Raw genomic sequence first — 72089 nt, 5'->3', positions numbered from 1 at the left:
AGCACTCAATGATTCTTTTGTGGTGCAGTGGAGACATTAGCAACAAAGATCTAACAGTTATCATGCTATTAATGACCATCCCAATAAGATGTTTTGGGTAGAATTTTCCTATTTCCAGTTGAAGTGATTCATTGACTGGATGCCTAGTCCACAGCAACTTTCCTCCAGTGACCTTCACTTCACTATGGAGCTGGGATCTTTCGAGTCCTCCTTGCACCATCCTGCAGCAAGAGAGGCAGAAGTGCTTGTTGCTGCCAGGACCTTGAATCATTCTTATTGTTGATGTCATATTTAAAGCCCAGCTGTACACCACCATAAGGTGCTGCAATGCACAAGGTCACACTGCGATGGTCAAACAACACCACTGAGGACATGACCCAGTTAAGCAAGCTGACCACTGTGCTTTGTGGACAGCACCTGGAGGTGCTGGTGGATGGAGTGGTGGGAAAGAGGGCTATCCTTTATCCAGCTGATCATTGCAGGAGGCCATGTCACCAGATACAGTCAGTATGGCCCTGGATAGTGACCTGGGTCAGTGCTGTGTCCTGGGTGAAGGAAGAAGGTCAGTGATGTTCTGCACTTTGTGTGGATCAAAAAGTGCGGCACTGGAAAAGCACAGCTGGTCAGGTAGTATCCGAGGGGTAGAAGAGTTGATGTATTTGGCATAAGCCCTTCATCAAGAACTTTGTAAGGGTAAAGGTCACCATCTTCTCTCTGCTACTTCACACTCATGAGGTCACCATTCACTCTAACTTTTCCATTGTGTACATAACTCACCAAAGTTTGAGGACTATAACACTGTCTGTTGTATACATTGCATTCACACAATGGCTGTTTCCCATCTCATCCTCACAAATTACTCACCCTGCTTGCTTTCTCCATTTCTTACTCACTCAAAGGGGAGGCATCTTCTGCTTTGGCATTACCACAAGCTGTTCTTGAGTCTGTGTTCATCATATTCAATTCTCCTCTTTGCTTTCTTGTAGCAAAACCTTGCCCACACCCTGGATTGACATGTTAACAGCACTTCCACTGACCTCTGGGCAATTGTGAACCTGCTTACGTATGACCTACATATGAACTGACTATAGTTCAGTCAGCACCCAGTGCAAGGACATGAATTTCCGGACTTTGGTGGGGCCTGACAAACTAGAACTATTGCCTGGACTGGAATTGGACGTGCTCCTTGACTGACTGCGGTTTCTCTCCCTGACTCCCTTTGCCCCATGAAGGACTGCTCCCCCTTTCCTTCCAGACGTATGTATTTGCTTGAAGCACAAGCTGGGCAGTTTCCACATAAGCCCAAGGCACATCTGACATGCCCAGCCTATTGAGTGTTCATTCATCCTCTTGGTACCAAGCTGCCCACCTCTCCCTCTGCCGTGTGAAAGAAAAGTGAAGAATACAAAGGTTGGCAGCCTCTGAGTATGCGCAAAGTGAGTGAACACTGAAAAAAACAAGCACAGAGTTTTAAGTCACATCCTGTGTAGGTGCACACAAAGCCATCTGGCTGAAGCATGTATGTAACGTGCTAGTTGAATTGTTCCAAAAGCAAGCACAATGAGTTTGCCACGGCCAGGATGGTGGCTGAGGAGACAGGGAGGTTGGTGTCCCTGGAGTGTACAGGAAGTTGTGCTGAAGACACTGTTGGATGTGGCTGGGAAAAATAATTAGTAAGCAACAGCCGTTAGTTACCCACTCTGATTTACAGGTTAGGCATTGTGCCAACTAGTTTCTCGTGGGAGAGAGAAAATTGAAAGCCCCAACTCAACAGTGAAATTCTGACATCACCATTTAATCTCAGAAAAAAAAAGCTTTCCTTCCATCTGGATTTGGATTTTTTTGTCATTTTGGCTGCAATTTCTCGATTTTCTTACCATTGCCCGCATTGTTCAAGGAAGCAGAAAATTCTGCCTTCTGTTTCTCCTCCTCAATTTCCAGTACCTTTCCCAGTTGTCTTTTTCTCAACCTCCTCGCGGTTTTCACAGCTGACATAACTTACATTTCATTCTGATACTCCATCCAAAACTGATTTTCATAAACAAAACAGAAATTATTGAAAAAAACTCAGCAGGTCTGGCAGCATCTGTGGAGAGAAATCAGAGTTAACGTTTCGAGTTGAGTGACCCTTCAAACTGATTACAATAAGGAAACGGTTGATTTATATATTATAGATGGGGTGGGAGGAGGGGGAGGAGAAAACAATAGGTGGAGGTGGAGTTCAGAAAGAGAGAGAGAGAGCATCAGTTAAACAGACAGGGAATAGATAAAGGTCAGCCTATGAGGATCAATTGCTGCTAATGGGAACATAGAGTTATCTTTTGTAGGAGCTCTTGTGATAACAGGGGCTAGTGTATGGGGACTGGGGTAAGGACATAGGAGAAAATGCTCAGGCACTAAAATTGTTGAACTCGATACTGACACCTAAGGCTGTAGGGTCCCCAAGCAGAAAATGAGGTGATGTTCTTCCAGCTTGTGCTGAGCTTTGCTGGAGCACTGCAACCAGCCTGAGATAGAGTTCTGCAAAGTGACTACCTAGTCTACACTTCGTCTCCCCAACATAGAGGAGACCACATTGTGAGTAGCAAATCCAGTAGACTAGATGAACTGAAGTGCAGGTAAATCTTTGCTTCACCTAGAAGGTGTGCCTGGGGCTTTGAATAGTGAGGGTACACTGTCTGTGATTACATGGGAAGTGCCATGGGGATGTGGAGAGATAATGGGAATGGAGGAGTGGACAAAGCTCTCCCAGAGGGAACAATTCCTGCGGAAGGCTGACAAGGAAAGGGAGGGGAATATATGTCTGGTAATGGCATCCCATGTCTGGCAAAAATGGTGGCTATTGGTTATTTGAATATGGATGCTGGTGGGATGGTAGGTGAGAATGAGGGCGACCCTATCCCAGTTGTGGAAGGGAATAGAGGGGGTAAGGCCTGAAGTGAGGAAGATGGGTCAGACATGGCTGAGGGCCCTGTTAACCACAGTGCTGGGGAATCTTCGGTTAAGGAAGAAAGTGGACATTTTGGAAATTCCTGGTTGAAGTTGGCATCATCAGAACAGATGTGATAAAGATTGAGAAACTGGGTGAATGGAGTGGATTCCTTAGAGGAAGCAGGGTGTGATGCTGATTAGTTGGTGGGTTTGTAGTAGATATTAGTGGTAGCCTATTCCCTGAAATGGAAACAGCTGTTGAGGTATGGAAGGGGAGGAGACTGACCAGGTGGAAGTGAGGGCAGGGTAGAAATTGGAACCCAAATTGATCATTTTTTTCAATTCTGGATGAGAGAGGTAAGGAGCACCAATGATGTCATTGATGTACTGAAGAAAGAGTTGGGAGTGTGGACTGAAGTAGGATTGAGCTGAAAATGTGTTGCTGGAAAAGCGCAGCAGGTCAGGCAGCATCCAAGAGAATCGACGTTTCAGGCATAAGCCCTTCTTCAGGAAAGTAGGATTGAAGCAAAGAGTGGTACTAGAAAAGCACAGCAGGTCAGACAGCATCCGAGGAGCAGGAAAATCAATGTTTTGGGCAAAAGCCCTTCATCAGGAGTAGAAACAAAGAATATTCCACAAAGAGACAGGAATAACTGGGACCCATGCAAATACTAATGACCACATCTTTGATCTGAAGAAAGTGAGAGGAGTTAAAGGAAAGTTTTTAAAATGAGGATGAGCTTGGCTAGGTAGAGGAGGATGGTGGTGGTTGGGGATAGTTCCTTTTATCCAGGAAGAACCGGAAAGCCCTGAGACCATCCTGATGGGGGATGGACTTGTAAAGAGATTGTATGTCCATGCTAAAGAGGAGGCAGATGGAACCGACAAACTGGAAATTTGGGAACTGACGTAAAGCATCATAAGAATTGCGGATCTACATGGGAAGGAACTGGACAAGGGGAGAAAAGATGGTGTCAAGATGGGAAGACATGAGTTCTGTGGGGCAGGAGCAGGCAGAAGAGGCCTCCCAACATTCTGTATAACCACAACATGATGCCTCAACTCCCGTACTCAAAAGTCTGAGCAATGTATGTAAGCGTGCTAAACGCCTTCTTAACTACTCTGTTTACTTAGGATGCAAATTTAAAAGAATTATGTTCCTCAGCCCCTACGTCTCTCTGTTTTACAACACTATCCAGGGCCTTACCATTAATTGTCTAAGTTCGATGGTTGTTTGTTTTGCCAAAATGCAATATCTCACATTTCTCCAAACTAAATTGTGCATCCAAGTTGTCAATTGGATACAAACTTGGATACACAATTGACTTGATGGTAGGAAGCAGAGGGTAATAGTGGAAGGATTCTTATCAAACTGGAGGCCTGTGACTAGTAGAATGCCTGAGGAGTTGGTGCTGTGCCCATTGCTGTTATTTATCTATATCACTGATTTGGATGAAAATGTACAAGGCATTGTCAGCAAGTTTGCAGAATACGCTAAAATAGGAGGTATCATGGACAGTGAGGAAAGTTATCAGAAATTGCAGCAGGACCTTGATCAGCTGGGAAAGTGGGCCGAGAAATGGCAAATGGAGTTTAATATAGATATGTGTGAGGTCTTGCATTTTGGAAAGCCAAATCAAGGTAGGAGTTTCATGGTGAATGGTAGGGTGTTAAGAAGTGTAGTGGAACAGAGGGACCTTGGAGTTCATGTGCACAATTCTCTGAAAGAGGAGTCAAAGTTAGAAAAGGGAGTGAAAAAGGCTTTTGGCACACTGGCCTTCATCAGTCAGGACATTGAGTATAGAAGTTGGGAAGTTATGTTGCAGTTGTACAGGATGTTGGTGAGGCTGTACTTGGAGTATTATGTTCAGTTTTGGTCACCTTGTTATAGGAAGGATATTACTGAACTGGAAAGAGTGCAGAAGAAATTTACAAGGATAGTGTCTGGATTTAAGGGTCTGAGTTATAGGGAGTTGTTGGACAAGACAGGAACTTTTCCTTTAGAACACAAGAGACTGAGGGGGAGACCTTATAGAGGTGTATAAGATCATGAGAGGCATGGATGTGGTGAATACACTCAGTCTTTTTTCACAGGGTTGGGGAATCAAGGACTAGAGGGCATAAGTTTAAGGTTAGAGGGGAAAGAATAAAAGGGAACCTGAGGGGCAACTTTTTTACACAGAGGGTGGTACACATATGGAATGAGCTGCCAGTGGAAGTGGTTGAGATGGATACATTAACAACATTTAAAACACATTTGGACAAATACATGGATAGGAAAGGATTAGAAGGATATGGGCCAAGTGCAGGGAAATGGGGTTAGCGTGGATGGACATTTTGTTCGGCATGGACCAGTTTGGACCAAAGACCTGTCTCCATGCTGCAGGACTCGATGACTCTATGACTCTAAATCCCATCTGCCACTCATCAACCCATTAACTCAATTGATCAAGTTCTCTTTGTAATTAGGTAAATTTCTTCTCTGTCCAATCTACCACCAATTCTGGTATCAACTGCAAACTTACTCGTCATGCCTCCTGTATTCTCATCCAAATAATTTGTATAAATAACAAACCAAAGTGGACCCAGAATCAATCCCTGTGGAACACTCCTGCCATGGGCCTCCATTTGAGAAACAGCCCTCCACCATCTCTCTCTGTCTCCTACCGTAAAGCCAATTTTGCGTCCAATTGGCATGCTCACTTTAAATCCCATGTGATCTAACATTAGTCTAATCGGAATCTTGTCAGAGGCTTTATTAAAATCCATGTAGACAACATCTACCACTCTGCCCTCATCAAACCTTTTGGTTACTTCCTCAAAAAACTCAGTCAGGATTGTGAGATAGGATTTCTCTTGCACAAAACAATGATGACTTTCTCTAATTAGTTCCTGCCTGTTCCCACACATGCAAATCCTATCTTTCAGAATCACCCCCAACAACTTATGCACCAACAATATCAGCATCATAGATCTATAGCTCCCAGACTTCTCTTTATAGTGTTTCTTAACTAAAGGTACAACACTAGCCACCCTGCAGTCCTGGTTATAGAGGATACAAATTAGATTAGATTACTTACAGTGTGGAAACAGGCCCTACAGCCCAACAAGTCCACACCGCCCCGCCGAAGCGCAACCCACCCATACCCCTATATTTATCCCTTCACCTAACACTACGGGCAATTTAGCATGGCCAATTCACCTGACCTGCAAATCTTTGGACTGTGGGAGGAAACCGGAGCACCCGGAGGAAACCCACGCAGACACGGGGAGAATGTGCAAACTCCACACAGTCAGTCACCTGAGGCAGGAATTGAACCTGGGTCTCTGGCGCTGTGAGGCAGCAGTGCTAACCACTGTGCCACTGTGCCGCCCAAATATTTCTGCGGGGCCATATAATTTCTTACCTCGTCTTGTGGTCAAAGGTGCTTTCCTTTTGCAAATTCATCCACGTGGGACAGGTGATGCAGAATGGTCCAACTCCTTCGAGCGTTCTGCAGGAATGAGGTCAGGCCTATCCATTGTAATATCGAGGACAGGTAGAACCTCAGTACGTAGTGGCACTTGGAGTTTGCACACCGAGGGTGTACGCACAGCTTGATGCAGCTGCTCACATGGGTGGCCATCAGATGAGGGCAGCATTGGGTACCCTCTCTTATCCAGAGTTTTGTATGGGGTGTCCCCATGAACAGGGTCCATCTTTGAACTCCCGATGATGTGGAAGTTGACTCGGGTGACTGGGACAGCACGGGTTCTGGGAATGGGACAGATCTGTGCCACGTGCAGCAACGTGAAGAGTACTGCACACCTAATGTCCAAGTTTTTACCTGAAATTTAGAGGGTCTTGTGCCCAGTTTCTGCATCACCTTGGCAATACATTCCTCCCAAGTTTTGGCACATGCCCCAGCCCTTCCCAGCACCTTCAGGTAATCTGTCATGATGGTGAAGGGGATAAAGATCGATCAGACCAGTTTCCAAAGAACATGGCCTTGCTCCTACCTCCATTTATTTTGCTACTTGTCACCGGGCAGCGTGGATTGCCAGTGGAGGGCTCTCTGTTCAGATTGCAGCAGTTCACACACTCGCAGCCAGGTGACACTGTAGAGTCTGTGGATCATGTTGATGTTAGTTGTGAGCATTTGCATTCCTGCTTTAGTTATTTGAAAAATCTTTTGTTGTGTTTGTGGTTGCACTTCAGCCACATGCTCCTGACCTTTGGGTATCTGGTGCAGAGGAGAGCGGGCAGATTGGTGGACCTCCTCATGGGCTTGCCTCTGGGCCTGGCATTGATGGACAATGCTCCGTTTCTAAGGACTGTCTGTCCTCTTCTGCACTTATGTTTGAGCCCAGGTGTCCTGAGAAAAGGACCAGTGTCCAATCAATGCTCTTGATGCCTTTCGAGATGGGCATCGCAGGGGTTATGGTGCTTTATTTCCCCTTCCAATTCCATTTTGATTTAGTCTTTAATTTTGATGCTTTGCATTGCCCATAATGCAATTTACAAATACTCAATTAACTACATGGATATTTTGACTGGTGGTGGTTACTAGTTTAACAAAAGCACAATCCTCCTCATTGATCACTACAGCACTTTGTTGGAGATTGCTGCTTCCGCTGTAGAGTTGGTCCTCTGTGATCCCTGTCACAGCAATGATGAGGGAGCAAACTTCTCCCAGAATCCTCCTCCATCTCTTCTTATTGGCGCACTAACTTGAATGCTCTTCCCCCACCTCCCGTTGACCACCAGGTCCTTTGCGATACCTTTCTCAGCTATGGTGAGTGAATCAACTTCTCCCAGAATCCTCCTTGGTCACTTTTCGATTCCATCCACTTTATTATAATTAATTTTATAATAACGTTTTAACAATTGTCATCCCACAGGGAGACATTTCATTCAATCAAATTTCTCACCAAACACTGAAACTTTCCACAAAGCAAGGCATACAAATCAACCCAAATTTCTGTTCCTGAGGCTGCCTGGTGTGCTCTGATTCTCAGATACCTTTATTTTTATCCTCCACATGAGCAGAGATCCTAATCCCATATTTTGTACTAATCTGCTTGCTATAACTAGCTGAATCAAGTAGCTCTACACGCAGAGCTGGGTATGGATATGAACCCTGCACTGGTGGGTTTCTGTTTTACCAACACTGGACAACAGAGCTGTTGGGCAAAAAAAAGGATGCTCTACATTGTTGAAACATCGTTGTGATATAAAGCTGTGTGAAAGAAATAATGTGAAGATCAAAGTGGACAGGAAATGTATCCCAGTAGATTATCACTTTCTGAAAACTCCTGAAGTGGTACTCCATCTTTTGAACCAGATCCTGACTGATCAGGACAATGCCGGCTTCTCCCAGAATTCTCCTCAGTCATTTTGCACTGTCGGCCTTTGTTGGATGTTCTCTGTGATGTTAAGCTCTGGATTGCCTGCGATTCCCTTCCTACTTGTGATGAGTGAGACAACTTCTTCCAGAAAGCTCCTAAGGCAGCTCTCACTGCTGCCCTCTTTTCAGGAAACTTTGCTTCAAAATTCGACTTTCGGTGATCATTGGCTTGATGCATTTAGCAAGACTATTTGAGTGATGATGATGGTGTGATATAGACACCTCCAGTGTGCTAGCGCAGCCTTCAACTGCCTGAGGGAAAAGGTGTTCAAGAACAACAACATCAGATCTTACACCAAGATTATGGTATACATGATCTTAAACAATGGTGGCCCTTGCCCTCCTATATGGCTTTGAGATGTAGATTGTCTACAGTAGACACCGAGAGGCGCTGGAGCATTTTATCAACGCTGCCTGTGCAAGATCCTGCAAATCCATTCGGAAGAAAGATGCACGAACACCAGCACCTTCAACCAGACCCTTGGTCAGCTACCATGGGCTGGGCATGTCATCTGCACGAACAACGCAGAATTCTCCCAGTAGGAGCTCTACTTTCACCTCTGGAATGGCAGGCAAGCCCCAGAAGGGCAGTGGAAGCATGTCAGTGATATCCTGAAGGCCTTACTGGCAAAGTGGCACATTCTCACGGACACCTGGGGATTACTGGCCAGACCATCCAAACTGGAGGAGGAGCATCTTGGAAGAGATTGAGTACCTTGAGACTTACTGTTGGGAGATAATGGAAGCCAGAGGGAAACAGAGAAAGTAAACTGCCACACCAACACCTTACCCACCCCTTTCCATGATGACCACCTGCGCCAAGTGTAATAGAGTCTGCCATCGCCTCTTCATACTGTAAAGCCACCTATACACTCATCCTGAAAGTGGAGGAGGGTCATCCTTGTTTGCAAGGGACTGCTGATGATGAATGATGGTGACACTTCCCATTCAGTACACATATCTTGAAATCATTTACCAGTCTAATGTGATTTGTTATCTGAATCTGCACTCTGAATAAACTGAAATTAATGGTCATTGATGGTGATTATTATAGTCTTGTGTTGCTTAGTCAACCAATGGGATATTTGAAGAAGTAATCTATTACAAGGATGTAATCTTCGCTTTCATTGTTAATATGTCGGCTGCAATTTTTATCCAAGGGATGAATGGAACATCATGTGAATGTCGACTGCTACTTCCACTAGTGGAGTTTGTATAATTCACATGGCTGATACATTCACAAGTCATAGAGTCATAGAGATGTACAGCATGGAAACAGACTCCTCGGTCTAACCAATCCATGCCGACCAGACATCCCAACCCAATCTAGTCTCACCTGCCAGCACCCGGCCCATCTCCCTTCAAACCCTTCCTATTCATATACCCATCCAAATGCCTCTTAAATGTTGCAATTGTACCAGCCTCCACCACTTCCCCTGGCAGCTCATTCCATACCCGTACCCACCCTCTGTGTGAAAATATTGCCCCTTAGGTCTCTTTTATATCTTTCCCCTCTCACCCTAAACCTATGCCCTCTAGTTCTGGACTCCCTGACCCCAGGGAAAAGACTTTGCCTATCTACCCTGTCCATGCCCCTCATAATTTTGTAAACCTAAAAAAAAGTCATTGAACATCCTGATTCATCCTTGAATAGCACACAGACTCACATTTGAGGGTTTTTGTACATTCAATGCCCATCTCTTCCTGGTGTAAGATGTACATGGTAGCTTGGCATAATGCTTTCAATATTAGGACAATTACGCTTTGAAAATGACTTTGCAGTGACGCACCAAGTTAATTTCCTGTGATCAAAATTAATGAATGCTCTTAGGCACCTACTTAATACTGTCGGGCCATCCTGGAGAATAGTTTTTTGCATCTCTTGCATCTGCAGCAGTTGACAATTGTGAATGCTTAATCGATCTGATTGATTGATTAATAGGGAAGTTACTCAAACAGCTGCAGTTAACCATGAAAGGAGTCAAGTGATCAATTATATGGGGAAATAAAATAGAGCAGTTTTAAACCAGGACCTTTTATCTCCAAGGGCAAAGACATTGGAAAATGTGGAGCTCCAAGAAAACACAAAAATAGTTTCAGTTTGTGCAGAGACTTTTCCCCAGGCCATGATTGACTGGTACAAGAAGTCATAGTTTGAAGATATTAGGAGGAAGGTATAAAAGAGACATCAGAGGTAGGTTCTTTATGCAGAGAGTTGTGAATGTATGGAATGCATTGCTAGCTGTGGTGGTGGAAGCGAAGTCATTGGGGACATTTAAGTGACTGCTGGACATGTACATGGGTAGCAGTGAGTTGAGGGATGCGTAGGTTAAGTTACTATATTTTACATTAGGATTAAGTCTCTGCACAACATCGTGGGCTAAAGGGCCTTTTCTATGGTGTACGTTTTTATGTTCTATCCAAAAGACAACTAGATCTGGACTGAATCTCAACTCTTCAGGTAATTTGACCTGAAGGGAAATGGAGCTGAAAAAAACTCATAAACAAAAAATAAAAGGAGAAGCCTACAAACATCATAGTAAGTTCCTGACCAATAAGGATAATAGCACAAGGACAGGCAGTAATTAAAGCAAATACTGTCCAGACTGGAAATTAGCTCGGAATTTTTTTTTTAAAGCTGAGCATAATTCTCCCTCAATATCAACATCTCACTAAACCTTGTAGTGAGGAACAGTCGAGAGTTCAAGCTTCAAACAACTGTTATGGACTCTCATGACCAGTTATTTGCTGCTATATTCAGTGAGTCATGTCCAAAGAGGATAGTGTGATTCTGAGTGACACCTAGTTGGTCAACAACTGGCTGTCCCTCAGGGCAGGTCAGCAGCTTTGGTCAGGTGCTTGGTTCCAAATAAATGGAGTTGGGCCTTAACCAGCAGGTTATGCTTTCCACACTGCATCATTACAGTCTACAGTGGAGACATATTCCCACTCAGAAACTAAATCCAGTCAGAGGCTCCTGAACAGGGACTCCCTGTGGCCCAGGCATGGCTTTGATCTTACTCCATGGAAACATTTTGGCTTGGAAACTGTTGTCATGTGTTATGAACAGCAGTTTCAATGAACACCAGATCGAGAATAAACACCTCCCTACGAAAGACATGAGAATTGTGAGTTTCTAGTAGAATACAAAGATATGAGACTGTGTGAGGACCCTTTTTAATAAAGCATGCATTCAAAATTGATGGGATAATTGCTCAAGGGAAGTCCCATTTCCTGTTCTAAATAAATTCTGAAAAGGTGTAACTTTTCTTCCTTTTTGAAAGGAAATCCTATGTAAAAGGCTTAAAGCCTTCCCCATTCCTCCTTCCTGTCATCCTTAATCTGTTTTTTTCTACCTGATTCCCACAGTTAGCTTTGGGAAGGGCCTATGTTTCTGAGAGTGGAACTGTGCCTGATTTACTGGAGATCTTCAGTTGGCATCATGTATAAACTTGAATCAAAATTGCTGGTAGTTTACTTTCAGTTCAAAATTTCCTTTGGAAATCCGTTTTTGTTCCTCTTTTGCACCCTGGCCCCAGCACAATTTGCTCCTTGGGGTTAGGGTTTTGGAGTTAGATGAATAGGGAGCTCAAGGAGATACTTTAGGACTGGACAAATTCAATTTCACTGATTGTCAACTTTCAAGCTTAGTCCAAGTCAAATTGCCTTAAAGCCATTTGAATCTCTGTACTTGTGCAAGTAGTCATCAATATCCAGACTTATTGCACTGAATTTTTAAGGCAATGGTCCCCGCTGCCTATTTTCCTCCCTAGCTGGCCATCTTTGAAGTAGGCCAAATCAGGGCAGGACTTACTCATTTAATGGTAAGGTCCTGAGAAGTGTTGCCGAATAAAGAGACCATAGGTGCAGATTCTTAGTTCCTTGAAAGCAGAGTCCCAAGTAGACAGTAGTGAAGAAAGCATTTAGTATGCTTGCCCTTATTGGTCAGTGCATTGAGTATAGCAGTTGAGAGGTCATGTTGTGGCTGTAAAGGTCATTGATTGGGTCACTTTTGGAATACTGTTGAATTCTTGATGGACTGTTAATCCAGAGATCCACAAAACTCTCTGGGGACCTGGGTTCGAATCCTGCCATGACAGATGGTGGAATTTGGATTTAATGAAATATTTGGAATTAAGAATCTAATGATGACCATGAATCCATTGTCAATTGTTGTAAAGACACATCTGGTTCAGTAATGTCCTTTAGTGGAGGAAATTGCCATCTTTACCTGAACAGGCCTACATGTGACTCCAGACCCAGAGCAATGTGGTTGATTGTTAACTCAATTAGGGATGGGCAATAAATGCTGCCCAGTTAAGGACACCTTCATCCCTTGAATGAATAATGAAAATAAATTCTTGTCTCCCTGCTATTGGAAAGATGTTGTGAAACTTGAAAGGGTTCAGAAAAGATTTACAAGGATGTTGCCGAGTTTGGAGGGTTTGAGCTATAGGAGAGGATGTATAGGCTGAGGTTATTTTCCCTGGAGTGTTGGAGGCTGAGGGGTGACCTTAGAGAAGTTTATAAAACCACTAGCAGAGATAGTATAGTTAATATCAACCTCATTCTACCTTAATCTAACAGCTTCAGCTGAGAGCTTCTTTTGTGCATCGGGTTTCTTCTTAAGGTCCTGAGTAGTGGTCTTTCCTGGCATGTTGGTCTTGGCCCTGTGGAGTGGTGTCTGACAGAGTGATTTACTTGGTATGAGGACTCGACGGTGGTCTGGTTTAATCTTCAGCAAGTGCTTCCGGCTCAGTGTACCGACATCGCAGCGTGCTGTTTTCTTCCCATAGTCTTGCCCTGGGCCAGTGATCCAATGGTCCAGCGTTTTAAGTGGTGTTCTTGGTGACAGGTTTCATAGAATCTCAGAATCTCTACAGTGTGGAAACAGGCCACTAAGCCCAACAAGTCCACACCAACCCTCTGAAAAGTATCCCACCCAACCTCATTCCCCAACCCTATTACTCTACATTTCCCCTGACTTTGGGCGGCATGGTGGCACAGTGGTTAGCACTGCTGCCTCACAGCGCCAGAGACCTGGGTTCAATTCCCGCCTCAGGTGACTGACTGACTGTGTGGAGTTTGCACGTTCTCCCCGTGTCTGCATGGGTTTCCTCCAGGTGCTCCGGTTTTCTCCCACAGTCCAAAGATGTGCAGGTCAGGTGAATTGGCCATGCTAAATTGCCCGTAGTGTTAGGTAAGGGGTAAATATAGGGGTATGGGTGGGTTGTGCTTCGGCGGGGTGGTGTGGACTTGTTGGGCCGAAGGGCCTGTTTCCACTCTAAGTAATCTAATGCACCTAACTGACATATTCCTGGACACTACAGGCAATTTCCCCTTCAGGCAGCATCCGAGGACAGGCAAAATCGACGTTTCGGGCAAAAGCCCTTCATCAGGAATAAAAGCAGAGAGCCTGAAGCGTGGAGAGATAAGCTAGAGGAGGGTGGAGGTGGGGAGAGAGTAGCATAGAGTCGAGTTTGTTTCAGGACATGGTTGAAGAGCTTCAGGGCTGAGGAAATGACCTGGGAGTTGCAGTGGGAGAGAGACTCCCTGAGATTCTTGTAGAGAGAGGAGGAAAACTTCTTTAAGGCAGGCATCCTTGCAAGAGGATTCGCAGTAGGGTTAAAATCATGAGGTAAAAACAATGACTGCAGATGCTGGAAACCAGATTCTGGATCAGTGGTGCTGGAAGAGCACAGCAATTCAGGCAGCATCCGAGGATAGGCAAAATCGACGTTTCGGGCAAAAGCCCTTCATCAGGAATAAAGGCAGAGAGCCTGAAGCGTGGAGAGATAAGCTAGAGGAGGGTGGGGGTGGGGAGAAAGTAGCATAGAGTACAATAGGTGAGTGGGGGAGGAGATGAACGTGATAGGTCAGGGAGGAGAGGGTGGAGTGGATAGGTGGAAAAGGAACTAGGCAGGTCAGACAAGTCCAGACAAGTCAAGGGGACAGTGCGGGCTGGAAGTTTGAAACTAGGATGAGGTGGGGGAAGGGGAAATGAGGAAGCTGTTGAAGTCCACATTAATGCCCTGGGGTTGAAGTGTTCTGAGGCGGAAGATGAGGCGTTCTTCCTCCAGGCGTCTGGTGGTGAGGGAGCGGCGGTGAAGGAGGCCCAGGACCTCCATGTCCTCGGCAGAGTGGGAGGGGGAGTTGAAATGTTGGGCCACGGGGCGGTTTGGTTGATTGGTGCGGGTGTCTCGGAGATGTTCCCTAAAGCACTCTGCTAGGAGGCGCCCAGTCTCCCCAATGTAGAGGAGACCGCATCGGGAGCAACGGATACAATAAATGATATTAGTGAATGTGCAGGTAAAACTTTGGATGTGGAAGGCTCCTTTAGGGCCTTGGATAGAGGTGAGGGAGGAGGTGTGGGCACAGGTTTTACAGTTCCTGCAGTGGCAGGGGAAAGTGCCAGGATGGGAGGGTGGGTTGTAGGGGGGCGTGGACCTGACCAGGTAGTCACGGAGGGAACAGTCTTTGCGGAAGGCGGAAAGGGGTGGGGAGGGAAATATATCCCTGGTGGTGGGGTCTTTTTGGAGGTGGCGGAAATGTCAGTGGATGATTTGGTTTATGCAAAGGTTTGTAGGGTGGAAGGTGAGCACCAGGGGCGTTCTGTCCTTGTTACGGTTGGAGGGGTGGTGTCTGAGGGCGGAGGTGCAGGATGTGGACGAGATGCGTTGGAGGGCATCTTTAACCACGTGGGAAGGAAAATTGCGGTCTCTAAAGGAGGAGGCCATCTGGTGTGTTCTATGGTGGAACTGGTCCTCCTGGGAGCAGATACGGCGGAGGCGGAGGAATTGGGAATACGGGTTGGCATTTTTGCAGGAGGTAGGGTGGGAAGAGGTGTAATCCAGGTAGCTGTGGGAGTCGGTGGGTTTGTAAAAAAAATGTCAGTGTCAAGTCGGTCGTCACTAATGGACCCTGCCTCCCATCCTGGCACTTTCCCCTGCCACCGCAGGAACTCTAAAACCTGTGCCCACACCTCCTCCCTCACCTCTATCCAAGGCCCTAAAGGAGCCTTCCACATCCATCAAAGTTTTACCTGCACATCCAGTAATATCATTTATTGTATCCGTTGCTCCCGATGCAGTCTCCTCTACATTGGGGAGACTGGGCACCTCCTCGCAGAGCGCTTTAGGGAACATCTCTGAGACACCTGCACCAATCAACCAAACCGCCCCGTGGCCCAACATTTCAACTCCCCCTCCCACTCTGCCGAGGACATGGAGGCCCTGGGCCTCCTTCACCGCCGCTCCCTCACCACCAGACGCCTGGAGGAAGACGCCTCATCTTCTGCCTCGGAACACTTCAACCCCAGGGCATCAATGTGGACTTTAACAGCTTCCTCATTTCCCCTTGCCCTACCTCATCCTAGTTTCAAACTTCCAGCTCTGCACTGTCCCCTTGACTTGTCCGGACTTGTCTGACCTGCCTAGCTCCTTTTCCACCTATCCACTCCACCCTCTCCTCCCTGACCTATCACGTTCATCTCCTCCCCCACTCACCTATTGTACTCTATGCTACTTTCTCCCCACCCCCACCCTCCTCTAGCTTATCTCTCCACGCTTCAGGCTCTCTGCCTTTATTCCTGATGAAGGGCTTTTGCCCGAAATGTCGATTTTGCTGCTCGTCAGATGCTGCCTGAATTGCTGTGCTCTTCCAGCACCACTGATCCAGTGCTAGCAACTGACCCACCGTGCCACCCTTAACCTGAAAAACTTAAGGTTTTATAAAAAAAAAAAGACCTCTCAGCTCAGACAATATATTAAAGGTGTGAAGTTAGAGTCTGTCTGTATGCCAATCTTGAGTCAGACTGGTTCTATTTCCAAAGTAGGAATTTATAAAGTGCCCTTTAGTACATTGTCTGAGCTGAGAGGTCACCTTTTTCTTTCATAAAACCTTAAGTTATTTTGAGAATGTAACTTTTAAAGAAGTTCTGGAATTTACATATTAATGAACTGAAACCTGCAACCCATTCTAAAAGATGAAAGGCTTAACAGCGATTTAGATTTGTTCAATATATGATTTTTAATTGCATGACACTGTGATCACTTGCTATAAATTCTACATCTTCTGATCCTGCCCCCTAGTTACTTGATGAAGGTGCAGTGCTCCGAAAACTAGCACTTCCAAATAAACCTGGCATTGCATGATTTTGAACAAACTTCACACAGTCACCCAGGGCTGGAATCGAGCCCAGGCCCCAAGCACTGAGGCAGCAGTGCTAACCACTGAGCCCAAGGGTATACAGCCCAGTGGAGTGGCATTTCAGTTCTCATCTTGGAGGATGTTCTGAGTTTCAGCTATGTGCATCGTCTTTTCATCAGCTCTTTAAGAGCAGGAGCCTTTAAATGGACTTTGATAGCTTTGTCTTAAATTTTCTAACTTATTATTTTACTTATGACTCCTGGGATTAATGTGGATGCCATGGTAGGGCAACTTATAACACTTTTTTAAAGTATCTATGACAATAACTTCTAAATTCTAAATTCGTGAGGGGGATACATAGGGCGAATAGTCAAGGTCTGTTCCCCAGAGTAGGGGAGTCCAAAATTGGACGGCATATGTTTAATATGAGAGGGGAAAGATTTAAAAGGGACAATGTTTCCATGCCAAGGTTGCCGCTAATTATGGAATGAGTTGCTAGAGAAGATTGTGGAGGCTGGTACAATTACATTGAAAAGGCATCTGGATGGGTACATGAATAGAAAAGGTTTAAAGGGATATGGGCTGAAAGGGACTAGATTAATTTCGAATATCTGGTTGGCATGGTTGAATTAGACTGAAGAGTCTGTTTCTGTGTTGTACAGCTCTATGGCTCAGTATTTAATACTATTTCTGTCTTTATTGCTCTCCACATTTGCAGGGTTGTTCTACTTTTCTGCCAGCTCTCTTGCTGTTCCATGAATGACCCAAACCATCTGACTGGCTGAATAGTAGAACATTAGCCTGAAATCCTACAGGTCACTAATTCAATTTTAGGTTTGAATAGCCTCTATGCTGTGTGAATGCACTGACATTGAAAATGCAGCTTTTGTGTGTTGCAGAAAAATCAAAAATTAACCAATGACACTGCTGCTGGTGCACAGAGGGACTCAGTCACTCATCTTGATGTTATTAACACTGAACTCTAAACAGCTGAACCAAATGGTTGAGCAGCGCATTGGGAAAATCATAATCTAATCAAGCAGAGTCAGCATGGCTCCGTGAAAGAGAAACATTGTCTGATTAACTTATTACAGTTTTTCAAGGAAGTCTTGACCAAAGTGGATAGAGAGGAACCAATGCATGTACTGCACTTAGACCTCCAGAAGGCATTCAACAAGGTACCTCAGAAAAGATAAAATCAGAAATTTAACTCGGTTCAGGGAGGGTCCTACTGGACTGGAAAATGACTAACGTAACACCACTGTTTAAGAAGGGGGAAAGGAAGAAGACAAGAAAGTATAGGCCAGTTAGCCTGACTGCGGTCATTGGTAAGATTTTAGAGTTTGTTATTAGGGATGAGATCAGAGTACACGGAAGTGCATGGTAAAATAGAACTGAGTTAGCACTGCTCCATCAAGGGAAAGTCATGCCTGACAAATCTCTTTGAATTCTTCGAGGAGGTAATGAGCAAGTTAGACAAAGGACAGCCAATGGATATGATATGTTTGGATTTCCAAAAGGCCATTGACAAGGCCACAGAGGAGGCTGCTAAATATCAACCCATAGTCTGCGGTGGAAGGTATTGGCATGATAGAAGACTAGCTGACTGGCAGAAGGAAGAGAATGGGGATAAAGAGTTCCTTTTCAGGATAGCAGCTAATGATGAGTTGAGTTCTGTCGGGGTTAGTGCTGGGGCCACAAGTATTATTGTCATCCATAAACAATCTGGATGAAGGAACTGAGGGCATTGATGACATTAAGATAGGTGGAGAGACAGTTAGTGCTGAGGTGGAAGGGGGTAATCAGAAGGACGTAAACAGATTAGGAGGGAGACCAAAGAAGTGGCAGATAGAATACAATGCTGAAAAGTGAGAGATTCTGTACTTTGGTAGGAAGAATAGGAGCATAGACCATTTTCCAAATGGAAAAAGGCTTCAAAAATCTGAACGATGAAGTGACTTGAGGGTCCTAGTTCAGGATTCTATACTCAGGTCAGTTGGTAGTTAGGAAGGCAAATGCAATGTGAGCATTCATTTCAAGAGGGCTAGAATACAAGAGCTGAGATGTACTGCTGAAGCTGTACAAGGGTCTGGTTAGACTGCATTTGGAATATAGTCAGCAGTTCTGAGCTTCACATCTAAGGAGAGATGTGCTGGCATTGGATGGGGTCCAGAAGAGATTTACAAGGATGATCCTGGGGATGGAGGACCTAAAGGCACTGCCTCAGAGTGAAAGGATGACTGTTTTGAACTGAAGTGAGGAGAAATTTCTTCAGGCATAGGATGGTGAATCTGTGGAACTCGTTGCCCCACAAGGAGGCCAAGTCATTGAGTGTATCTAAGATAGAGATAGATAGGTTCTTGATTAGTAAGGAGATCAAAGATTATGGGGAGAATGAAAAATGGGGTCATAAAACAGCCATGATCAAATGTTGGAACTGACTCAATGGGCCAAATGGCTGAATTCTGCTCCTCTATTTTATGGTCTTGTGGTCTTTGGTCTTACAGTTCCTGGTGTTGGGCGTAGCATGTTGGCATGAATAGAGAATTAGCTAATGAACAAAAAACAGTATGTTTGGAGAAGAGATTGTTTATCAGGTGGCAACGTGTAACCAATGGGGCTTCACAAGAATCTGTGGTGGGACTGCAACTGTTTACAATATATAGAATTGGAGGAAGGCAGAAAATATACTGTCACCAAATTTGGAAAGGCAAGTTGTGAGTGAGATACAACCTACAGAGAGATATTGATAGGTTAAGTGGGTGAAAAGATGGCAAATGAAATATAATGTGGAAAATGAGAAGTTGTGAATCTTGGAAGGAAGAACAGAAGAACAGCGTACTATATAAATGGGGGAAAACTCCAGAAAGCTGCAACACAAAGAGAATTGGGAGTATTTGTGCACAAATGAACAAAGTTAGCACACAGCTACAGCAGATAATAAGGAAACACTCACCCTTATTTCAAAGGGTTTGGTGTCTGAGAGTTGAAAAGTGCTGGTGGGACCACATGTGGAGTAATTTGGAACGAGTTCATTTCACTGGAGGCAGTCCAGAGAAGGTTCACTAAATTGAGGGATGGAGGGATTGTCTTATGAGCAAAGGTTGGGGCTCTACTCAATGGAATTAGAAGAATGAGATGTAATCTCATTGAAACATGGATTTTTAAAGCAGTTTCACAGGATAAATGTTGAGAGGATGCTTTCCCTCTTGGGAGAATCTAGGATCAGAAGGCATAGTCTCAGCATAAAGGGGTGCCAATTTAAAACTTATATAAAGGGGAATTTCCTCTATTAGAGCATTGTGAACGTTTGGAACTCCTTGGCTCGGAGAGCTGTGGGGTTGCTACATGAATGTGAGGAATGTCGGAACAGCCATGATGCTATTGAATAGTGGAACAGACTCAAGTTCTGTCCCTATTTCTTTTGAACTTATGGTTTTACAGGTTTGAGCCACAGTTTTACAGTACTTCTCAGAATGAGCAATAGAATGTTGTCTTTATTTTTACATAATTAACTGCTGGATACTGTTTTTGTTTTTACAATCATTTTATTCAAGCAATGAAAGGATAGATCTGCCTCAGTTATAGAGTCATAGTCGTAGAGATGTACAACATGGAAACAGACCCTTTGGTCCAACCTGTCCATGCTAACCAGATATCCCAACCCAATCTAGTCCCACCTGCCAGCACCCGGCCCATATCCCTCCAAACCCTTCCTATTCATATACCCATCCAAATGCTTCTTAAATGTTGCAACTGTACCACCCTCCACCACGTCCTCTTGCAGCTCATTCCATACACGTACCACCCTCTGCATGAAAACGTTGCCCCTTAGGTCTCTTTTATATCTTTCCCCTCTCACCCTAAACCTATGCCCTCTAGTTCTGGACTCCCCGATCCCAGGGAAAAGACTTTGTCTATTTATCCTATCCATGCCCCTCGTGGTTTTGTAAACCTCTATAAGGTCACCCCTCAGCCTCCGACGCTCCAGGGAAAACAGCCCCAGCTGTTCAGCCTCTCTCTATAGCTCAAATCCTCCAACCCTGGCAACATCCTTGTAAATCTTTTCTGAACCCTTTCAAGTTTCACAACATCTTTCCTATAGGAAGGAGACCAGAATTGCACGCAATATTCCAACAGTGGCCTAACCAATGTCCTGTACAGCTGCAACATGACCTCCCAACTCCTGTACTCAATACTCTGACCAATAAAGGAAAGCATACCAAATGCCTTCTTCACTATCCTATCTACCTGCGACTCCACTTTCAAGGAGCTATGAACCTGCACTCCAAGGTCTCTTTGTTCAGCAACACTCCCTAGGACCTTACGATTAAGTGTGTAAGTCCTGCTAAGATTTGCTTTCCCAAAATGCAGCACCTCGCATTTATCTGAATTAAACTCCGTCTGCCACTTCTCAGCCCATTGGCCCATCAGGATGTTGTAATTTGAGGTAACCCTCTTCGCTGTCCACTACACCTCCAATTTTGGTGTCATCTGCAAACTTACTAACTGTACCTCTCATGTTCGCATCCAAATCATTTATGTAAATGACAAAAAGTAGAGGACCCAGCACCGATCCTTGTGGCACTCCACTGGTCACAGGCTTCCGGTCTGAAAAACAACCCTCCACTACCACCCTCTGTCTTCTACCTTTGAGCCAGTTCTGCATCCAAATGGCTAGTTCTCCCTTTATTCCATGAGATCTAACCTTGCTAATCAGTCTTCCTTGGGGAACCTTGTCAAATGCCTTACTGAAGTCCATATAGATCACATCTACTTCTCTGCCCTCATCAATCTTCTTTGTTACTTCTTCAAAAAACTCAATCAAGTTTGTGAGACATGATTTCCCACGCACAAAGCCATGTTGACTATCCTGAATCAGTCCTTACCTTTCCAAATACATGTACATTCTGTCCCTCAGGATTCCCTCCATCAACTTGCCCACCACTGAGGTCAGGCTCACCGGTCTATAGTTCCCTGGCTTGTCTTTACCGCCCTTCTTAAACAGTGGCACCACATTTGCCAACCTCCAGTCTTCCGGCACCTCACCTGTGACTATTGATGATGATACAAATATCTCGGCAAGAGGCCCAGCAATCACTTCTCTAGCTTCTCAGAGTTCTCGGGTACACTTGATCAGGTCCTGGGGATTTATCTACCTTTAACCGTTTCAAGACATCCAGCACTTCCTCCTCTGTAATCTGGACATTTTGCAAGATGTCACCATCTATTTCCCTAGAGTCTATATCTTCCATATCCTTTTCCACAGTAAATACTGATGCAAAATATTCATTTAGTATCTCCCCCATTTTCTGTGGCTCCACACAAAGGCCGCCTTGCTGATCTTTGAGGGGCCCTATTCTCTCCCTCGTTACCCTTTTGTCCTTAATATATTTGTCAAAACCCTTTGGAGACTCCTTAATTCTATTTGCCAATGCTCTCCCATGTCCCCTTTTTGCCCTCCTGATTTCCCTCTTAAGTATACTCCTACTTCCTTTATACTCTTCTAAGGAGTTACTCGATCTATCCTGTCTATACCTGGCACATGCTTCCTCCTTTTTGTTAACCAAACCCTCAATTTCTTTAATCATCCAGCATTCCCTATACCTACCAGCCTTCCCTTTCACCCTGACAGGAATATACTTTCTCTGGATTCTTGTTATCTCATTTTCCAGCTGTCCCTTTACTTGCGAACATCTGCCTCCAATCAGCTTTTGAAAGTTCTTGCCTAATGCTGTCAAAATTGGCCTTTTTCCAATTTAGAACTTCAACTTTTAGATCTGGTCTATCCTTTTCCATCACGATTTTAAAACTAATAGAATTATGGTCACTGGCCCCACTGTGCTCCCCCACTGACACCTCAGTCACCTGCCCTGCCTTATTTCCCAAGAGTAGGTCAAGTTTTGCACCTTCTCGAGTAGGTACATCCACATACTGAATCAGAAAATTGTCTTGTACACACTTAAGAAATTCTTCTCCATCTAAACCTTTAACACTATGGCAGTCCCAATTGATGTTTGGAAAGTTAAAATCCCCTACCATAACCACCCTATTATTCTTTCAGATAGTTGAGATCTCCTTACACGTTTGTTTCTCAATTTCCCTCTGACCATTAGGGGATCTATAATACAATCCCAATAAGGTGATCATCCCTTTCTTATTTCTCAGTTCCACCCAAATAACTTCCCTGGATGTATTTCCGGGAATATCCTCCCTCAGCACAGCTGTAATGCTACCTTATCAAAAATGCCACTCCCCCTCCTCTCTTGCCTCCCTTTCTATCCTTCCAGTAGCATTTGTATCCTGGAACATTAAGCTGCCAGTCCTGTCCATCCCTGAGCCAGGTTTCTGTAATTGCTATGATATCCCAGTCCCATGTTCCTAACCAAGCCCTGAGTTCATCTGCCTTCCCTGTTAGACCCCTTGCATTGAAATAAATGCAGTTTAGTTTATTAGTTCTGTCTGTCTCTGTCTGTCTCTGTCTGTCTCTGTCTGTCTCTGTCTGTCTCTGTCTGTCTCTGTCTGTCTCTGTCTGTCTCTGTCTGTCTCTGTCTGTCTCTGTCTGTCTCTGTCTGTCTCTGTCTGTCTCTGTCTGTCTCTGTCTGTCTCTGTCTGTCTCTGTCTGTCTCTGTCTGTCTCTGTCTGTCCTCAGCTGTACCAGTCTCAGATTGATCTCTTTCCTCACTATCTCCCTGGGTCCTACCCCCCCACCAACCTTACTAGTTTAAATCCTCCCAATTAGTTCTAGCAAATTTCCCTGCCAGTATTAGTCCCCTTCCAATTTAGGTGCAATCTGTCCTTCTTGTTCAGGGCACTTCTACCCCAAAAGAGATTCCAATGATCCAAAAATGTGAATCCTTCTCCCATACACCTGCTCCTCAGCCATGCATTCATCTGCTCTATCCTTCTATTCCTGCCCTCATTAGCTCGTAGCACTGGGAGTAATCCAGATATTACTACCCTTGAGGACCTCCTTTTAAAATTTCTGCTTAACTCTCTGTAATCTCCCTTCAGAATCTCAACCTTTTCCCTTCCTATGTCTTTGGTTCCAATGTGGACAATAACCTCCTGCTGGCCCCTCTCCCCCGTGAGAACATGCTGCACCCTCTGAGACATCCTTGATCCTGGCACCAGGGAAATAACACACCATTCTGCTTTTTCTCTGCTGGCCACAGAAACGTCTGTCTGTACCTCGGACTACAGAATCCCCTAACACAATTGATCTCTTGGAAGCTAACGTACCCCTCGTTGCATTAAAGCCAGTCTCAATACCAGAAACTTAGATGGAAGAAGTTCTTAGATGGAAGAAAATCTCAGGGCCATACAAAAAAATTGATCATCTGATACTTTTAGTACCCCATTATCCATATTCCAATCTTTCTCCATACACAACAAGTAAAATAATTGTCTCTTCCAAATCACAGGTTCGTGTGTTAAGGTCTCCTTTGCCCAGCCAAGGAATAAACTATCAATCTCACCCTAGTGTTGCTTTCGCTTTCTTTATCAATGTCTGTCCTGCACTGTCTCATCCCGAGGCATTCTTGGAATGTTTTCTTAACCATGTTGCAGCTAGGCCACGCTTGGTGCACTGAGCACAGCTCTTGCCCCCACACCACAGGAAGGATGTGGAGACCCCGGAAAGAGTCTAAAAGAGGTTCACCTGGATACTGCCTGGACTGGAGTACACCACCATTGTTTCCTATTTACATAGCTGCCTATTGGATCCTATTGACACTCGTCTCTGTAGTGTAAAGATATCAGTTATCCCTGACCGTCTAAAATCTAAATATCCCCCTAACCTATTGGTCATAAAAAAGGACACAACACATCACTGAGACATTGTTCTGGTATGCAACTGCATGAAAGAGGAAAACAAAACAAGTGTGCAATTAAAATAAACAGGACAAGAGAACTATTATTTCCAGAAAGCTGAAATGAGATTAGGGACTGTTGTGGATACAATAGCACAGCAGCAGATAGGAGGAGGTTTCCAAGAGGTGGTGCACAGCTTCTGCAATGTAGAGGTCAGTATGCGAGACAATAACAGCAGCACACTTGTTGGTGAGCTTGATTAGAAAGTCATGGTTGGATGTGAGAATACAAAGTGCAGTCAATTCAGAGGGAGATAGCCTGGAATGGGTGGGGGGGGGGGGGGGAGCAGAGAAACTAAGGTGACTAATGTCACGTTGACAGTTCTTGATGAACAGGTCAAGTGATAGAGATGACAATATCTTGGAGGATTTAAAAACAAGTATAAGAATTTACTTTGAGGCTCTGTTAGACTGGAAACAAATGTAGGTCAGAAAACTAAGGACAACTTTGGAATAGCCTAATCAAAAGGTAACAAACTCATAGATGAGAGTTTCAGCAGCAGAAGATCAGAGCTACAGATAACACATGAAACAAACAATAAAGGTATTAACGACTGGGCAAGTAAATATTTTACTTAAGGTGGTATGCATTCATCAGGAGCATGTTAAAATTGCAGAAAATCTCAGCTATGAACATCAATGCAGCCATTAACAAGTAACATCAGTGAACAAATGTGATCCGTATTTCAAACTTCTTGAGAAAACTAACACTTTTTGACCCCCGAATTAAAACCTCCTGTTTCAATCCTTGGAATGAAACAATCAAATCTAAGCATTTATGACATTTATCAATGGGAGTTGATTAAATCCTTGATATGTAAATTATTAAAACTATTTTCACTTCTTTCCTCCATCCCTCTCCAAAAGCTTATTAGAGTGTGTTGGAAAATAAGAATAGCAATTCTGCTCTTTGATGCTGCACTGCCAGTCAATTAGATCGAAATTGATCAATACCTTTTATGACACTCATCCATCTTTTCTGAATAAAATAGAATAGTCATTTATTGTCACTTACAAAAAATAACAGTTTATTGTTCTATATCTTTGGATTCAGCCACCCAATATATGTATATTGATTTCAGTCTTGAAAATTTCAATGACCATTTGAATCTTCCACATTTCTATCTCCCCTTCTGCATACAGTATTGCCAGACCCAGAACCAATTTGAGGTTTAAGCCAATTATTCTCGATTTTTCTAATGTATTTATTCTGTACCTACCCTTCTGAGCTATTTTATCATTTTAAACATCTTTATTAGTCATTCGTCAACCAACCAAAATTAAGGAAATACAAACGTTCCAATTTAACCTTTTAAGGCCTGGTACAATTTCACAGATGTTCAGGGAGAGGGATAAACAGGCTGCCCCAAAAGCACCTGGACTTTTTCCAGAAATTTAATAAAGAATGTTTCAGGAGGAGTTTGTAGTGGAGAGGGGAGATGGTAGTAATGTCAGCAGATTATTAATTCAGGGCTACAGACATGGGTTCAAATTCTACCATGGCAGTTGGCAGATTATCAATTCAATTGATAATTTTGCAATTGAAAGCTAATCTTAGAAATGGTAACCATGAAACTATGATTAATTGTCATAAAAATTTGTTGGGTTAACAAATGCCCTTTAATGCCATCCTTATCTAGTCTGGCCTACACAACTCCACAGCAATGTCATTATTTCTCTAACTGCTTCAGAAGTGGCTAAACAGACCACTCAGTTCAGGAACAATTAAAGCTGGCAACACATGCTGGCCTAACCAATGACATCCACATCCCATAAAAGAATAAAGAGCAGCACTCATAAGTACTTTACAGAATGCAAAACCTGTTGGGGTGCACCATGGTGGTGTGTTCTGTAGATTGAAGATTTTACTTTTTTCTATAATGATACTACCTTGTGCTCTTGAACAGGATTTTTATTTAAGGCACCCTTAAGGAAGGGATTGATTCTCAGCTATTCTGAAAATTAAGGGGCGCTTTGGAAGTTTGAATGGAGCTGTCACTAGCTGAGTGCTGAATGCTTGAGGGAATCCAATCGAGATCTAACCAAGAGCGGCACAGTTTCTCCGTGGTTAGCACTGCTACTTCACAGTTCCAGGGACCTGGGTTTTATTTCACCCTCAGATGACTGTCTGTATGGAGTTTGCAAATGTTTCTTGTGGCTGTGTGGGTTTACTCAGGGTACTCCGGTTTCCTCGCACAGTCCAAAGATGTGCAGGTTAGGTGGACTGGCCAAACTAAATTGCCCATAGTGTTCAGGGATGATCAAGTTAGGTGGATTAGCAATGGATAAAATGGGGATAGGGTGGATCTGGGTGGGATGCTATTTGGATCCTCTATGGGACAAATGGCCTGCTTCCACACTGTAGGGATTCTATGATTTAGACAGAGTCCAGATCCTAGAGGAATTGACAGTGTGAATTCCAATAATGAAGTAAATCATATAGTGCAACCTACCCTGCTTTCCTTCAGTTCAGAGCGGGCATTGCTGATGTATCTTCAAACTCATTTCAAACACATATTGACTCTGTCCCTACATACGTTAATCCCATGTATTTTGTTCAAACTCAACTACATTGTGGAGGGACTGCTGGAATCTGAAAAAAAATTCAATCAACATTTGTAAATGACCAATCTTTGATCATTAGCAAATGGACTTAGATTGTCCCAAACTCATTCACCTACCCTGCAGAATAATTGTTAACTTTCTGTCTAGTTGCACGAGAACACTTAATCTATTAAATCAACAAACTAATACAGTCACTTGGCAGGAGAAAGCAATAGCTATTGATGCAATTAATAACCCTCAATTTGTTGAATAAGCAGAAACGGAGTACAATTATATGTAGGATAGCATGTAATCTGATCTTTAATTAAAAGCTGAACAAAAGTATTGTACTTTCAACCTTTTTGTCATGTTATCTGCCTTTCATCCTATCTCAGAACTTACGTTGTGTTCTCTTCATTCCTTTTCCATTACTCAAAACCTCTTGCATTTCTAACTTATTCCAAATCAGATTAAATGTTAAATCTCAAATGTTAATTTTCTCTATATCCAAATAGACTTGATGAATATTTCCAGTATTATTTGTTTCAGTTCTAATTTTGAGCATCCGTCGTATTTTGCTCTTTTTTGATGTTTAAAGGTGGTGTGCACCTTATTTTATCTTTGGATCTGACATTTTGTCCTTTTCTAACTCATGAGGACAGGGGAGGGGAGCAGGAGATAATGCATGGTCTGGCAGCAAGTAGCATGAAGGGTGGGCTGTGTCCAGAGGTGTAGAGTGTGCTTACGCCCTCAGAAACATGGGCAAGACTGTGGTGTTGGTGGTTGGGTCTGCAGATGACAAAAGAGAAAAGCACTGCTAGGTTTGGGTCTGGGTTGGGGATGGGTGAGGAGGTGGCTGAAGGCAGCCAGGATCTATCGGACACAGTCTATCATGGCACTAATTGTCTCTTATGTGTCCAAAAGAATCTGCTGACCACACATGGCTATCAACAGTTAGTGAAGGAACCTCAGGTTTCAAGTAAGGCAGTTCTAACTGCACCTAAGGGACAAAGATCAAAGATTTCACAGGGAGGATTGAGGGAAAATGAAGGCAGGTAATGGAGGGACGCTCAAAATTCAGGGCAAAATAGGGGATGGGGAGAGGAGTTAAAGCTTCTGGGACATCGTTGGTTCCTCCAGCATAATTGGGGAAGGAGCAGGGAGCCGAAGCATGCTAAGAAATTGTTACCTTGCTGGAGATCAGACACTGATGGAAACCTTTACTTCACAGGAGATCAGGTTGTTACAGGTGAAGTTCTGGGTGTAGTACATGGGAGGATCATACATTTTTCATGGTCAACTGAAGCTGATCTGGGGATGAAGAGCATATCAATGGAAGTGCTCTTTGCTCACTTCCTTCTCTTTGTGACTTCACACGGTCGTATGCCCTCCATCTCGGAGTAATGGCAGAAACAATATGCTAGAGGGTGGCTTTGGTTTTATGTCGAGGCTGCAGTCACCTTGGTGAACCAAAGTCTACAACTGGCACAGCTCATCACACAAACTGACATGGGAATTCCCAGGCTTATGAACTCAGAATTAGGTAGGGGATTGCATAGTGATAAGTAGTGGTGGCATAATTTTAATTCTAAGCCATAATGTCTTTACATTAATGAAAGAGGAAGATAAACAATGTGCAAGGGAATTCCCATAGGAAAAGCCCTGGTGTTAAGAGGTCTCTCTGTTGAGGATGAGATGGTTTAAGTGTGTTGTCAGTACTTCAGTTCAATAGTTTGAAGCTCAAGTCAGCAACTCCACAAGCGTGGGCGGATAATATATCTGGAAATAAACTTGCATATATGTGAAACTTTATAAGTGGTCTCAAAACGATATTTCTTCATCCATAGTTCATTACAATAAATTAAATGTTCAAATATAGAGATCATAGATTCCCCACATTGTGGAAGCAGGCCATTCAATCCATCAAGTTCACAGTGACCTTCTAAAGAGTATTCCACGCAGACCCATACCCTGCATTTCCGATGGATAATCCATCCATCTGCATGCCCCTCGACACTATGGGCAAGTTAGCATAGCCAATCCACCGAACACGCTCCTCTTCAAATAGTGGGAGGAAACATATGCAGAGATGAGGAGAACATGTAAACTCCAGACAATCACTCAGGGGTCAAATTGAACCTAGGTCCCTGATATTGTGAGGCAGCAATGCTAACTACTAAGCCTCCATGCTACCAGCATCATAGTCACTTCAAACCTACAGCATAAATGTTACATTAATTGGTCACCGGTTTGCAATCAGTAGATGGAAGCATGAACTCATCATCTTTGTTCTATACCTGTATTGGTGCCCCCACTAAAACCAACAAATGCATTACAAACAGAAATTAAAGATATTTTAATTGCATGTGGTGATGTCATTACTCATTGAAGGCATTTTTATCTTTTATAATAAATGCTTCAACTAAGGCCATGTTAAGAGTTCTTGGAGCCCTGAGAAACCTCCTCCCCTGCCTACTCCTCCCAGTCCCAACTATTAACCCCAGCCACACTGATAATTAACAAATATGCACCAATATGCCTAATAATAAAATATGATTCCATAGAATTAGCCAGAGATTTCCCTTATTTTCTCATCTCTCTGGGAGGACTCAGTGGAGTCATACTCTCCCATGTACTTACTCACACACAAGGTTGGGTACAAATAAAGGTAATCATCTTTTACAGATTATTGCATTTTGATAAAACAAATAAGGGCAGGATTTAGACAAATTAATGGCAAGGCCCTAGGTTGTGTTGTGGAGCAGAGAGACTTAGGGGTTCAGGTACATAATTCTTTGTGTCACAGGTAGATAGTGTGGTTAAGAAGGCATTTAGCATGCTTGCTTTTATTGTTAAAATTATTTGGAATAAGCCTGTTGGACTATAACCTGGTGTTGTGATTTTTTTTTTTACTTTGCCCACCCCAGTCCAATGCTGGCTCCTTCACACTCTGCCTTCATGGCTCAGACTTTTGAGTATATGGGTTGGGACATCATGTTGAGGTTGTGAAGGACATTGGTGAGGCCTCTTCTGGAATACTGTTTGCAGTTCTGGTTGACCTGTTATAAAAATGATATTATTAAATTGGAGAGGGTTTTGAAAAGATTTACCAGGATGCTGCTGCGAATGGAAGGTTTTAGTTATAAAATAGGCTGGGACCTTTTTCACCAGAGCATACAAGATAGAGGGGTGATGTTATTGAGGTTAATAATATAACGAAGGGCATAGATAAGCTGAATGGCAATGTCTTTTGCCTCTTGTGAGGGATCCATAACTAGGGGACATTTTAAAGTGGGTGGACAAAGTTTTAAGAAGGACATGAGGGGCAACTTTTTATGCAGGGAATGATTTGTATGTGGAATGAACTGTCAGAGGAAGTGTTTGATGCAGTTACAATGATAACAATTAAGAGATTTGGATAAGTTCATGAATAGTTAAGATTTGGAAGGATATGGGCCAAATGCAGTCAAGTAACACTAGTTTAGTTTGGGACACGGTTGATGTGGACTTGTTAGACCAAAGAGTCTGTTTTCATGCTTTCTCACTCTGACTTTCCGACTCTATTATAATTAACTCAGCTTTTAGTTTGCAATATCTGGTCTCTCAGGTAGCATGCCTTTTTTCTTGAATGAAGCCAATGCTCTCAAGGTGAAATGGGAATCTTGCAAAATGAGAAGTTGACAGTAGATTATAAATAGTTGAATTTCCAGGAGGTGGATTTTCTGAACTTTTCTTGGAACAGTGATGTACTTTAACTGTCTGATGTTTCTGAGCCTAGTTCACAGACTGAAGTTTCCAATGACTTCGCTGGGTCTGCTTTGAGAAAGTTCTGAACTGATCTTTTTAACCAGACAAAATAAATATAACTGCCTCCATATGGCTTTTCACAAGTTTGAATTCTTTTTCTAAATAAGAAATGGTGTTCATGTTGATTCCAACATCCTGTATTGTGATTTAACACCACTAAGAGATTGGGTAATTAAATCTTTGATTTATAATGACCCATTCAACTTAATTAGAGTCAGAGAGTCATAGATTGGGATAGCATGGAAACAGACACTTTGGTCCAACATCCATGTGGACCCGATATCCTGAATTAATCTAGTCCCATTTCCTAGTACCTGGCCCTTATCTCTTGAAACCCTTCTTATTCATAATCCCATCCAGATGCCTTTTAAATGTTGTAGTTGCTCTAGCTTCCATTACTGCCTCTAGCAGCTCATTCCATACATGCATCACCCTATGTGAGAAAGTTGTCCCCTACCTCCCTTTTATATCTTTTGCATGTCACCTTAAACACGTGCCCTCTAGTTTTTAACTCCTCCACCCTGAGAAAAGGACCTTGTTTATTCACCCTATACATGCCCCTCATGATTTTGTAAATGAGATCACCCCTGAAAGCTCCAGAGAAAATAGCCCCAGGCTATTCAGCCTCTCCTTCTAGCTCAAACCCTCCAACCCTGGCAACATCCTTGTAAATCTTTTCTGAACCCTTTCAAGTTTCACAACATCTTTTCTGTTACAGGGAGACCATAATCCCATATGAAAGCATGGGATTAAGGGTGATTTAGTGATTTGGATCCGAAATTGATGAGCTGAAAGAAGACAGAGGGTGGTGGTTGATGGAAAATATTCATCCTGGAATTCAGTTACTAATGGATCTGTTTTAGGTACTTTGTTGTTTTGTCATTTTTATAAATGATTTTAGATGTGTTAGTAAATTTGTGGATGACACTAAGGTCATTTAATGCTTTTCCTCTTTCCTTGAACTCCATGCCCAACTTCCCACAACTTGATTGACCCTAATCTTACTCCAGTCATTCCTTTATTCCTGATATACCTGGAGAAAGCTTTAGGGTTTTCCGTGATCCTATCTGCTAATAACTTCTGTCCCCTCCTGGCTTTTCTTAGCTCTCTCTTTAGGTCTTTCCTGGTTAGCTTGTAACACTCAAGCGCTCAAACTGAGCTGTCACATCTCAACCTAACATAAGCCTTTGTCTTCCTATTGACATGTGATTCAACTTCCTTAGTAAACCATGGCACCCACGTTCAACCACTTCCTCCCTGCCTGACAGGAACATATGTATCAAGGATACGCAGTAGCTGTTCCTTGAAAAAGCTCTACATTTCAATAATACCCATCCCATGCATCCTAAATCTTGTCTAGTTGCTTCATAATTGTCTTTCTCCCAGCTATAACTCTTGCACTGCTGTATATACCTAACCCTTTCCATCACAAAAGCGAACATAAGCGAATTGTGGTCACTATCACCAAAGTGCTCACCTACCTCCAAATCTAACACCTTGCTGGGCTCATTACCCGGTACCAAATCTAATGTGGCCTCACCCTTTGTTGGCTTGTCTACATGCTGTGTCAGGAAACCCTCCTGACAAAAACTGACCCATCTAAACTAATCAAACTATAGTATTTTCAGTCAATATTTGGAAAGTTAAAGCCCCCCATAACAATTACCTTGTTACTCTTGCTCCTATCCAGAATCATTTTTGCTTTCCTTTCCTCTACACCTGTGGAACTATTTGGAGGCCTATAAAAAACTCTCAACAGTGTGACCTCTCCTTTCCTGTTTCTAAACTCAGCCCACACTACCTCATTAGATGAGTCCTCAAATGTTCTTTCTGCCACCATAATACTGCCCTTGACTAACAATACCACACCTTTTCCTCTTTTACCATCTTCTTTGTTCTTACTGAAACATCTAATTCCCAGAACCTGCAACAAACATTCCTGTCCCTGCTCTATCCATGTCTCCGAAATGGCCACAGCATCGAAGTCCCAGGTACCACCCCATGCTGCAAGTTCACCACCTTATTCCAGATGTTCCTAGTGTTGAAGTAGGCACACTTCAAACCACCTTCCTGCCTGCTGGTGCACTCCTGCGACTTGAAACCTCATTTCTGACCTCACTACTCTCAACCTCCTAGACACTGGAACTACAATTCAGGTTCCCATTCCCCTGCTGAATTAGTTTAAACCCTCCCGAAGAGCAGGATATGTCAGTGCTGGACGTGGCATATTGCTAATGAACGTGAAAAGCTGAAATCACAGCACGGATCCCTGGGGAACAACTTCAGCCATCTTGAAAAGTGTAGCACTTAATTATAATCCTGTTTTCTGCCTTCTAATTTCTAACAGTTTGCAAACAATTTCCTATTCATGTCAATGGATCATCTCATGTTGCAAATAAACCCTTATGTGGAACTATATTGAATCACTACTGGAAGTTCAAATAATGGCATCCATAGATATTCCCTTATTTATCACTTAAGTCACTTCCTTAAAAATTACAAGTAGCTTCATTAGAAACAATATACCCATTAACAATCCCTAACTTACCTTGTACAGACTGATATCTTATTCAAGACTGTCAAATTGAGGGAATGACAATATGTTAAGAAAGTACCTGTGATGGAAATGACATATGTTAAGTCTTGTCCAGCCTTTACCAGCCTACTTTTACTTCCAAACTTGTGCTCTAATAAAAATTTCCTGGTCATATACCATTGTATACAGTTCACCCTCTGTAAGGGGAGTGAGCTCTTTCTGTGTTGGTTTCCATTATTGTCCTTTTGAAGTATTCAGTCTTTGGCTTTTTGCCATTGGTAGGAAAGATTTCAATCTCATATATTGCAAGTATAATGGAGACCTGTCCTTTACATGTCATGATAGAAGACAATGAAGAAGCCTTTTCCCGTGGTCATGAAATGCTCTTGAAGATTAGTAGGAACCTTGTGGAATGCACATTTAGGAGAGTGTAATTGAATATTGAATGTGTAGCATATTTGGAAAAAAGGAACTTCTAGCCACCTGGCCACAAAGTGAAAATAGGTATGAAAAAATGACAAATATTTAAGTTACAAATCGCACAACACCACGTTATAGGCCAACAGGAGATTAAGATCACACTCATAGAATTTATAGCCAAGGAGTCCAGTGCCATGAAGTTGTGATATAGTAAACAAGAAGATCACGCATATTGACACAGATCAAGTTTCTGCAGAAATGTAGGAGAGCAGGAAGGATCCCCAAAGGATTATGGATCACGTGTTTATTGTATCACATCTCCACACACTGGATTCCATTGGCTATAAATTCTGTAAGCATGATCTTAACCTCCACAACCACCTGATGAAGGAGCGGCAATAAAAAGCTAGTGCTTCCAAATAAATCTGTTGGAATATAACCTGGCGCTGTGTGATTTTTAACTTTGTCTACCCCAGTCCAACACCAGCACCTCCGAAGCATGACAAATATTTAACAATATCTTACATAATAAATAATGTGGTGTGTGAAACCATGATTCATAAATGATATATTTTGGCAACAGAGCCTCAGGGTCTTTATAACAATTCACAACACCCATTTCAGAGTTACATTGGGAGGTTTAAGTTAAATAGGATTTATTTTCAAATTTAATATTTGCACATCAAGGTAAATTGGTGACTTGTAATGTCCAATGGATTTACTTGTTCTCTTGTGTTATAATTGGATGAACATGATCTAACAGAGAATTGGAAACAATCAGGACAGATCAATTACAATTAAATCTGCTTGGTGATTTACAGTTGTGCGAAGTGATTTTGATTGGTAACAATTTCTGGAAAGCATGGGAGTAAATGACATGAAAGGGACAACATCAATTAATTTTTGCAATTCCTTTGATGGGTACCTCCATGGTCAGGTTCGTCTATGTGTAGATTTGTAGATGAGTATTTGGGCTCAATGCAGGATTCAATCCAACAGTCATAAGCAGTCTGAGATAAATTGTAGGTTCTAAATAAATGTAAGTGACTATTTTAAGGACCACATTTTGTTGAGAGTCTACTTAGAATAAATGCCTTTGTTGTTTCAAGTAGAATAGATTGCAAATGCAGTGACATACTGTTTGTAATGAATACTATCCATTTACCTAGTTAATGCAAAGTAAACTCATCTGTTGGCTCATAGCCCAAGCTTCCATCTGATAAACCTATTTGTCTATTGAATGTTGAGCACCCAAAGCAGCATGTGAAATATAACAGTATGCTAGGGAACAGTCAGAGAGCTCTTCTGATTTAGAATCTCACTACACTTATCATCTTGCTGGGCAACTAAAGAACCTTCAGTCCACAGGGACTGTGATGTCCCTTCCTAGGTATGTCATTAATGCAGAGCCAAAAGTAAAAATAAAACAAAAGAGAAACAAAATGTGATGAGCTCCTTAACCCAGAGATGGCATGCTCTTCATTTTCTCAGTCCCACATGTGAAGTCTGGCTTCTTCTCCAGGCTATCAATATCACAAATGAGAGCTCCTCTTAAAGATTGACATTCCCCTGAGTGCTTTTTTTAGAGGAGTATTTGCTAATTTTACAAACATCATTCGGACCAAAAACATAGCTGAATATTCTGGGATAGGGTGTGGAGTACTATTGCAATATCCCAAACAGTCACCCTCATCAGCCCTGGAAGAAAAGGTAATGACAGAAGGATTGCTATTACAGAAAACTGTCACGGTGTACTCCAAGGGGCACTGACAAGGTGAGGGTTAGACGTCCTCTCCCTCAGCGAGAAGACCTTCCATCCCTGAACTCACCTGTGGGCACTGGTCTATAGTGAGCTTTGGGGGAAGAGTAGTGCTGGCCAGGGAGGGTTTTTCAGAGGGATGTAGCAAGGGAGAGGTAAACTGTGTGGCCTGGTGGTTAAACAATGATGAAGGTAGGAGAACGGGTTGTATATGCAAGGGGATGTCAGCCATGAGCTGCTGTGCAGTCATGTTGCTGGTACGGGGCAACACCAGATTGTCTGGGTGGTAGATATGTTGAGTGGTGCACTGTTCTAAGAATGTGGAATTTGCACATTCCCTCCATGTCTGCATGGGTTTTCTTTGGGTGTTCCAGTTTCCTCTTACAGTCCAAAGATGTGCAAGTTAGGTGGATTGGGCCTGTAGTGTCCAGGGATGTATAGGTTAGGTCCATTAGCCATGGGAAATGCTAATGGGTTTTGGGTGGGGAATGAGTCTGGATGGGATATTCTTCAAAGGGTCAATGTGGACTTGTCGGGCAGAATGGGCTGTTTCCACACAATAGTGATTCTATGGTTCTAGGACACTTACTGGAGGTCCAGGGTCAAGGACTGACCCAAGCCACAGGTGGAAAACGTTTCACAGGGTCGGATAGAAAGTGGTCTTGGAGGGAATGGGAGCAGCATCAAAGATAGGGGAGGGTGGCTCTCAATTTGCCCTGCCTTTCCAATGTTGCATCGCTCCATCAAGCATTAAGTACCTCTGAACAAAGCACAACCTCCCAATCCAATAACAAGAAGAGTTTTACCTGTCATACACATGGACTGCTGACAGGCTAACCTGCTGCTGGCTTAATCCAACAATGGTAGGGTGAATCTGAGGGATTCAAATGATAGCAGAGAGGGAAGGCTTGATCAACTGCTCTCAAATGATAAGAATTACACCACCGATGCACCTTCATCCCAGAATCCTGCACACACTTTTGGGTTGGAGTCCAGAGTAAACTTTGGTTTCACAGTGACTGAAATGGTCGACCTCCATTAGAACCAGGTGAGCATTTAACCATATATTTATTTTGATTCATTCTGATTTGGATGTTGCTAAGCTGTTTAATTGTTCCAAACTAGATGTAAGTGAACTTTCCAAGTTGTGCACACTCTCTTGGATACTAGTCTATGAGTACTCTTACTCTATTTAGGTGCAGTGGCAGTCTTGCTGTCTCCAGTCTCAATACTGGCAGCAATTACAATGGCTTGCTAGACCTGAAGAAACTTTCAACTGGCCAAGGCTTAGGCTTGTTTTTGCAGTTTTTGTGGTGGGCTGACCTAGATTCCCTCTGTTCAAGTAATGTGCTGGTGAGGCTACGTAATTGCCTTCACTCAAGTGGTGTCCCCCAAACGCAGTTGGAATGACAAAGTTGCCCACTTCCATTGGAAGACCCTTCAATGTATATGCTCCACTTGTCACATTTTCTAATGATAAAGCCAATTATAGTGCCTGTTTAAAATCCAGCTGGGCTTCAGCCAGTAAGGGGCTTTTGCATGGTTACATCATTAATCCCATATACAAAACAATTTCTCAGCAACTCATTAAGGGTTAAACCAAAGTCCGATACCTTGGCTAGTCACCTGAACCTCATCAAAAATCCCAATATGGATTCCCTTGGTTCTTGAATTGTTGAGTAAATCCAATAATGACTCCGGATTAGAGGAGACCCGGGGTCATAATATTCCTTTACTAAATCCATGACTCCTGAAAGGTTTTAGTATCTGGTACCACAGGGAAGATTAGTCTCTTAATAACCAAAAAAGCTTTAGGTCCACAAGCTGTCAGTAGAATTACTCACTGCTTTTTTTAATCTGCCCAAATGTCATTTGCCCTGAAAAAGTAACATTCTTTCCACATACTGGGCCTGGTCTTCGACAGCAGAATTGAATGAGTCAAGCTTCCCAAATAACAGCATGGTGCCAGAGATGCTTACCACAACTTAAAGATGACTGAAGAGAATAAATTTCTTCAGGAACTGGCTTTACTTTCATTGACTTTGAAATAACTCCAAAAAGGCTAGTATCCAGTCACCCTTTATTTACACACAGAAAGTCCTTGACACGGAGAGCCAGTTAATCGGTGAACAGAACCTCTGACACACCTGTTTATATCTGTCAACCCTGCCTCCCTGATTAGACCAGGTCAATAGCCCCAATCAGGGAACTCATATTCTATGACTACATGGCTGACCTTGTTCACCTCAAACACAGAAGCAAGAAATTTCTTTTCAAACTCAGGATTAAAGCAAGGCATGGGAAATAATACTATGTAGGACAAAGGAGTTTTGTTGAAATTGTTGAGCTGACTGAGGTTGAGAGGTCTCTGTTCCCTTTACCAGTCTCACTCCTCCATTGGGTACAGTCAATTTAAAACCTAACCAGGTTAATGATATAGTCAATTATAAATGATTCAGACAGTTGTAAGGTTCAGCTGGGGACCTTTTTTTGTCAACAAAAAAAGTGATTTATTACTAAAACAAATTTACTCTAACAAAGCTGTGAAGATTGATGATTGATTAGAAACAGTCTGGATTGTACATGTACTGGGAATTTGTGTTGCAGACATTTCGTCCCCTGTCTAGGTGACATCCTCAGTGCTTGGGAGCCTCCTGTGAAGCGCTTCTGTGATCTTTTCTCATGGATGCGGATCATTAGCTGTCTTCCTGTTTGTCCTATGTAGTGCTTTGTGCAGTCCTTGCATGGGATTTTGTACACTACATTGGTTTTGCTCATGCTGGGTATCGGGTCCTTCGTTCTGGTGAGTTGTTATCTGAGAGTGGCTGTTGGTTTGTGTGCTGAGTCCTAGTGGTCGCAGTAGTCAGGCTGTCAGTTCGGAAATGCTCTTGATGTATGGTAACGTGGCTAGTCCTTTGGGTTGTGGCATGCCCTCGTTCCGTTGTCTTTCCCTTAGGCATCTGTTGATGAAATTGCGGGGATATCTGTTTTTGGCGAATACGTTGTAGAGGTTTTCTTCCTCTTTTTGCAGTTCTGGTGTACTACAGTGTGTTGTGGCCCTTTTGAACAGTGTCTTGATGCAACTTCTTTTGTGTGTGTTGGGGTGGTTGCTTTCGTAGTTTCGTAGCAAAACCAATGTGGTGTGCAAAATCCCATGCAAGGACTGCACAAAACACTATATAGGACAAACAGGAAGACAGCTAACGATCCGCATCCACGAACACCAACTAGCCACGAAACAACACGACCAGCTATCCTTAGCCACACACGCAGATGACAAGCAACATGAATTCGACTGGGACAACTCTACTATTATAGAACAATGCAAACAGAACAGCCAGGGAATTCCTATAGGCATGGCACTCATCCACAGATACAATCAATAAGCACATCGATCTGGACCCAATATACCGGCCACTGCAACGGACAGCTGGAACTGACGACCGGAAGCAACAGATTCAAACCACTACAAATGCCGTAGGAAAGATCACAGAAGCGCTTCACAGGAGGCTCCCAAGCACTGAGGATATCACCTAGACAGGGGACGAAACGTCTGCAATACAAATTCCAGGCTCGGCGAACAGAACCACAACGAGCACCCGAGCTACAAATCTTCTCTCAAACTTTGAATTGTACATGCACTTCTGAAAAGAAACAAAAAAAATTCTGCATATTGTAAACATGAAAGCATTTTCAGCAAGTGATAGTTAAACTCAGAACAGGATGATTCATGGATTGTCCCAAATGGTGATCTGATCCTGAAGCTACTCTGTAAACATTAGCTGCTAGTACTGGGTGTCTTCTTGAAGAAGATGTAGCTGGTTGAACTTCCCTTTGTTCCACATAGAGGGGGTAAAGTCCAATGAAACCATCCAGGAATCCTTCACAAGTGGTTAAAATGATCTCTGGGTTTTTTTTTCTGCTCACACACTTTTCTGAAGGGAGTTGCAAAGTAAAAGGGAACGGAGTTAAAAAATGCAGCAGCTTTGCCCCACTCTCAAACTGGGTCATGTGACCTTTCTCTGAAAATTCTCCATCTGAGTCCCCTTCTCTGTCTCGCTGCTATATGTTGAAAGCCCATGGCTTTTCCTTGGCAAGTGTCCTGTGTTTTAAACATCAAGATTCATTTATATGGGTCCATCATTTCTTTCAAAAATAAATCTGGATCACATCTCTTTATTTTCAAAGCAGAATGTTGTTTTGACAAGTCACGAACTGGAATTATATTATTCTGCACATGAACAGGACATTCAGCTGAGCTAGTCAATGTCAGATCTTGTGCCCCAAGTGAACTTTATCATTTTCCTGCATTTAATTCTGTCATAATGTTCTATTCCCACCTTCCTCATGTGAGTATCTAGCTACTGCTGAAATTCATCAGTTGCTTTTTTAAACACAGCATTTAGTGTTGTATCAAAATCCATCAGTAAAACCTACACAAAGTCTCTCTGATAGGCTATAACTCATTGATGGCGAGTTGTTATCACCAAGCTAAAGTCTGTTTATTCAAGGTCTTATTTCTCATTTATTTTATATTTCACTAAAAATATTGTAAATATGAAGTGATAAAATTGAATCACTATTAATTTAACAAGTAGATACATGATGTCTCTTGGTGAAATATAATCATGTCGATATTGCTGAATATCCAATTTAGAATGCTCTAATTTGAAGAGATCAGATTTTTGCAATCTCATTTTAAATGCATTGAAACCAACTGGGATGTAAGAACATTAGAACTCAAAGATCCAGATATAGATTAATCCACTAAGCCCATCTCCTCAGCACTTTTCCTCTCAGGAAGAAAATAGCCCATCTTTGTGGTAATAAGCATATTAATCATAGAATGGATAAAGGAAGAGCCAAAAGGGTATATTTGGTCCCAAATGTAATTATTTGGCATTTTCTCTGTGTATGCGACAAAAAAAAGATGCTGGTACCAGACATAACAGCTCCAACATCTCATAAATCAAGGTCCAGACCCTTAAGAATCTAGAGATTTGGTATATAAGTCACAAATAACTCTTTTGAAAATTTCAAATGTAAACATATACAGAATAAAATATCAACGATATAGATTTGGAATTGTCAAAAAAGATCATAGCAAGGTTGCTGTTATTTAATTCTGAAGAAGGGTCACCGAATCTGAAATGTTAGCTCTGCTTTCTCTCCAGAAATGCTGCTAGATCTGCTAAGTTTTTCCAACAATTTCAGGTTTTGTTTCTTCCTTTATTGGTTAGAGTATTGAGTACAGGAGTTGGGAGGTCATGTTGCAGCTGTACAGGACATTGGTTAAGCCACTTTTTGGAATATTGTGTGCAATTCTGGTCTCCTTCCTATCAGAAGAATGTTGTGAAATTCAAAAGGCTTCAGAAAAGATTTACAAGATATTGCCAGAGTTGGAGGATTTGAGCTATAGGAAGAGGTTGGATAGGCTGGGGCTGTTTTCCCTGGACCGTCAGAGGTGGAGGAGTGAACTGATAGAGGTTTATAAAATCATGAGGGGCATGGATAAGATAAATAGACAAAGTCTTTTCCCTGGGGTGGGGGAGTCCAGAACTAGAGGGCATAGGTGTAGGGTGAGAGGGGAAAGGTATAAAAGAGATCTAAAGGGCAACGTTTTCATGCAGATGGTGGTGCATGTATGGAATGAGCTGCCAGAGGAAGTGGTGGAGGCTAGTACAATTGCAACATTTAAAAGGCATCTCGATGGGTATATGAATAAGAAGGGTTTAGAGGGATATGGGCCGGGTGCTGGCATGTGGGACTAGGTTAGGTTGGGATATTTGATCGGCGTGGACGAGTTGGATTGAAGGGTCTGTTTCCGTGCTGTACATCTCTGACTCTATGACTGTTATTTCCTATCAAGTATTATGGATGTAGGAATAAATGAACTGATCTTCTATTTATGAAAAAATGGTGTAGTGATGTATAAATCTCTCAATGTCTAACAAACTAAAGTTTTCCATTGTCGTGATCTCAATAGAGATCAATAATTTTAAACAGAAATTTAATCTTCCAGTTAACAAATAGACACATCAAGATTTCACATTTTTACTATATCAAATGTCTAAAAACACTACTGACTAAAAACTATTATCATTTTGTGGACAACTTGTACTTAAAACTTTAGAAATAACTGGTTAATTTTGCTGATCACACATTTCACTCTCTCTACAATCATAATTATTATCTCACAGTTCCCAGGTGCTCCCAGTTCACAATGGGCAACTTCCATTTTTATTTTCTAACCTGGATAACTCTTGATTCCAGAGTTCTCACTTAGTGTACCTTTCTGCCTCTAGTTCCAAGCTAGGCAAACATTTCAGCCGCCTTTAAATCCCCACAAATCTACTGAGCATGTGTCACAGGTGCAGGCTGAGTTGGTTCTGTCTTTTGCTTCACATTGCTAAATTGACAGCAGACCCCATATGATCAAATTGCAAACTGCTGTTTATCTATGATATTTTTAGGATTATAGTGAAGCCTATAACCTGATTTCAAATTGGCTTCCTCTGCCCTCTTCCCATGGCAATTGTGTAAACACATTAGTTTTGTATCTAAGCAGAAATGGTAATAAGTCATCTTTGATCCAAATATAAAACAAAAAAACTATGGATGTTGAAGGCTTTTGATTCCAACTTTCTCTCACCTTCGAAGTTAAGGAGTAATTTTTCAGCACATTTGTTTACATCTCAATACCTATGACAATTTTCTAGGACTTTGGGAGATGTAAGGGCCACACATTGTAGACTGAGAAACTGCTTTCATCACCTTCACATGTAAATGATTTGCACCTCCTCCTCAATAGCACATTTAAACCACCTATGCATAGAGTAAGGCAGACTCCAGCACAGGTCAGAGCTGAAAATGTGTTGCTGGAAAAGCGCAGCAGGTCAGGCAGCAACCAAGGAACAGGAGAATCGACGTTTCGGGCATAAGCCCTTTTTCAGGATACTCAACGTCGATTCTCATGTTCCTTGGATGCTGCCTGACCTGCGCTTTTCCAGCAACACATTTTCAGTTCTGATCTCCAGCATCTGCAGCCCTCACTTTCTCCTCCAGCACAGGTCAGTACATACCCTTCACCTATGCTAGATATCCTGCAAAGGGTGATATGATGGCTCAGTGGTTAGCACTGCTGCTTCGCAGAGCCAGGGACCCACGTTCAATTCTGTCTTTGTGGACTTTGGACATTTCCTCCCACAATCTAAAGATGTGCAGGTTACGTGGATTAGCCATGCTAAACTGCCTGTAATGTGTAGGCTAGGAAGATTAACCATGGGAAATACAAGGATCTGGGTGAGATGCTCTTTCGGGCATTGGCATGGACTCATTGGGTCAAAATTTCCTGTTTCCACACGATATGATTTTACGATTTAAAGCTACAATATGAATCCACAATAATCATATAAACCTGAAAGAGCGCTAAATATAATAAACAACTTGCAACTGTAACAGTTTAAAGGAATAATAGTTTCCTGGGTGAAGTGAGGATTACATTGAATTGTTTAAAAAAAAAGTAAACTATGCTGGAATGTTTGCTGATTCTCAGTTCAATAGAATATTCAAAGCAGGGTGATTGGATCCTGGAGATGATGGGAATAGATTGTTGGTAGTAAACAAGGCATTAACTGCTGTGTACCAGTTTCACATCACCAAGCCTGCTACCAGTCATCTTCCTCAGGAAAGGGGAAGGAAGGTCCTGGGAACTGTCTGATTTAGGAGTGAGACCGATTAATCCAGTTATCAAAAACAAAGTGTGTTTTCAGTTCATCCAGAATTAGTTTGGGATTCTGGTGAAGGTGAGTGAATCACCCAATGGATCAGGGACAGACAAAGAACATAGAGGTTGCAACACAGCAGGGAGCCAATTTTTGATCTCCATACAGGTCAGGGTGCTATAATGCCCATTTCGTCAGTGCAAATTGGCTATAACGTGATTGACAAATTGTGGACATTGTCTGGATAATGCAAACTTACTACTGAACAGGTACATCGATTTTCTATTCACGATTTTCTATGCATGATTTTCTATAGAGGTTTCCTATAGTACTATTTTCTATAGCATGAGGTTGCAGATCAGCACAATTGTTGTTATAAAATAAAGACCTGTATCAGACGGATGACTGAGGATGCAGCCACTGACACACTAGTGACATTGTTAAAAATCACACAACACCAGGTTATAGTCCAACAGGTTTAATTGGAAGCACACTAGCTTTCGGAGCGACGCTCCTTCATCAGGTGATTGTGGAGGGCTCGATTCAAGCCCTCCACAATCACCTGATGAAGGAGCGTCGCTCCAAAAGCTAGTGTGCTTCCAATTAAACCTATTAGACTATAACCTGGTGTTGTGATTTTTAACTTTGTACACCCCAGTCCAACACCGGCATCTCCGAATCATGACTAGTGACATTATTTGCCCAAGTTGAAGTGGGAATTGTCTGTGTTCAGGCAGTGCAGATGGTTGTTAACCTCTTGCAATTCTGGGGGTTTAAAAAGGAAGTGTTAGACTTTCAGATAGCTGCAGGACAAGGTGAAAGATGTAGAATGGAGAGGTTCCGTGACTACTAAGGGTGTTGGGAATGAGGAGGACTTGGGTTTCTGACCAGGTTGCCATGAACATCAGGAAAATCGATCACTCAGTAAGGAGCAATCATCAAGCTACATGCTGGATCATCAATAAAAGAACCACAGTGACCACTCTGCAAGGTCCCAGCCTCATCAAGATGAAGTACAAAGTTTACATACCTGAGTGTAGATTAGCTAGCAGATTGAGAGTGAAAATTGGCTTGCAAAATTGTAAATGGGCTGCATTAAACATTGCGGAAGCCTTCACTTAGATGTAGTAATCGATGTGTACAGATTCAGGAACTAACTGGCACAGAGATCCAGGATACTACAAAATAGAAAATCCTGTTTCATCAGGGCAGCCATCTTCCATAAAGGACATTTGAGAGATTAGAGTCCCACAGATGATATTATGTGGCACTTACCTGATTCAATAAATTCCTCTGCAAAATAAATCCTAATTAGTTGGATCCTCCAGCTGAACGTTTGGACAAATTGCCTGTTTCAGGAGGAAGAACACTCTTTGTGAAGGACAACCAAGGTATAAAAGTTTCTGCTGCAGAGAATGGCTTCACAGAGCTCACGACCCAGAACGCAATCAAGATCAACAGCCCTCAACCCAAACACATCCCAATCTGAAGAGAAAACATTTTGAAATATGAAACCTAGATCATCTCCATTTGTGAAGTCAGATACTTGAGGTGAGATGGGAGGCAGTGCTAAAAATTATACACATCAAGATAAAAATGTTAATTATAGGCAAAAGATCTTGTGGATTTGGGAGAAGGTGTTCGATAAGGCAATGGTTCCGAAAGGAGACAGTGAGGTCTGCAGATGCTAGAGATCAGTTGTGTGTTGCTGAAAAAGCACAGCAGGTCAGGTAGCATCCAAGGAGCAGGAAAGTCAATGTTTCAGGCCAGAGCCCTTTATCAATGGTTCCGAAAGGGTTAATGCTGAAGGTGAATATCCAATCTGATGACCTCATGAAAATATGGTTGGGGAAAGGCAATAGTCTCTGTAACAAGGTTTATCTTACTAATGAAACTCAAACCTGATTGCTTTGATACAATAAACTGCATGTTATTTAAGACTCTTCTCATTACACTAATGTTTCTCCTCGACCACATTAGACCAAGCAGTCCCTGTGGACCCAGTCAGAAAATGAAAATGACAGCAGTTTTCTTTCCTGTAATGTTATTGTCTTATCTAAATGTAGCACAGGTATGTAGATTCTGTTTACTTGAAGATTTATAGTGGGTTTAATTGCAGATAAACCAATGTAAATTGTATAATCTCCAGACAATCCTGGAATAGTACAGTGCAAAATGCCTGCGGCCTGTGATCAGATCTTGGTACTTTGTTCATTTGGAGGTGAAATTTCTAAAGGGGCAACATACTAAAGTCAAAGTGTAATAAGAGTTTATAGAGTCATGGAGATGTACAGCACGGAAACAGACCCTTCGGTCCAACTCGTCTATGCCAACCAGATATCCCAGCCTAATCTAGTCCCATTTGCCATCAGTTAGCCCATATACCTCTAAACCCTTCCTGTTCATATACCCATCTAGATGCCTTCAAATGCTGTAATTGTACCAGCCTCCACTACTTCCTCTGACAGCTCATTCCATACACGGACAACCTTCTGTGTGAAAAAGTTGCCCTTTAGGTTATTTTTATGTTTCCCCTCTCACCCTAAACCTATGCCCCCTAGTTCTGGACTCCCCCCAACCCCAGGGAAGAGACTTGGCTATTTATCCTATCCATGCCCCTCATGATTTTATAAACCTCTATAAGGTCACCCCTCGGCCTCTGACACTCCAGGGAAAACAGCCCCAGCCTATTCAACCTCTCCTTATAGCTCAATTCCTCCAACCCTGGCAACATCCTTGTAAATCTTTTCTGAACCCTTTCAAGTTTCACAACATTCTTCCGATAGGAAGGAGAACAAATCTGCACGTAATATTGCAAAAGTGGCCTAACCAGTCTCCTGTACAACTGCGACATGACCTCCCAACTCCTATACTCAATACTCTGACCGATAAAGGAAAGCATATCAAATGCCGCCTTCACTATCCTATCTACCTGAGACTGTACTTTCACAGAACTATGAACCTGAACTCCAAAGTCTCTTTTTTCAGCAACACTCCCCAGGACCTTACCATTAAGTGTACGCTTGCTAAGACTTGTTTTTCCAAAGTGCAGCACCTTGCATTTACCTAAATTAAACTCCATCTGCCACTCCTCAACCCATTGACCCATTTGATCAAAGTCCCATTGTGCATTGAGGTAACGTTTTTAGCTGTCCATTATATCTCCAATTTTGGTGTCATCTACAAACTTACTAACTTTCCCTTCTATGTTCACATCCAAATTATTTATATAATTGACAAAATAAATGGACCTAGCACTGAACCTTGTGGCACTCCACTGTTCATCGGCTTCCAGTCTGGAAAACAACCCTCCACCACCACCCTCTGTCTTCTACCTTAGATCCAATGCTGTATTCAAATTTTTAGTTCTCCCTGTATTCCATGAGATCTCACCTTTATTAACCATTCTCCCATGGGGAACCTTATCGAACCCCTTACTGACGTCCATATAGATTACGTCCATATAGATTACGTCCATATAGATTACGTCCATATAGATTACGTCCATATAGATTACGTCCATATAGATTACGTCCATATAGATTACGTCCATATAGATTACGTCCATATAGATTACGTCCATATAGATTACGTCCATATAGATCACGTCCATATAGATCACGTCCACCGCTCTGCCCTCATCAATTTTTGTTACTTCTTAAAAAAAAAAATTAAGTCAAGTTTATGAGAGATGATTTCCCACGCACAAAGCCATGTTGACTATCCCTAATCAGTCCTTGCCTTTCCGGATACATGAATATCCTGTCCCTCAGGATTCCCTCCAACAACTTGCACACCACTGACTTCAGGCTCGCTGGTCTATAGTTCCCTGGCTTTTCCATACCACCTTTCTTAAACAGTGGCACCACGTTAGCCAACGTCTAGTCTTCCAGCACCTCACCTGTGACTATTGATGATATAAATATCTCAGCAACTGGCCTAGCAATTATTCCCAAGCTTCCCACAGAGTTCTAGCATACACCTGATCAGGTCCTGGGGATTTATCCACTTTTATGCATTTCAACACATCCAGCACCTCCCCTCTGTAATATGGACATTTTTCAAGATGTTACCATCTCTTTTTCCCCCCCATTCTATATCTTCCATGTCCTTCTCCACAGTAAACACTGATATGAATTTTCACTCAGTATCTCCCCCATCTCCTGCGGGTCCACACATAGGCTGCCCTTATGATCTTTGAGGGGCCCTATTCTCTCCCTACTTACTCTTTTGTCCTTAATGTATTTATAAAAAAAACCCTTTGGATTATCCTTAACCCTGTTTGCCAAAGCTATCTCATGTCCCCTTTTTGCCCTCCTGATTTCCCTCTTAGGTATACACCTACTGCCTTTATACTCCTTTATTCTAAGGATTCACTTGATCTCTCCTGTCTATATTTGACATTTGCTTGCTTCCTTTTTCTGAACCAAACCTCAGTTTTTCTAGTCATCCAGCATTCCCTCTACCTACCAATGTTTCCTTTCACCCTGACAAGAATGTACTGTCTTTGCACTCTTGTTGTCTCATTTCTGAAAGCTTCCCATTTTCCAGCCACCCCTTTACCTGCAACCATCTGCCCCAATTAGTTTTTGAAAGTTCTTGCCTCATACCGTATGTCTCCGTTTTACTCCAATATAGCTCTTCTATCATTGTCAAAACAGATCGGAAGCCTAAAGTATTAATAGCTTTTTTAAATAAATATATAGTTCCAAAACTTTTATTTCTTTAAAAGAATGCTACAGAAAACAAAACTATAAATGTAAAGTATACAGTGACAATTTGACAAAGTCTAGTGTGAAGTCCATGGAATGTTGTACCTGAGTCAATGTGTGTTATTAACCAACATCCTGCAGTGCTGTGATGGCCACAGCTTTAACAGCCATTTCAAGCACTTCTTTGATCTTTCATCCAACATATTGTTGAGACAGTTCTGTACCCGCATGATGGTCATGTTTTGATCTTCATCCTCTCTTGGGTTTCAAGTGTGCCCTACATCTTGGAGAACTTGGACAGTTGGTTGTTTCTGGATTAGTGGTGCTGGAAGAGCACAGCAGTTCAGACAGCATCCGAGGAGCAATAAAATCGACGTTTCGGGCTTTATTCCTGATGAAGGGCTTTTGCCCGAAACTTTGATTTTACTGCTCCTCGGATGCTGCCTGAACTGCGGAGCTCTTCCAGCACCACTGATCCAGAATCTGGTTTCCAGCATCTGTAGCCATTGTTTTTATCCAGTTGGTGGTTTGGCAGGATCCTTTTCACTTACCGATAGAATGTGATCTCTGCTGGCAATGATAACTCGAAGTCCAGGAAGGCAGCTCCGGGTAATATGAAAAGTTTGTTCTGTTGTCTAGACTTCCACTTAAAGCTGCTTACAATTATTCTGAACCAAATGCAATGGATTGATTTTTGAGCAACTCGGTGGCCATGATTTTGCCTTGAGGATCACTGGAATATCTGAGTACTGATCCTTTATCCATTCTCCTAGCCTGTCCATGTTCTTCTGCAGCCTTCTTATTTCCTCAACACTAACTGTCCCTTCACATTTCTTTGTCATCTGCAAAATTAGCAACAATTAACTCCGTTCCTTTTGTTTCGAATACATTCAAAATAATATATGCTCACTTTAAGATAGAAAGTGTGTTTTGAATTTTTAACGTAAATTTAAAGTACAGCTACAGCTGCAGAGCAGAACAAATAAGAAATGGGCTGTTCCAAAATAGATACATGTTGCAAATGGCTGTGAAATGGGTACCTGAATTTTGGCTGCTGTTTTGTCAACAATTCAAATGCAACCAATTAATTTAAGTTATGCCCAGAACACTAAAACCCAATTAAGTTTTGAATTTATTGTATTGACGATGTTGCACCAATGACAGGATATGATGGTGGGGGAAATAAAACCAGGGCATTTTGATGTTCAAAGCAACTGCCACCAAACAGCAGATCAACTGCCCACTTAACATTTTACTGTCAAAGAAATTAAGAAGGCACTCTCTCTAAGTACCTTTCCCCGTAAAAGCAGTTTTAAAAAAAAAAGACAACCCAGGAAGATCAACAGACACAAGAGTGAGTAGAAGACCGAGACTGTGTTGGCTTGAGATTAAGTGAATGTAATGTTTAATGATTGTTATTGGAGTAACATTTTCATATAGTTGGGGTCAGATAGTAATTAGTTTAGAAAAAGGGGCTTGGATTTGTTTATAGTTTTTGTTTAGTGTTCTGTTACAAAAAAAATTCTTTGAATAGTGGAAATTAGTTCGCTTTCATTCCCTCACACTTTTAACAGATTACGAGATGAGGCGAGCTTTTGAGTGTTTGGTTTTAATTAGCAGAAGGGTTTGGCCTTTGCGTCGTAACACTTTGCCCAGGTCATTAACAGATAGCATGAATAGTTGTGGTAAAACTGACCCCGACTGAACTCTACTAGTCATACTCTGCCGTCATGGAAAACACCCCTGTTTCTCCACTCTCAACCTCAGGTGAGTGTCTGTGCGGAGGCTGCACGTGTCTGTGTGGGGTTTCCTCCCACAGTCCAAAGATGTGCAGGTTAGGTGGATCGGCCATGCTCAATTACCTGTAAAGTCTGGAGATGTGTTGGTTAGCTGGACTAACCATGGGAAATGCAGGGTTATGGGGATGGGGGTCTGGGTCTGGGTGAGATGCTCTTTGGAGGTTTAGTATGGGCTCAATGGGTCAAATGGTCTGCTCCCTCTCTGTAGGGATTCTATGAATCTTGGGGTGCAGTCCATCCAGTCCAGGTGATTTATCTGCCTTCAGACCTTTCAGCTTGCCCAGCACTTTCTCCTTATTGATGACCAGTATCCCCTGACTCCCTGATGTTCTGGTAGACTACTGGTTTCTTCTGCTGTGAAAACCAACGTAAAATACCTATTCAGTTCCTCCACCATTTCTTTGTTCCCCATTACTACTTCCCCAGCCTCATTTGCCAGTAGTTCAATTCCATTCTTGCCTCTCTTGTGCCTGTTAGATACTTTTTTTAAAAAAACTCTTGCAATTTTCTCTTATATTACTAGCTAGCTTACTCCAATATTTCATCTTTCCTTTTAATAGTTTTTTTAGTTGTCCTCTGGTGTTTTTTTAAAGTCTTCCCAATCCTTTGACTTCTTACGAATGTTCTCGACATTATATGTTTTTCTTTTACTTTTATGCTATTCCTGACATCCCTTGTTAGCCATGATTGCCTCATCCTCCCCTTAGTATGTTTGTTTCTTCCTTGGGATATATTTCTTCTGTGCCTTTCAAATTAACCCCAGAAACTCTGCCATTTCTGCTCCACTATCTTCCCTGCTAGCCTTCACTTCCAATCAACTCTGGCCACCTCCTCCCTCATGTCTTGATAGAGCAGTGAATATGGTGTACATGGTTTTTATTAAGGTTTTGATAAGGTTCCCCATGGTCAGCTCATTCAGAAAATATAGAGACATGGGATACTGGGAAATGTGGCTGTCTGGAGACAGAATTGGCTGGCTCATAGATGACAGAGGTGGTAGTAGATGGAAAGTATTAAGCCTGGAGCTTAGCGACCAGTGGTGTTCTGCAGGGATATGTTCTGGGACCGCTGCTCATTATGATTTTTATAAATGACTTGGATGAGAAAGTGGAAGGGTGAGTTAGTAAGTTTACCAATGACAAAAGGTTGGTGGACTGGTGGATAGTGGAGGGCTGTTGTAGGTTCCAAAACTTTGACAGGATACAGTGCTGGGCTGATAAGTGGCAGATGGACTTCAACCTGGAAGGTCAAATTTGAATGCTGAATACAGGATTAAAGGCAGGATTCTTGGCAGTGTAGAGGAACAGAAGGATTTTGGGGTATGTGAACAATGAATGAATTCAAGGTGGTTCGTCTAAGGGGTGTGACTGTCTCCTGCAACCCAGTATCCAGGTATCTAACCCTCACCTTGATGTGTTACCATGTTCAAAGCTCAGACTTCAGCTCATCAGCTCTGAACTGGAGTTTCTCAGGTGACCAACATTTGCTACACAGAGTTATAAAGTCATTCAGCACAAAAACAGACCCTTCGGTCCATCTCATTCATGCTGACCAAATTTCCCAAATTAAGCAAGCCCCACTTGCCTGAGTTTGGCCCATATCCCGTTAAAACTTTCCTATTTATGTTCCTGTCCAAATGCCTTTTAAGTGTTGTACCTGTATTTGCATCAACCACTTCCTCTGGTAGTTTATATGGACCTCATACAAACCACACTCGATGTGGAAAAAGTTGCCACTCAGGTCTCTCTTAAATCTTTCTCCTCTCACCTTAAAAATATGCCCACTGGTTTGGAACTCCCACATCCTCCGGAAAAGACCTTTGCTATTCATTCTATCCATGCCCTTCTTGACTTTATAAACTTCTATAAGGTTACCTATCAATCTCCTATGCTCCAGTGAAAGAAGACCCAGCCTATTCAGCATCTCCCTATAACGCAAACCGTCCATTTTCAGCAACGTTCTATACATAGAACATAGAGCGTTACAGCACAATGCACGCCCTTAGGCCCTTGATGTCGTGCCAACCTGTGAAATTAATCTGATGCCCAGTTCCATTTTTTTCATTAATATCCAATGCCCATTTAAATGCCCTGAACATTGGTGAGTCTACTCCTGTTGCAAGAAGGCCGTCCCACACACCTACTACTGAGTAAAGAAACTACCCCTGATAACTGTCCTAAATCTATCACCCCTCAATTTAAAGCTATGTCCCCTCGTGTTGGCCTTCACCATCTGAGGAAAAAGACTTTTATTGTCCACCCTATGCAACCCTCTGGTTATCTTGTATGTCTTAATTAAGTCACCTCTCAACCTTCTTTCCAACGAAAATGGTTTGAATTCCCTCAGCCTTTCCTTGTAAGACCTTCCCTCCATACCAGGCAACATCCTATTAAATATCCTCTGAACCCTTTCCAAAGGTTCCACATCCTTCCTATAATGCGGTGACCAGAACTGCATGCAATACTACCCGTGTTTTGTACAGTTAAAGTATGACCTCGTAGCTCTGAAACTCAATACCATACCAAAAAATGCCAACACACCATATGTCGTCTTAACAACTCTATCAACCTGGGTGGCAACTTTCAGGGATTTATGCACTTGGACACCGAGATCTCTCTGTTCATCGACATTGCCAAGAATGTTACCATTAACCCAGTACTCTGCATTGCTGTTACTACTTCAGAAGTGAACTACCTCACACTATTCCACATTAAACTCCATTTGCCACTTCTCAGTCCAGAGCATTTTATCCATTTCACTCTGTAACCCATAACATCCTTTGGCACTATTCACAACTTTGCCTACCTTAGTGTCATCCGTAAATTTACTAACCCAACCTTATATGCCCACACCCAGATCATTTATAAAAATGACAAACGGCAGTGGCCCCAAAACAGATCCTTGTGGCACACACCACTGGTAACTGAGCTCCAGGATGAACATTTCCCATCAACAAACCACCTCCTGACTTCTTCCAGCTATTCAGTTTCCGATCCAAACTGCTAAATCCCCTTCAATCCCCAAACTGTTTTGTGCAATAGTCTTTTGTATGGAAGCTTATCAACTGCCTTACTGAAGTCCATATACACCACAACAACCACTTTACCTTCATCCACCTGTTTTGTCACCTTGAAGAACTCAATAAGGTTAGTGAGGCACGACCTACTCTGTTGTGTTGACTATCCCTAATCAAATTATTCCTTCCCAGATGATTATAAATCCTACCTCTTATAACCTTTTCCAATACCTTACCCACAACCGAAGTAAGGCTCACTGGCCTATAATTACCAGGGTTGTCCTGAATCCCCTTCTTAAACAAGGGAACAACATTCAATATCCTCCAGTCTTCTGGCACTACTCCTGTCGACAATGATGACTTAAAGATAAAAGCCAAAGGCTCTGCAATCTTCTCTCTGGCTTCCCGGACAATCCAAGGATAAATCCCATCTAGCCCGGGGTCTTACCTATTTTCAGATCGTCCAAAATTGCTAAAACCTCCTCATTATCAATCTCAATCCCATCTAATCTTGTGGCCTGTATCTCTGCATTCTCACTAACATTGCCCTTTCCCAATGTGAATGAAGAGCTTCCCCGTGTCCTCAGATTCCAATCATAACTTTCACTACTATCCTTGATTGGCCCAAATCTTACTCTCGTCATTCTTATATTCTTGATATACCTATTGAAGGCCTTCAGGATTTCTTTGATCTTATCCGTCAACAACTTCTCATGTCCCCTTCTAGCTCTTCATGGCCCTGTCTTTAGATTTTTCTGGCTAACTCATAACCCTCAATCCCCCGAACTGAGCCTTCATGCCTCATCCTCACACAAGCCTTCTACTTCCTCTTGACAAGAGCTTCAACTTCTTCAGTAAACCATGGCTCCTTCTCTCAACAACTAATGCCCTGCCTGATAGGTATACACTTATCAAGGACCCACATAGCTGTTCCTTGAATAAGCTCCACATTTCAAGTGTGTCCACCCCCTGCAGATTCCTTCCCCATCGTATGCATCTTAAATCTTGCCTAATCACATCATAATTGCCTTTCCCCCAGGTATACCTCTTTCCCTGCAGTCTGTACCTATCTCTGCCCATCATTATTGTAACCATAACCGAATAAAGGTCACTATCTCCAAAGTGCTCACCTAGCTCCAAATATAACACCTGGCTGGGTTCATTCCCCAGTACCAAATCCAATATGGCATTGCCCCTTGTTGAGCTGTCACCATCCTGTATCAGAAAAACCTCCTGCACACATTGAACAAAAACTAACCCATCTAAACTACTTGAACTACAGTATTCCCAGTCAAACTTGGGGAAGTTAAAGTTCCCCATAACAACTACCCAGCTACTCCTGCTCCTATTGACGATGAGGAAGGCAGAGAGGAGACAGGTGCAAGAGACCCCGGGGGAAGTACCTGTCAGGAACAAGTTGAATCTTTTGGAAACAGTAGAGACAGATGACACTGCCAGTCAGCGAGGCGGCCAGGTCTGTCAATCAAAGGTTGGCGCAGAGGCAGAGCGGAAGAGTCGGCTATCGCACAGAGCCGTGGTAATAGGGGACTCCATAGTGAGAGGAACTGACCGGGGTTTTTGTGGCAGCAGGCGGGACTTAAGGATGGTGTGTTGCCTTCCTGGTGCCAGGGTTAAAGACATCACAGACAGAGTGCAGGAAATCCTCAAGAACGAAGGTGAAGAGCCAGAGGTGGTGGTACATGTTGGCACAAATGATGTCGGGAAGCAGAGGAGGAACATACTACAGCGGGACTTCAGAGAACTAGGAAGAAGGCTGAAAAGCAGGACATCCGGGGTGGTTATCTCTTGTTTGCTTCCAGTTCCTCGGGCTGGTGAGGCCAGAAACAGGGAGATAATAGACTTGAACGTGTGGCTGGGGAACTGGTGCAGGAAGCAAGGTTTTAAATTCTTGGATCACTGGGGTATGTTTTGTGGTAAGCATTAACCAAACAAGAGAGACGGTTTGCACCTTAATAGGGTGGGGCCAGCATTCTGGCAGGCAGGTTTGCTATTGCAACACAGCTACGTTTAAACTAGGTAGCGGGGGTAAGGGGACAAACTGGATGTTTAAGAAGGAAATTGGAGGGAAAGTTAGAACAAGGGAAGTCAAGAAAGACAACTGTATCAATGAGGCAGAAAACTCAAAAAGGGATCATGCTGTAAGGTTGAGTGAAATAGGAGTTGATGGGAAGGGTGAGGGCAGTAACAAATTAAAAATACTATATATGAATGCACGAAGTTTTAGAAATAAGATGGATGAGCTTGAGGCTCTTTTGGAAATTGGCATATACAATATTGTGGGGATAACTGAGATGTGGCTTCAAGTGGACAGGATGCTGCCTGACCTGCTGCGCTTTTCCAGCAACACATTTCCAGCTCTAATCTCCAGCATCTGCAGACCTCACTTTCTCCTTCAAGTGGACAGGGCCTGGGAAATGAATATTCAAGGCTACACGTGCTATCGTAATGACAGACTGATGGGCAGAGGGGGTGGGGTGGCCATGTTGGTAAGGGATGATATTCAGTCCCTTGCATGGGGGGACCTAGAATCAGGGCATGTGGACTCAGTATGGATAGAGCTGAGAAATACGAAGGGTAAAAAGACCCTCTTGGGAATTATCTACAGGCCTCCAAACAGCACTCTGGATGTCGGATGTAAGTTGAATCAGGACTGAAATTGGCTTGTCGCAAAGATGTTACTACAGTTGTTATGGGGGATTTCAACATGCAGGTAGACTGGGAGAATCAGGATGGTATTGGACCTCAAGAAAGAGATTTTGTGGAGTGCCTCCGAGATGGATTCTTACAGCAGCTGGTGCTAGAGCTGACTAGGGAGAAGGCAATTCTGGATCTGGTATTGTGCAATGAACCAGAATTGGTCAGGGACTTCGAAGTGAAGGAGCCACTGGGAAGTAGTGACCATAATACAATCAGCGAGGAGAAAGTGAGGTCTGCAGATGCTGGAGATCAAAGTTGAAACTTTATTGCTGGAACAGCACAGCAGGTCAGGCAGCATCCAGGGAACAGGAGATTCGACGTTTCGGGCACAGGCCCTTCTTCAGGAATGAGCAGAGAGTGTTCAGCAGGAGAAGATAAAAGGTAGGGAGGAGGGACTTGGAGGAGGGGAGTTGGAAATGTGATAGGTGGAAAGAGGTCAAGGTGAGGGTGATAGGTCGGAGTAGGATGGAGGCGGAGAGGTCAAGAAGAAGACTGCAGGTCAGGAAGGCGGTGCCGGGCTGGAAGGATCCGGCTGAGACAAGGTGGGGGGAGGGGGAATGAAGAAACTGGTGAAGTCCAAGTTCATCCCCTGCGGTTGGAGGGTTCCCAGTCGGAAGATAAGACGCTCCTCCTCCGACCGTCGGGTTGTTGTGGTTTGGCGGTGGATGAGTCCAATGACCTGCATATCCTCGGTGGAGTGGGAGGGGGAGTTGAAATGCTGTGCCACAGGTTGGTTGGGTTGGTTCGTCCGGGTGGCCCAGAGGTGCTCTCTGAATCGCTCCGCAAGTAGGCGGCCTGTCTCCCCAATATAGAGGAGGCCACACCGGCTGCAGCGGATGCAGTAGATGATGTGGGTGGAGGTGCAGGTGAATCTGTGGCGGATATGGAAGTTTCCCTTGGGGCCTTGGAGAGAAGTGAGGGGGGAGGTGTGGGCGCAAGTATTGCACCTCCTGCGGTTGCAAGGGAAGGTGCCGGGAGTGGTGGTTGGGTCGGTGGGGGGTGTGGATCTGACAAGGGAGTCGCGGAGGGAGTGGTCTCTACGGAAAGCTGATAGGGGAGGGGAGGGAAATATATCCTTGGTGCTGGGGTCTGTTTGGAGGTGGCGGAAGTGACGGCGGATGATGCGCTGTACATGGAGATTGGTGGGGTGGTAGGTGAGGACCAGTGGGGTTCTGTCCTGGTGGCGGTTGGAGGGGCGGGGCTCAAGGGCGGAGGAGCGGGAAGTGGAGGAGATGCGGTGGAGGGCACCGTCGACCATGTCGGGGGGGAAATTGCGGTCCTTGAAGAAGGAGGCCATCTGTGTTGTACGTATTTTGAACTGGTCCTCCTGGGAGCAGATGCGGCGGAGACGAAGGAATTGGGAGAATGGGATGGCGTTTTTACAGGGGGCAGGATGGGAGGAGGTGTAGTCCAGGTAGCTGTGGGAGTCGGTTGGTTTGTAGTAGATGTCCGTGTTGATTCGGTCGTCTGAGATAGAAACAGAAAGGTCTAGGAAGGGGAGGGAGGAGTCCGAGACTGTCCAGGTGAATTTGAGGTCGGGGTGGAAGGTGTTAGTGTAGTGGATGAACTGTTCAACCTCCTCGTGGGAGCACGAGGTAGCGCCGATACAGTCATCAATGTAGCGAAGAAAAAGATGGGGGGTGGGGCCAGTGTAGTTGCGGAAGATGGATTGTTCCACATACCCTACGAAGAGGCAGGCATAGCTGGGGCCCATGCGGGTGCCCATGGCTACTCCTTTTGTTTGGAGAAAGTGGGAGGATTGGAAAGAAAAGTTGTTCAGGGTGAGGACCAGTTCGGTCAGTCGAAGGAGGGTGTCGGTGGAAGGGTACTGGGTGGTACGGCGGGAAAGGAAGAAGCGGAGTGCTTTGAGTCCTTCGTGATGGGGGATGGAGGTGTACAGGGACTGGATGTCCATGGTGAAGATGAGGCGTTGGGGACCGGGGAAGCGGAAATCCTGGAGGAGGTGGAGGGCGTGGGTGGTGTCACGAACGTAGGTGGGGAGTTCTTGGACTAATGGGGACAGGACCGTGTCGAGGTATGCCGAGATGAGTTCGGTTGGGCAGGAGCAGGCTGAGACGATGGGTCGTCCGGGGCAGTCAGGTTTGTGGATTTTGGGCAGGAGGTAGAAACGGGCGGTGGGGGGTTGTGGGACTGAGGTTGGAGGCGGTGGATGGGAGGTCCCCATAGGTGATGAGGTTATGGACGGTCTGGGAGATGATGGTTTGGTGGTGGGGGGTGGGGTCATGGTCAAGGGGACGGTAGGAGGAGGTATCTGCGAGCTGGCGTTTGGCCTCAGCGGTGTAAAGGTCAGTGCGCCAAACTACTACTGTGCCTCCCTTGTCAGCTGGTTTGATGGTGAGGTTGGGGTTGGAACGGAGGGAGTGGAGGGCTGCGCGTTCCGAGGGTGAGAGGTTGGAGTGGGTGGGGGGAGTGTGGGAGTTCAGGTAGCGGTTAATATCGCGGCGGCAGTTTGCTATGAAGAGGTCGAGGGCAGGTAGGAGGCCAGCACAGGGTGTCCAGGTGGACGGGGTGTGTTGGAGGTGGGAGAAGGGGTCGTCAGAGGGTGGGCGAGAGTCTTGATTGAAGAAGAAGGCACGGAGGCGAAGGCGGCGGAAGAATTGTTCGGTGTCACTCTGTGTATTGAATTCATTGACCCGAGAACGTGTGGGAACGAAGGTGAGACTTCTGCTGAGGACTGATCTTTCATCCTCAGAGAGGGGCAAGTCTGGAGGGATGGTGAACACACGGCAGGTGAATACAATCAGCTTCAATCTGCAATTTGAGAGGGAGAGAATACAATCGGAAGTGACAATATTTCAGTTGAATAAAGAAAACTATGGAGCTATGAGACAGGAGCTGGCCAAAGTTCAATGGTGCAATACCTTAGCAGGAGGAACCATGGCAGATATTTCTGTGTATAGTGCAGAAGATGCAGGATCAGTTCATTCCAAAAAGGAAGATCGATCCTAGGAGGAGGCATGGGTGGCCGTGGCTGACGATGAAAGTTAAGAAACATGTAAAGTTAAAAGAGAAAAAGTATAGAACAGCAAAGATAAGTGGGAAAACGGAGGACTGGGAAGCTTTTAAAGAACAACAGAGGATTACTAAGAAGGAAATACGCAGAGAAAAAATGAGGTACGATGGTAAACTGGCCAAAAATATAAAGGAGGATAGTAAAAGCTTTTTTAGGTATGTGAAAGGCAAAAAAATGGTTAAGACTAAAATTGGGCCCTTGAAGACAGACAGGGGAATATATTACAGGGAACAAAGAAATGGCAGAAGAATTGAATTGCTACTTCAGATCTGTGTTCACTGGGGAAGACACAAGCAATCTCCCTGAGGTAACAGTGGCTGAAGGACCTGAATTTAAGGGAATTTATATTTGCTAGGAATTGGTATTGGAGAGACCTTTAGGTCTGAAGGTTGATAAGTCCCCGGGGCCTGATGGTCTACATCCCAGGGTACTGAAGGAGGTGGCTTGAGAATTCGTGGATGAGTTGGTGATTATTTTCCAGAGTTCGATAGATTCAGGATCAGTTCCTGCTGATTGGAGGGTGGCTAATGTTGTACCACTTTTTAAAAAAAGGTGGGGGAGAGAAAGCAAGAAATTATAGACCAGTTAGTCTGACCTCGGTGGTGGGGAAGATGCTGGAGTCTATTATAAAGGATGAAATTACGACATCTGGATAGTAGTAACAGGATAGGTCAGAGTCAGCATGGAATTATGAAGGGGAAATCATGCTTGACTAATCTTGAATTTTTTGAGGGTGTTACTCTGAAGAAGGACAAGGGAGATCCAGTTGATGTAGTGTACCTGGACTTGCAGAAAGCTTTTGATAAAGTCCCACACAAGAGGTTAGTGAGCAAAATTAGGGCACATGGTATTGGGGGCAAAGTACTAACTTGGATTGAAAGTTGGGTGGCTGATAGGAAACAAAGAGTAGTGATAAACGGCTCCATTTCGGAATTTATCCACATTAAACTGCATGGTTATCCACTTTGGTGGCAAGAACAGGAAGGCAGATTACTACCTAAATGGAATCCATTTAGGTAAAGGGGCAGTACAAAGATCTGGGTGTTCTAGTATACCAGTCAATGAAGGTAAGCATGCAGGTATAGCAGGTAGTGAAGAAGGCTAATAGCATGCTGGCCTTCATAACAAGAGGGATTGAGTATAGAAGCAAAGAGGTTCTTCTGCAGCTGTACAGGGCCCTGGTGAGACCACACCCGGAGTACTGTGTGCAGTTCTGGTCTCCAAATTTGAGGAAAGACATTCTGGCTATTGAGGGAGTGCAACATAGGTTCACGAGGTCAATTCCTGGAATGGCGGGACTACCTTACACTGAAAGACTGGAGTGACTGGGCTTGTATACCCTTGAGTTTAGAAGACTGAGAGGGGATCTGATTGAGACATATAAGATTATTAAAGGATTGGACACTCTGGAGGCAGGAAACATGTTTACGTTGATGGGTGAGTTCCAAACCAGAGGACACAGCTTAAAAATACGGGGTAGACCATTTAGGACAGAGATGAGGAGAAACTTCTTCATCCAGAGAGTGGTGGGTGTGTGGAATGCTCTGTCCCAGAGGGCAGTGGAGGCCCAGTCTCTGGATTAATTTAAGAAAGAGTTGGATAGAGCTCTCAAGGATAGTGGAATCAAGGGTTATGGAGATAAGGCAGGAACAGGATACTGATTAGGAATGATCAGCCATGATCATATTGAATGGTGGTGCAGGACCGAAGAGCAGAATGCCCTACTCCTGCACCTATTGTCTATTGTCTATTGTCTATTATCATCTTTACCATACTTTCCTCTACATCTCTGGAACAAATCAGAGGCCGATAGAAGACGCCAACTCCCAACTCTCCTTTCCAGTTTCTAAGCTCAGCCCAAACTACCTCAGTGGATGAGTCCTGAAACATTATCTCAGCTGCTGTAATACTAGCCTTATTTAACAATACCACCCCTCCTCCCAACCCCCTGTACCATCTTCTCTGTTCTTGCTGAAACATCTAAATCCCAGAACCTGCAACAACCATTCCTGTCCCTCCTTTATCCATGTCTCTGAACTGGCCACAACATCGAAATCCCAGGTACCAACCCATGCTGAACGTTTACCCACCTTATTCCAGATGCTCATGATATTAAAGTACACACATTTCAAACCAACACCCTTACAACCTTGTAAATCTATCCACGACCTCACTACCCTCAACCTCCCGTACACTGGAACTACAATTCAGGTTTCTACTCCCTCTGCTGCACTAGTTCAAACCCCACTGAAGAGCATTAACAAATCTGCCCCCCCCCCCCCCCCCCCCAGGATATTGGTACCCTTCTGGTTCAGGTACCATCCTGTTTGTAGAGATCCCACCTTCTCCAGAAAGAGTTCCAATTATCCAAGAATCCAAAACCTTCCTTCCTGTACCATTCATGCAGCAACGTGTTCAGCTCTGTGCTCTCTCCCTGCTCCTCGCTTCACTAGCACGTGGCACGGGCAACAAACCAGAGAGAACCACTCAGTTTGTTCTAGCTCTAAGCTCCACCCTAGTTCCCTGAATTTCTGCCTTAAATCCCCACCTTTCTTCCTACCTGTGTTGGTGCTCATGTTGACCATGACTTGGGGCTGCTCCCCTTTTTCCCCCCCCTCTAGGATCCCAAAAACACAATCAGAGACATCATGAACCCTGGCACCTGGGAGGCAACATACCAATCATGAGTATCTCTTGTTCCCACAGAATCTCCTATCTGTCCCCCTAACAATGGAGTCCCAATGACTAATGCTCTGCTTCTCTTCCCCCTTCCCTCTGAGCAACAGGTGCAGACTCTGCATCAGAGACCTGTGTCCCATTGCTTACCCTGGTAAGTTGTCCCCAACCCCCAACAGTATCCAAAATGGTATACCCGTTATTGAGGGGTACTACCACAGGAGATCCCTGCACTGCCTACCGATTCCCTTTCCTACCCCTGACCGTAACCCATCTCCCTTCTTCACGTGGCTATGGAGTAACTACCTACCTGTAACTCCTCTCAATATCCCTCTCTACCTCCCAAATGAGTTCATCCAGTTCCAGCTCCAGTTCCCTAATACGGATTTCGAGGAGCTGGAATTGTGTGCGCTTCCCACAAATGAAGTCTGCAGGGACACCAGATGTGACCCTTACCTCCCACATACTGAGGGATGAACATTCAACTGCCCTCACCTCCATTCCCACTATTCTAAGTTCCCAAATAGACTGCTGAAAAAATGAAACACAAAAGAAAACACTTGTCACCTTACCAACTGACGCACAGAACATATTTTCGGTTAGAGGAGGAAGAGGATGGGTGGGAGACACTACAAGAGTAGTGTTTCGGGTAAAACAACTGCTCAAAAATATAACCTTGTGACCTCTCCGACTATCTCCAGGAACTGAAAAATGCCAGAAGTAAAAGTAATTTAAACTGTATACTCACGTATCCCAACAGGCTCCGCAGCTCCCTGGTGACCTTGTGACCTCTCCAACTGCCCAGTAAATCTTTTCTGAACCGTCTCCAATTTAATAATATCCTTCCTGTAGCAGGGTGACCAGTCTGTACACAGTATTCCAACAGTGGCCTCGCCAACATCCTGTACAACCGCAACATGATGTCCCAACTCCAAGATTCAATGGTCTGAGTCCATCAGCTCTCAGTTACAATACCTCACCCCTATTTTATTGACTTAGTTTATAATTCGATTTTAAAAAAACATACTGTTGCTTTAGTTTGTAGCCTGCAAATATTTCCCCAATTTATCTTCAATCTGAAAGAAACCTATAATTGATAGTCAAATTAGTGACTGTCATCAACCAATGCACTTATGGTTGACCTGTGATGTCACTCCTATGCTGGACCCCCTAATCCTGGGCTTCAACTTATCCTTACAAAGTATGATCCAACACAAGTAAGCAAAATACACCTCAATACTCTGCACCCCAATGGAACACCTCTTGTTCTGACTCCTGCACTCAGTAGGTCGACTGCATATGGACCAAACACCCGAGGATTCACTGCACTGCTGGCTAAGGGCAAAGTGACTCTTATGCAAGATAAACAAGCTAACAAAAAATGCTAGTGGGGAGCATTTCAGCAACACAGCAGACACCTCAGAGCACTGGAGCAATACCACCACTACAGCCTGCACAAGATCCTGGGGATCCGCTGTGAAGAAAGACTCACCAACACCAGCATTCTCGACCAGACCAACATCCCCAGAATCAAGGCACTGACCCACCCACCCTCCCCCCCCCCCCTCCTCTTCCCCTCCTCTTCCCCTCCCCTTGATCAATTACGATGGACTGGGCAAGTTTTCTGCATGACCAACATGAGACTCCCCAAACAGATGCTCTACTGCCAGCTCCAAAACAGCAGGTGAGCCCCAGATAGACCGAGGAAATGCTTCAGGGATACCCACAAGGCCTCCCTGGCGAAGTGCGGCATCCCCACAGACACCTGGGAATCATTGGCCTCAGATTGGTCAAAACAGAAGAGGAGTATCTGGGAAGCATCGAGCACCTCAAGACTTGCTGTTGGGAAAACATGGAAACCAGGTGAAAGCAGCAAAAAGAGCACACTGCCGCACCAATGCTGCACCCACCCTTTCCCATGAACACCTTCTGCCCATGTGTCACAGAGGCTGCTTTAGCCATATCTGTCTGTACAGACTCTCACTGAGTGAAAGAGAGTCATCCTCATCTGCAAGGGACTGCTGATGACGATGACTCTGTAGGTGGACATACTTGCCATGATCAGGATTTCTGGGATCCTTGGAGGCCGTGTCAACTTTGAAAGGCTGTTGTGTTCCTGGTCAAGCACTGTCAGTCTCGAGCTGCACTGGATGGTTTGTAACATTTCTACCAGATAAGGGGAAAGTGACGCCACGCTTTGCAGACAAGGACTTGGAGTTCCATGTGGAAGGGATGGTGTAGAAGAGGACCATCCAATTCCCGCAGGACTGGCAGAGGAGAGCTCAGCTCCTGAGCTGCAGTCTGGTGCAAGATTATCACCCGGGTCAGCATGTTCTCAGCTCTCTAGACAAACGCACATCAGTGTCAGAAGAAATGAATGAGCACTGAGTGTGCTAGCAGTCTAACTTTTGAACTGAAGCAACCCAAGGTCACCTCACCTCTCCTTATAGCTAATACACTCCAATCAGGAAACATCCTGGTCAGCCTCTTCCATGCCCCCTCAAGCCTCCATATCCTTCCCATAGTGTGACAACCAGAACTGCACACAATACTCCAGTGTCTAATGTGAGGTAGACAAAGCTGATCTCCATGGACTACACCCTGAGACATTAGTGCCAGTTGTTCAAGATACAAGGTCCAATGGAGCAAGTGGTGAGACGGAGTCGTTAGGTACCCATTCTGACTTTCACATCAGCAACTGTCAATGTTTATTCTCTAACTTGGGGATGGGGGTTAGTTGGATAATGTGACTTGTTGGTTTGAATTCTCTCTCAATTCTCCAAATGTCTTGTCATTGCCCACATTGTTCAGGGTCTGGGATGATTCTGTCTATAGTTTCAGTACAGCCCACTATTTGAGCAACAAAATAATTTAAACAACAGTTTAAGCTTAAAGTATTCCTTGTCAAACATTAAAATTGTGTGCATTTTGAATTTCAACGAGTTGTGTTCAAGGGAAAACATGTGCCACTAAATCCACATTATAATTGCTTTTTATTCAAATACCGTTCTTTTACTGTGCTATAAGGAAATCTACAACCAATTTCTTGACAGCAATGTCACAAAAATAAGACAAAAATTACCAGTTCATCTGTTTCCAAGGTATTGGTTGACTTCAAGGGAACTTCTGCTCATTTTGAATAGTCACGTAGGAGTCTCTGCATTTAGCTAAACTGGCCCTTCTGTAAGACCTTCACTTTCAAGTGTCTGCTACCCTTGTTCTTCTGGTATTATAGGTTTGGAAAGTGCTGTCCAAAGAACTTGTTGAATTTCGACAATGAATGTCAATGGTTGAGATTGTGAATGTGTACAGATGTGGTGCCAATCGAGCAGGCTGCTTTGCCCTGGATGGTGTCCAGCTTCTTCAGTGTTTTTGGAGCTGCTCCCAATCAAGCAAATGAGAAATGTTCTATCACACTCCTGACTTGTGCCTTGCAGATGGTGGACAATGTCTGGAGAGTCAGCAAGTGAGTTACTCGCTGCAAGATTCCTAACCTCTGAAGTGCTGCTGCAGCATTTATATGGCTAGTCCAGTTCAGTTTCTGGTTCTCAGAACATTGAACAGTTTCACGCAGGAACAGGCCCTTTGGTTATCATGTCTGTGCCAATGATGATGATCTTCAAAACTAAGAGGAGAAAGTGAGGACTGCAGATGCTGGAGATCAGAGCTGAAAATGTGTTGCTGGAAAAGCGCAGCAGGTCAGGCAGCATCCAAGGAGCAGGAGAATAGACGTTTCGGGCATGAGCTCTTCTTCAGGAAGGGCTCATGCCCGAAATGTCTATTCTCCTGCTCCTTGGATGCTGCCTGACCTGCTGCGCTTTTTCAGCAACACATTTTCAGCTTCTTCAAAACTAATCCTATCTGCCTGCACATAGTCCCTCTCCTTACATTCTCTGCCTGTTTGTACAATGATCTAAATGCTTCTTAAACATTGCTATTAAATCTGCTTCTTTCACCTCCCAGTGTGTTCCAGGCATCTACCACTATCTGTGTACAAAACATGCCTTGCACATCATCATTAAACTTTCTTCCTCTCACCTTAAACATATCCATCCTAGTGTTTGATATTTCTTCTACCTCAGGAATAAGACTCCAATTGTCCATGCCCCTTATTGTTTTATATATTTCTGTCAGGTAACTCCTCAACCTCTGCCACTTCATGAAAGCAACCCAAGTTTGCCTCCCCTCTCCTTATAGCTAATACCCTCCAATCAGGAATCATCCTGCTCAACATCTTCCATACCCTCTCAAAAGCCTCCACATCCTTCCTGTAGTGTGACAACCAGAACTGCACACAATATTCCAATTGTGGCCGAACTAACATATTGTACAACTACAACATAACTTGTACTCCAAGATCCCTCTGTAGATCAATGCTCCTCAGGATCCTACCAGCCTCTGACACTGCAGGGAAAACAGCCTCAGCCTGTTCAGCCTCTCCCTATAGCTCAAATCCTCCAACCCTGGCAACATCCTTGTAAATCTTTTCGAACTCTTTCAAGTTTCACAACATCTTTCTGATAGGCAGGAGACCAGAATTGCAAGCAATATTCCAACAGTGGCCTAACCAATGTCCTGTACAGCCTCAACATGACCTCCCAACTCCTGTACTCAATACTCTGACCAATAAGGGAAAGCATACAGGTAAGAACCTTGGATGACGAGAGCGGTGGAGCTTCTCGTCAAAAGGAAAAAGGTAGCTTACACAAGGTGGAGGAAGCTAGGGTCAAGCTCAGCTCTAGAGGATTACAGGCAGGTGAGGAAGGAGCTTAAAAATGGTCTGAGGAGAGCCAGGAGGGGGCACGAGAAAGGCTTGGCAGAACGGATTAGGGAGAACACAAAGGCATTTTACACTTATGTGAGCAATAAGAGAATGGTCAAAGAAAGAGTAGGGCCGATCAGGGATAGCATAGGGAATTTGTGGGTGGAGTCTGAGGAGGTAGGGGAAGCCCTAAATGAGTTTTTTGCTTTTGTCTTTATGAAAGAAATGAACTTTGTAGTGAATGAAACCTTTTGAAGAGCAGGTGTGCATGCTGGAATGGATAGAGATAGAGGAAGCTGATGTGCTGAAATTTTGTCAAACATTAAGATTGACAAGTCGCCAGGCCCGGACCAGATTTGTCCTCGGCTGCTTTGGGAAACGAGAAATGCAATTGCTTCACCACTTGCGAAGATCTTTGCATCCTCGCTCTCCACTGGAGTTGTACCTGAGGACTGGAGAGAGGCAAATGTAATTCCTCTCTTCAAGAAAGGAGATAGGGAAATCCCCGGCAATTACAGACCAGTAAGTCTCACGTCTGTCGTCTGCAAGGTGTTAGAAAGGATTCTGAGGGATAGGATTTATGACCATCTGGAAGAGCATGGCTTGATTAAATGCAGTCAACACGGCTTTGTGAGGGGCAGGTCATGCCTCACAAACCTTATCGAGTTATTTGAGGATGTGACTAGAAAAGTTGGTGAGGGTTGAGCAGTGGATGTGGTGTATATGGACTTCAGCAAGGCATTTGATAAGGTTCTCCATGGTACAGGGGAACTTAGCTGTCTGGATACAGAATTGGCTGGCCAACAGAAGACAGCGAGTGGTAGTAGAAGGAAAATATTCTGCCTGGAAGTCTGTGGTGAGTGGTGTTCCACAGGGCTCTACTGTTTGTAATTTTTATTAATGACTTGGATGAGGGGATTGAAGGATGGATCAGCAAGTTTGCAGATGATAAAGGTTGGAGGTGTCGTTGACAGTATAGAGGACTGTTGTAGGCTGCAGCGGGACATTGACAGGATGCGCAGAGATGGGCTGAGAGGTGGCAGATGGAGTTCAACCTGGATAAATGCGAGGTGATGCATTTTGGAAGGTCGAATTTGAAAGCTGAGTACAGGATTAAGGATAGGATTCTTGGCAGTGTGGAGGAACAGAGGGATCTTGGTGTGCAGGTACATAGATCCCTTAAAATGGCCACCCAAGTGGACAGGGTTGTTAAGAAAACATATGGTGTTTTGGCTTTCATTAACAGGGGGATTGAGTTTAAGAGTCGTGAGATCTTGTTGTAGCTCTATAAAACTTTGGTTAGACTGCACTTGGAATACTGCGTCCAGTTCTTGTCGCTCTATTATAGGAAAGATGTGGATGCTTTGGAGAGGGATCAGAGGAGGTTTACCAGGATGCTGCCTGGACTGGAGGGCTTATCTTAAGAGAGGTTGACTGAGCTCGGACTTTTTTCATTGTAGAAAAGGAGGAGGAGATGGGATCTAATTGAGGTATATAAGATAATGAGAAGCATAGATAGAGTCGATAGCCAGAGACTATCTCCCAGGGCAGAAATGACTAAGACGAGGGGTCAGAGTTTTAAGCTGGTTGGAGGAAAGTATAGAGGGGATGTCAGAGGTGGGTTCTTTACACAGAAAGTTGTGAGAGCATGGAATGCATTGCCAGCAGCCATTGTGGAAGCAAGGTCATTGGGGACATTTAAGAGACTACTGGACATGCATATGGTCACATAAATTTGAGGGTGCATGCATGAGGATCAGTGGTCGGCACAACATCGTGGGCTGAAGGGCCTGTTCTGTGCTGTACTGTTCTATGTTCATACCAAACGCCGCCTTCACTATCCTATCTACTTGCGACTCACTTTCAAGGAGCTATGAACCTGCACTCCAAAGTCTTTGTTCAGCAATACTCCCTAGGCCCTTACTATAAAGTGTGTAAGTCCTGCTAAGATTTGCTTTCCCAAAATGCAGCACCTCGCATTTATCTGAATTGAACTCCATCTGCCACTTCTCAGCCCATTGGCCCATCAGGATGTTGTAATCTGAGGTAACCCTCTTCGCTGTCTACTACACCTCCAATTTTGGTGTCATCTGCAGACTTAGTAACTGTACCTCTTATGCTCTCATCCAAATCATTTATGTAAATGACAAAAGGTAGAGGTTCTTGCACCGATCTTTGTGGCACTCCACTGGTCAGAGGCCTCCAGTCTGAAAAACAACCCTCCACCACCACCCTCTGTCTTCTATCTTTGAGCCAGTTCTGTATCCAAATGGCTAGTTTTCCCTGTATTCCACGAGATCTAACCTTGTTAATCAGTCTCCCATGAGGAACCTTGTCAGTTGCCTTACTAAAGTCCATATAGATCACATCTACCACTCTGCCCTCATCAATCCTCTTTACTTCTTCAAAAATCTCAAAGTTTGTGAGACATGATTTCCCATGCACAAAGCCATGTTGACTATCCCTAATCAGTCCTTGCCTTTCCAAATACATGTACATCCTGTCCCTCAGGATTCCCTCCAACAATTTGCCCACCACCAAGGTCAAGCTCACTGGTCTATCGTTCCCTGGCTTGGCCTTACCTCCCTTCTTAAACAGTGGCATCACGTTAGCCAACCTCCAGGTACCTCACCTGTGACTATTGATGATACAAATATCTCAGCAAGAGGCCCAGCAATCACTTCTCTAGCTTCCCACAGAATTCTTGGGTACACCTGATCAGGTCCTGGGGTAGCTCAGTGGTTAGCACTGCTGCCTCTCAGAGCCAGGGACCGGGGTTCAATTCCTGCCTCGGGCAATTGTCTGTGTGGAGTTCACACATTCTCCGTGTCTGCATGGGTTTCCTCTGGGTGCTCTGGTTTCCTCCCACAGTCCAAAGATGTGCAGGTTAGGTGAATTGGCTGTGCTAAAATGCCCGTTGTGTTAGGTGCATTCGTCAGGGGTGAATGTAGAATGCGTCTGGGTGGGTTGGTCTTCGGAGGATTGGTGTGGACTTGTTGGGCTGAAAGGCCTGTTTCCACATTGTAGGGAATCTCATCTTACCCATTTCAAGATATCCATTTGTGTGGTGCAAATGTTGCTTGCCACTTGCCAGCTCAAACCTCAATATCATCTGTGTCTTGCTGCATTTAGACATGAACTGCTTCAGCATTAGGCATGCATAGAAATCAGTTGTAAAGGGTTATGGATCTAAGGCAGGTAAATGGCATTAAAATTCACATCAGTGATGGTCAAACCAATTGACAGAATATACTCAATGAAGCAAAATGACCTTTTTTTTTTCTTCTATTTAAGAACAGAAAGGAAATAAGAGAGGGCCAGGCTATGAGACCCATACACATGGGATATATATATATATATTATATATATATCAGCCAACAAATCACAGATTCTCATTATATCACTCTCCCTCTGCAAATTCTGACTGCCAATGAATTATTAAACAATCTGTATTACCAACCTCTTCCCAAGAAATTAGATTTCTCAATCTATTTCAATTTCCCACACATTTGCTGTCAGACTATCTGTACCCTGGTGTGGGGGTCATTAAGTATTTCATGCTTAACATTCAGGATTTGATATTTATGAGCCACAACTCCTGAGCACAACCACTTCTGTCTGCAAAGATTAGCATGAATGTTAATATAGAAGCACACACAGACGTGGGCTTTGAGGTCCACAGGTTAATGACTTCTCAGCAGCTATTTATCATTCAATTGTCATTCCTTAAACCTCCTGTTTAGTTTACAATTGACAATGATAAAAGACACCTGAGCAGAATCATGCTAATTGGCACAGAGCAATTGTGCAGTGAGTACCAATTCTAAACGTTGAATGCCTGCTGTATATATTTTTGAATCTGTTCAAAGATATCAAGTACACCTTTAGAACAGGTGAGACTTGAACCCAGGGCTTTTGCCTCAGAGATAGGGACACTACTACTGTGACACAGGACCTCTTTGAATATCTGCTACACTGTCATAGATTGGAACATTTCCACTTGTGGTATTTATTCTCCACAGATGGATGCAGAACAGCATCAATGAAATCTCCAGAAGCTGTTAATGCAGTAAAAATGTTTTGTCAGTGGTGTACAGAGCTTTGATGTTATTGATGAGTTAACTGATCTAATCAGGCTAAATGCTAGTGTTGTTGCAATTGCTCAGATTGAGGAAGGCAAAGTTGGCCTAATGTCATGATGATGGATCTGAACCCCAAAGTACTTATAGACATATTGATCGTTTAATTCCAACATGTGTGTTCTTTTTAAATGGGGCCTGCCATTTGCTGTAAAATGACTGAGGTGTAAATTCACCTGCCATCTGGAGAGAGATGGACTTTGTAATGTCTTCAATAACTCCAGGTGTAACATGTCAAAGGGTTGCTCTTCAAAAGGAAAAAAGCATGACACACTGAACTGTAACTGCCTGAGGAGGAGGTGATCGAGTGGTATTGTCACTGGGCTATTAATCCAGAGACCTAGGTAATGTTTCGGGGTCCCAGGTTTGAGTACCAACATGTTAAATGGTGGAATATGAATTCACTAAGCAAGTCTAGAATTAAGAGTCCATTGTTGACCATGGAACTATTGTTGGGAAAAACCCATCTTGTGCACTAATGTCCTTTTAAGGAGGAAACTGCCATCCTTACATGTGATTCCAGACCCACAGCAATGCAGTTGGCTCTTACCTCTGCTCTGGGTATTTAGGAATGGCAATAAATGCTTTGCCAGCCATGCCCACATTCCATGAATGAATAATAAAACAATTATCTCAGATTGTGAGCATGATGAAAGAAATGAAACAGTTTGGGTGAGAAATATGTCTTGTGTCTTTGCCTTTTAAAGTCAATAAAAAAAAAGGTTTAAAACTAGTCCAACCGTAGTCTTTGTGAGTTGGTGGCAGAAGATATGCCGGAAGTACTTGCATGCACCTGCCTAAGATTGATCACCAGTGTGCTGGGAAGGCCACACTCAAAGTGGGCAGGTGAAAAACGAAAGGGAGTAAGGTCATCCCTCCTCACCCAGGAGTTTAAAGATTTTGGGAACTCATCAAGAGCGGTAATACCTTGAGGAACATTACAGGAATCATGTTCCTGATCACTATCCAGCAATACCCTCTGAAAGGCCTTAGCAAAAGAAAGCAGCAGAAGAAAGATCTAATTTCAACTCTGACTTCCAAGGTCAAACTGACAGATTCACAGACTATTATTGTTAAGCAATTAGCTTCGTTTATGAATGAATTGCAAAGAGTTCGAGTTGCCATAGTAATGTGTAGAACTAGAAGAGAGAGAGGAAGAAATCACATTCTTTCTGCTCAGCTACATAATTCCCTAGCCAGAGTGATCAGGTAACTTGAGCTCATTAGGCAGTGACAAAGGTGTTCGAGCTAGCTACCTGAGGTTTTACCGGTTATACTGCAATCATACACCCAAGTGTCTCTGTTTGCTTGTGCTAGTGTGTGCCTCAGCTCTCTGAACTTGTGTAAAAGAGGTAGACACCTGTCATGTGAAAAGCAACCCTACAACAGGCTTCAGTTTTCTCAGTAGTTTGGTTTGGGCAGTTAAAAAGAAGTAACAGATTCCCACAAGAAGGTAAACAAGGCCAAGAAAGCAGACGATTGGAGTCAGGTAAGAAAAATAGCCGCTTGTGCTGTGTACTGGACTGAACTCAAGGTGATTGACCTATTCCCAAAATGAGTCAATATGACAGACACAGACAAGACTTGAGGGATAAAATATTTCCTAATCAACCTGTTCAGAAATGTCATTACACACTTGTGCAGTAAGTAGGCTTTGAACCTGAGTTTATTGGACTCAGCAGCAGGGACATTACCATTGTGTCATAAGGACCCTTAACAAAAGACTAAATGTTCCTTCTTCTATTATTTGCAATGAGGCAACATCACAAATAGCAAATTAGTACTTTGTACCAGCTAAATTGGTCTTCAGACACTTGCAAATCAGCAGGTGTTCAACAACTTCAATGGAAAAGATAATTGATTTTGTTGAAAAACAGCCTGCCAGATTTGCATTGCTGTTGCTATCACCCCCGCCTCTCCCCCACCATCACCTCCATTATCTTTGAATGCTGAGCTACTCCAGTGATTCACAGGACATGAGGGCCAGCAATGAAGTGGATCTTACTACAGTGCCCTCAGTATATGCATCATGACCACAGTCTGCTGATACCAACAGCAGTGTCAAACGCTCCTTGGCCCGGTCTGTAGAAGTGATAGCTGTGTGAG

Source organism: Chiloscyllium plagiosum, unplaced genomic scaffold (assembly GCF_037043375.1).
Source record: "Chiloscyllium plagiosum isolate Xiang-an unplaced genomic scaffold, Cpla_swu_hap1 HiC_scaffold_29, whole genome shotgun sequence".
Taxonomy (NCBI): domain Eukaryota; kingdom Metazoa; phylum Chordata; class Chondrichthyes; order Orectolobiformes; family Hemiscylliidae; genus Chiloscyllium; species Chiloscyllium plagiosum.
Note: the sequence above shows the minus strand (reverse complement) of the source record.